Here is a 72,089-nt window from a genome sequence, read left to right as displayed (position 1 = left end):
AGGTTCCCTGGAAGTTGGGGACAAACTGGTCGCACTGATCCTCCTAGGAGTGAACCGACTCACGAGGGAGGTTCATAAGCCAGGATCAGGCTGAACCGATCAAGGCAGTTGGGAAGTAGTTGGCTATGACTTTTATGTTGCCTCCCGCGGCCTGCACCATGGTTGTGTAGATCTGTCTAAACTCCTTGGGATTGATTGAGCCATCATACTTTTCAGCTAGGAATGATCAAAACTTATCCGACTAGTGCACCTCTAACAGCCAGGCTGATAGGGCATTGCACCCTGTTCTATAATGGGGAGTCACCCACTGATGGCTGATAGCACCTGCTTGGGGAGAGAGATGATGGTCACGTGGTCCTAGGGATGGGATGGAGGAATCTGACGCCTCCCTACGTGGGGGAGGCGAGTGGTAAGGCTGCTTGCCCTTTTCCTGCTCTCGCTGGACATGATCCTCCTGCTCTCGTGTGGCTACCTGGCTCTGAATCACGTTGCAAAGCTTGCGTTGGCGTAGAGAGTCATGCAGGTCAGAGGGTTGGCTGTCCTGATGTGGTGGGGGTCTCCAAGTGCTCGCTGGTACAGAGGGGGGATGGGATCTTTCCTACTATGGGGGCTATCGCGATTCTTGGCGATCGCAACCTTCACAGTCCTGACGATAGACGTGGTGTTTTCCATCATAGTTTGGCGTCGGGGGGTCTCAACCACGAGGGTAAGGTCACACAACCATGGAGCAACTAGCAAATCCTCCGGTACTTCTACCGGTGGGTGGCTAAGAAGCATTTGCATGGTCTGTAGATTCTGTGCAGGTGTCATGACCTCATAGTTGAGCTACTGAGAGCGAAGTGGTGACATATCACGAGCAGGAGAGCCCCTGGAATTTGTGCAGTGTGATGGCCTCAGTGAAGATGCTGCCAAAGACCAGGTCCTCTGTGGTACCTCCTCCAGGTGACACTATGGTGGTTAGGGTTGTGCTAGAGCATCTTCGTGTTCAGCGCCGGTCTAGTTCCCCTCTGTGCGCATGGCCCGTGGATCATCGCTGGCACCTGAAACACAGGAGCTTCCACTACCCCCTATTGTATGAACTATCATGCAAACTTCCCGTTGAGCCTCGGAGCCCTCGGACTTCGATTCGGTGTCGCATTCCTAGAGCACATCGGGTTCAGCTAGGTCGTATCCCATAACGAACACCTCGCGGTGACCAGGGTCCTCGAAATGAGACTCGGCGGTTATCGTGGATCCTGCCATGGGTAGCCCAATCTAATCTTCAACACCTACGAAAACACGGAGATGCGCCCCCTACCTGACACATCAACTGTAGAGGGTTAATCCCTGACAATAATTCTGGGGTGTACCAGCCGATGGGCATGTGAATGAAGCTTGCGATGTCCGTGGGTTTGAGATGTACTCAAGAACACAGGGATTATCTTGGTTCGGGCCTCCCTAAGGATAACATCCCTACGTCCTGTGTATTTTATTATCAGTGTTTGTGAACTGGTTACAGATGAGTTTTCTTGACTCCTGCCTCTTCCCTATTACAAATAGGGTCCTCCTCTCTTTATATACTAGAAACAAGAAGAACTTAAAAATGGGCCCTATTTAGCAGACTCATGCCTGGCTAGATATTCTTTTCTCAGATCATTATCATGGAGAACCGGGTGAACCTAACTTGCCCTAAGAGCTCTATCTGTCCGTCCCATCTGTGGAACGCTGCCGCACCTGCCTCCCCTGGTCGCCCGACCTATCCCATCGTCGTGCGCCACAAGTTCGTCTGCCAAGCCGTCCCGTCTCTACACTCCATAAGTCTACCTACAAAATCATCCACTTGTCTGATCATTCTGCCGATCCTGTTTCATCCGTCGCGTGGCGCAAGTCGGTCCGCAACACCCCACTCTGTAGCAATTAATGCTAGGGACAGGGCGTTTCCCATCTGCGCCGGCTACGACTTTGTTCGCTGGAGGAGATGCTTCGGGAGGAAAAAAGACTTGAGTAGATACAAATAAATGTGATTAGACAGGTTAGGTATGGGCATCCGCGACTAACAAGGGCTGGTCGCGAGACCATATTATATCACAAGAAGGCTGGTCGCATAAGCCTTGCGTTGGTCGTTTGAGCCCAGAGCTGATCACGTGATGGGCCAAGGTTCAGGAAAAATCCCCCGTCGGTCGCCACATTCCTCGGGGCCATATTATATCGCAAGGAGGCTGGCCGTGCAAGTCTTGCGCTGGTCATGCCAGCCAAGAGCTGGTCACTTGATAGGCCAGGGTTTAGGAAAAATCCCCTTCCGGTCGCCACATTCCTCGTGGGGCTTGTTAACCAGAATACCCCTTTACTCAATACTACGACATATTTGTAATTCTTTAATTTAAAAAACAGAAGAAAAAAAGTTCGGTGACCCCTTTGATCTTGAACCAGGTGCAGCCGCAACTTTTTTTTGGAAAAAGTCCATATTGCCTCCCTCAAATATTTCTTAAGTCTGTTTGTCTCCCCCGAACCGCAAAACCAGATATCTCTCCTCCTCTAACTATTCAAATTGGAGCAATTTACCTCCTTAACTGATTTGATGGCAATTTCATCCTACATGGCCACAACTCAACCTACCCTGTTGGCAGCATTTCGCTCACATGGCATCAAAAATTCAAATAAAAATTATAAAAATCACAAAAAGTTCTAAAAAGACCTTATGTGAATTTGGTTTTCAAAAATAATGTCATGTGCATCATATTTCATAGAGAGGAAGCTTGGTAGAAAAAGAAAAGGTGTGCTTTAAAAAGTGTGTACCTCATTTATTAACTCATGTTAAGGAAAATATTAACATGCAAACACATATTTTTTTTATGTGTACTTAAGAGGATATATAAAATTAGTTTCACCTCATTTAGAGTTTTATTGATTACTCCATGATTTTTACAAAGTGCACACCCATAAAGGGAATATGTTGGTTTTTGTTGGATTCCTTTTTAAATCGATAAATAACTCATCTTAGCTTCCAATCAAGTGAAATAAATTTTGCTGGTTTCCTAGTAACATAATATACATGATAAAAGTATTTATACTCATCAAAAAGTTGTATATTTTCTGTGAGAAATTTTATTTTCTAAACCTAGTTAAATGCATAGTTAATAATTTTCTAATCCAAAAATCATGAAACCAATTTTTTTAGTCTTCTTACATGATACTCTATCATTTAAAAATACATTAATTCATAAAATAGTTATTGTGACATGCAAGATTGAGTAAATGTGTTGCAAATAGATTAATTCATAACTAAGTCATCATACCCCCAAAATTAGTGAAAACACTTTTATTAGTTTATTTAAACAATTATTTATGTAGTAAAAATAATGGTAGACATGAAAAAGTTAATTAAAATGCTTTTTCTTAATATGTTCACTTTATGCTTGTGAACTTTGTAAAAATCATGAAGAAATTAATAAAATTCTAAATGAAGTGAAACAAATTTTATAGATAATCTTAAGGTAAACCTTACACACAAAAATTATGTGTTTGAATGTTAAAATTTTCCTTGATGCGAGTTAATAAATGAGCTGCATGCTTTTTAAAGCATGTTTTTTCTTTTTTTTTTAAGCTTCCTTTCCATGAAATATGATGCAAAGGATATTATTTTTGAATTTATTTTTCACAAAAGGTCTTATAATTGTATTTAGTAATTTTATAAATTTCTATTTTTATGATTTTTTTATTTTTTTAAATTTTTTGATACCATGTCAACGAAACGCTGCCAACAGGGCACGCTAGGTTGTCGCCACGTAGGGAAAAATCACCATCGAAACCAATTAAGGAGGCAAGTTGCACCTGTTAGAATAGTTGGAGAATGTGGGATATATAGTTTTGTGGTTCAACAGGAATAAATAAACTCGAGCAATAGTTGAGGGAGGAACTTTTTCCAACTTTTTGTTGGGAGGAGTGTGGCCTGCAACTTATATCGCAGATTCGCAGCTCTTCATCGCTACTTCCAGAGAAGAATTATCTGTGGGCTGCTACGGAGGTAAACTAAGCCACCACTGTCGGCTACCTGGGCTAGCCCGAGCGGTAGCTCCGCCTCTGCCAGACCCGCGAGCCCAGTATCATTTGGCCCACAATGTAATGGAACCTCAAGTGGTTCGGGCCCAACCGTGTTTTTGCTACGGAAAAAGTCCATTTTGCAACCCTCAACTATTTCCCAAGTCTATTTTTCCCCCACAACCGCAAAACCAGATATTGTTGCTCCCTCTACTATCTAAACCAGATTTTTTCCCTCCCGCCATGGTTTTGAACCTAGTTTTGTCCTACGTAGCTCACGTGTCACAGTGGCCGCCCACATGTCAGATGACACATGGCATTGGTTATTGTACATGTAGACATTCCAGTCACTAAATTGAAATAAAATGTGAAAGTGCATCTTGCCCCTAAGTGTGGTTTTGGAAATTAATGACAATACTTATGGACTAACAAGTGTGTTGAAAATCTAAAGTGTTCCGTAGGTGATGCATGGAGGAGAAATATGCATCAAGATGAATGAGCTCTAGTTGATGCTCGTGTAAGTTAATGACAATACTTATAGACTAACATTTATGTTGAGAATTGTTATTAAGGTATTCCATAGGAGATGCATAAGAAATAAAGTATGGACTCATTGAGAAATGCCATGAGTTCAAAGAATTGCATCAAAGTCATTGAGATCTCAGTGATGCTCATAAGAAGAAGAAGAATCTTGAAGCATGAATGTTAAATTACTTGTGGAGATCAAGTAACGTAAGGTACAATGTTATGAATTAAGTTTAATGGACTAACCCATGTGCTTTGTGCTTGAGAGTGAGTTGGGGTTATGATCCATAAGAGGGTATAAGTTGAATTAAAATCATATATGCCAAGAGTGAAGAATAAGATTGGACTCCATATATGATAAAGTGAACTTATTGAAGATGTCGGATACAAAATGGTTTTCTATAGTAAGACGGTGAAGGAAAAGTAAGACTCCACTATGATGGACCATCCGCTGGTGAAGGGCAAGCAAAGGGTTGGCGTTGAAGGACCAAGGCAATTGTGAAGGACGAGTGAAGGCTTTACGCTAATACTGTTCGAGGCCATGGGAAGCTATGGGTGATTTGTATCAATCACATGAAGAATCAAGAAGAGATGGAGTGGAGATGATATAAAAGTTAGCAACCCTGTATGTTTGAAAGAAGGAATCAGTACTTGAAGGTATTCAAAGGCTCACATTGGTTCAAACAAGTTTTACATTTGAATTTGAGTAAAAGTATGCCGCACTATTAAGAGTGATGCGACGTAGAGCTAATTGTCGTGTCTCAATGCTCAAAAGTATCTAATCAATCCAAAGAAAGAGACATTAAACACCTACGAATACCAGGTAGTGCTAACTTATGTTTGTGTTGAGAGTTTGCTTTAGGGGTCCAGTACAAAAAGTGCGGAAGTGTTTGAATCGGGTTTTGGAGTATTCCTAGTTTTGATCCAATATTTTTGAGATCATGATTTCTATTGGGATAGGTAGTCCTCTGAATAAGCTTTCCATAGAGTCCAAAATCATCAAAATCGAACATCAGGATCAAAAGTTCTCGTCTTTTTCAGAGGGTCTGTTATGCTAAACTCGGAAGTTCCGGGTTAAGCCAGAAGTTTCGAATAAATCATGGTTGGAGTTCTCGGTTTTTATTTGATGTTTTGATCTGGAAGTTTCGGATTCTATGGTCAGTTTGGAGTTTCCGGACTTGATCCAGAAAGGGGTCTCGGGTGGGTCTAACCTGAGTAACCCATAAGTTCTAGGTTAAACCAGAAAATTGTATAACGAATAGTTTTTAAGGGTTGGGTATAAATACCCTCTCACTCCCTCTCTTCATTTGCTGCTGGTGCTCCCACGAAAACATTCAAAGCCAAAGCCAATAGAGCTCTCCCCACTCCATTTTAGTGTGAGATTTGAGAAGAAAAGTGAGTTGAGTTGAGAGATTATAATATTGAGTTGAAGTGAGCATAACTCCCATCTTAAGCACTCGAGTTCATCGGCTAGAAGTTCGTCATTGTGTTTGTTACTCTTGGAGCTTGAAGCTCCTAGGTGGCTAGGCGCGCTAGCGAGCACCCAAGGTTGTGGTGTGCTGTAAAAAATTTCTGAAGCCTTGGATTTTGCCTCTATAAGGTAAGAAATTAAGAGGGAAAGCCTAAGCTCAAGTGTGGTTGAGCTTGGTGAGGAAAATGATTGAAAGAGACCTGACTCAAGTGTGATCGAGCCCCACAATGGAGACGTACGAACCTCAAGTGGAGGTAACTTTGGGAAACAAATAAACACATCTCCTCTCTTGGTTTGCTTGTTCTTTGTGTTCTTGAGCTCATTAACCTTCATACATGTTTTTGCCTGATCTATGTGCTCGTACTTGTTTGACCGTAGGTGATCCATGGAATAGCTAGGAAATACTGCTTGGAACCTATGGCAATTTTTGGTTTGAGCTAAAACTCATTAGGCATAGCAAGATCTCATTTTGTTGCTTTGTATAGTCAAAAGTTCCGGATTGAACTCAAAACTTTTGGTGAACAGTAATTTTAGAACTTTCAATTAGGGTTTTGTTGCATATCTTGCTAGTTTTGAATAATGTTTGTCACACCCTAGGATTGTAACCTTCACACTTATTTGGAGTGATTGTGCACTAGTTGAGCCTAGCATATTTAGGATTTTCACTTGTAAAAAATCTGTTAGTTTATTTTTCACTGTAAATTTATGCCAACGGTAAAAGGGGATGATTTTTTTGTAAAAAATGTCTAGGTGACATTATTGTCCTTTCAAGACACATGGGCCCGCGTTAGACGGCAGTGTGACCGTGCCATCATCGGCGGGGAGGGGAGCATCGGCGGTCAGCAATGAATCCTCAATCCCGCTGACCTCCTAGCCACGGCCGGCTGTGGTGGCATCTAGGGCCATGCCCTCTTCTTCTACGCCCTCGTGTAGCTCATCCTACTACACTTCTACCTCCAGGCTACCAATGAGGACCGCCCCTGGTACCAGGGCCACTCCAAGTTCACCAAGGTGGCCATGAAGGCCCAGTCCTACGCCAACCACAAGGCCGCCCGCCGCGCATGCCTCGAGGTCAGATAGCTCAAGGGAGGCTCGTGGGTACCGGATCCATGGCGAGGTCGAGGAGACCGCAGTAATTCGCCACCTTTGGTGAGCTTCTCTTCCCTTCTTCGACTCCAATAAAATCAACAAGCTCTCATCTCACTCCCGAACCCCTCATAGCAGCTCAAGACCATTGGGAAGGCACTCAGCATACATATCCACCATTGTCGATGCTGCCCAAGCTCCACCTCACTTTTGCCAGCTCAACTTCAACCACCCCAGAGCCCCCAGAGAGCACGATGAGCATTGTACGTGTCTTCTCTAGTTTTCCGAGCCCTCTTGTTCCCCTCTCCGAGCCCCCACCAGTCTGACGCCGTGCATAGTGCCTTTATTGCCCATCCTTTTTGTCGTCGACTACTGACAGAGCCACACCCCTGGACAACTTCCTCACACCTCACTAAACCTCCTCGATAGCACCAAATCCCGGAGCAACGGCTCCTAATGCATTCTCGTGGAGAACCATCACCACCTCAAACTCCGACGAGCTTGTCCCTCCACTCCGGTTATCGCCTGCGAAGATGGAGCCACAATGGAGATGAGAACGAGGTGCCTGCTTGTAGCGAAAATGACACTATTAGATCATGATTGTGATTTTAATGATTAATGATAGTATAGTCAATGAGACTAATATATTTTTCAAGTATATCATTTGGTAAGTCTCATGAATGCAATACATGAAGAAGTCACCGTAGTTGGAAAAAAGTTTGGTTGAATTGGAGAACTCCTAGGAGATTTGTTCTCACCAGATGGTACGGTGTACTGAAGACAGTACTCACTGGAGTATATTCAACGAAGGAGAAAGACCACACCAGATAGTCTGGTGTTGAGGCTCGAGTACTCACCGGAGTGTTTTTGCTCACAAGGTAAAACGTAACAACCCACCAGATGGTCCGGTGATCAGAGGAGGATACACACTGGAGCACTTCTATCAGAGAAGGTTGCAGCCATTGAAGATTGAAGATCAATTAACCGGATAGTCCGGTGATCACAGAAATAGTTGCACCAGAGCATTTCCAGGGAAAAGAAGAGAAGGTTCAACTCACTGGATGGTCCGGTGCGGATGGGATGCACACCAGATGCTTACACCTAATCATTTTACATAGAGAGGCTGCAAAGGTGCGGATTGACTGAAGATAACTCACCGAATAGTCCGGTGATGGAGATGAAGTATATAGCGGAGTGTCCGGTATTTATAGTGACTTTGAGTGGGAATTCAACAGCTAGTTTCTATTGGTGTACACACCGGATGTTCCGATGCTTGTACCACTATTTTCACCAGATCATCCAGTGTTAACAGTAAATTTAAGCCATTGGGATAATGGCTATTTGGTGGGTTTGAGAATATAAATACCCTTGTACTCGGTCATTTGAGTGTGCTGAAGTCCAGAGAGATGCAAAGACACTAGAGAAGACATCCAAGCCACCAAAGTGCTTAAAGTGATCATCCAAGACAACTAAGTATAAGATTTGTGAGTGATTAGTGCTTATAGGCCTAGAGAGTGTTGCTAGGTGATTGCTACCTAGAGAGTGTTGCTAGGTGATTGCTACCTAGAGACTGTTGCTAGGTGATTGCTACCTAGAGAGTGGATCAAGGAGTGATCCTAGCTTGTATCGGGTGGTACGCTGGCGCCTTGGAGTCTTGGTGATTCGCTAGCACCTTGAGTCAAAGTTGCTCAAGCTTGTTGACCCTTTGACTTAGTGTGGAGCAGCGACAAGACGCTTGTACGGTGATGCGGAGACCCTTGCTTTGGTGGCTCAAGCTCAGAAGTGAAGACGACGATAAGTGACTGGGAGTGAGGCTAGTGGTGCGACCTAGCCTTTGTGTCTTGGTGGATCATCTGGGTTGAGGCATTGTCTTAATGACATGGTGGCTAAAGAGTCATGACTGAAAGAGTCTTGACAACCAGAAGCATATCCTTTGTGGAGCTCCAATATGGATTAGGGGTGGCATTCATGCCATCAGTACCGCATGATAAAAATCCTTATACCAAATTTGCTCTCTCTACCTTATTTAAGTTTCCGTATTTACATACTTGCAATCATCCTTCCCAGATATGTTGTGAGCTCTTTTAATCAGTAGAGTAGACACACTAGATAAACCTAGAGCACTTTTAGATAGTATTTGATATAGGTTTATCTTATGTAGATTTTGCAGTCGAAAAATTTCTAAGTGTTCTAATTCACCCCCTCTTAGGACGATCCCTACAATTGGTATTAGAGCTAGTGCTCACATTTAGCTATGCAATTAGTGTTAGAGCCTTACACATTTTATAATGTTTCACCAATTCAAGTGGCATTTGAGCCTTAGTCTCATTGTGATTGGTTAGGCTTCACCGCCTATTGAGTTGTGACGTCCAAGATCGTAATGGATTCCTGTAGTGCTCCACTTTTTGATGACACAAATTTCCCGCGTTGGAAGTTCTAATAACTTGTTATTTGCAAGCTCGAGGTTTAGATGTTTGGAGTGTCACCGAGGAAGGGATGAGACCTCACATCACAAACAAGGAGAGATAATCTGATGCTATGGCAGACAATATCCTTTTATCATCTCTATGCATAGATGTTTTTAATCATGTTTATTTTCTCACTAATGTACATTATATTTAGAATAGTCTCATTAAAATATATAAAGGCACAAAGGATATGCGCAATGAAAAATATCATGTGCTAGTAACTAAGCTTAATAGCATCAAACAGCTACCCCATGAAAATGCTAATGATATACTCATGGTTTGAATAATCTTGTCAATGAGATTAATAGGCTAAGTTTGACGCCAATTGACGATGATCAAGTGGTGAGAAGAATACTTCAAATTCTTCTTACAAAGTATAAGTTTATAGTCTCCATCATCTACAAAAATGATATCAAGAAGATGACTCCAAGTCAAGTGCTCAATAAGATTACCGCCCATGAGATAACCATGAACATGGGGTGGAAGCCATTTCCTCATCCAACACCAAGAATCTTGCTCTCACAAGTAAACAAACTCAATGTCAACACATGAAGGTAAGGATGAGGAGACAACAGCAAGACTCAAGCTCAAGCGAAGATGATGGTGATCAAGATGAAGAGAGTTATGAAGATGATGATCAAAGAACATCAAGCGTTGAATAAATTGATTTCAAAATGGTCAAGCACATATCACAAGTGGAAAAGAATATCAAGAGGATCAATGCCAAGATATTTGATCATATCAAGAGGAAGAAGAAGACCAAGAACAAGAGGGAGACAAGGGGAGGAGCCAAAGCATTCGCAAGCATAGGAAGATGGGTGAGCGACGATGAAGAGTCATGCTCAAGTGATGAAAGCCTCACCATCCTTTCTTCTAAGAAAAGCTCTTCCTCAAAGACGTCATCACACAAGTCATCTCGCAAGTCATCTCACAAGTGCCTTATGGCCGAAGGTATGAATAGCAAAGTAAGTGATGATGAATCCGATGAGGATTCTCGCTCAAGAAGAACTTCTTCATTTGATCAATGAGAAACAAAAGGCTCTTAAGAAATAATTTAAAGAACTTAAAAAATTCAATACCCTCAATGACATTTATGCCACATTTGTTTCTAATTATGAATAATTATTGAGTAAATTAAATTTGCTAAACAAGGAGCGTGAAGAGCTTAAGGCTAATTTTCAGTACATTGAATCTCAAACTAAGATCCCTTTGAAGCAATCTACCTCACTCTTTAATTTTAATCCTAAGATATATGCTTTCACTTCTTGTGATAATTTGAATAATTTATCTAGCTCACCCCTTTACAATAAGATATGCGTTGAGAATATTATTGTAGAACCATCTAATGAACTCATTGCACAAGAGAATGATGAGCTTAAGGAGGAAGTGGAGAAGCTCAAGAAGGACTTAACAAGATTAAAAGGCAAGAACTATGTCCAACATCCTCAAGATAACCATGCTACCATGGTAAAGAAGCTTGCAGAGGGGTCCACCGTGACATGCTTCAAGTGTTATCAACAAGGTCACAAGTCCTTCCAATACAAGAAAGTCAACAAGGAGACCAAGGAGAAGAAGTAGATGATGAACCTGTATAATAAGACCTCTAACATCTACATCAAACCCAACTATAAAACCAAGATCAAGAGTAGCAACTACAAACTCAAGAAGAAGAAGAATAGCAAAGTGGTTACACACATTATTGGGAGAAATGACCGGGGGTGGAACCAACCCATTTGGGTTTCGAAGAAAGTCATCACCAATATGAAGGGTCCCAATTGATTTGGGTTTCAAAGAAAACTTGAAGCCTGAGGCAGTCATGAGGATTTGGAGACTTGGCTCATAAGATAAAATGAAGATTCTAGCAAATAAGCCAAGTGTACAAGATTGGGCGCATTAAGGAATATTATAATCATTGTATACCCAAATTTTCAACAAAAGGTAAACAGAGCAAAGGTACTAGATGATAAATTGATGAATTTGCCTTATCTAGAATTGCATGCTCTCAATTCAAGTTATTGCAATGCCTAGTGTAGATTTTTCATATGGTAGGTTGCTTATGTTTCTCTCTTTATTATGAGCAACTTACATGGTTTGTTAGTAGTAGATCTCTTACATGGCACTAATTCTACAATTGGTATCCTTTGTGCTATGAACCAATCCGTAGGGTACCCTCCCTATTGTTATCAATAATAAGTGCATATATCTCACAAGTATTTAACACTTGTATGCACATATTTAGAAATATTTAGAAGAAGTGTATCATATAGGTTGTGACTTTGAGACTAACATGTGTTTCAAGTAATATTTTTTTAGTCTCATGGAGTGACCAACAAGGTCCCTAGAGGTATGCAATGCTTAAAGGCTTCAATTGGTATCATTGTCAATTTATTTGTTCATTTAAGCTATTTTCATGAACAATATGGCTCAAACTACTATCTTAACATAATTGTTTAGTTATGCATATGTCTCTCTTTTATCATATGTATGCGCACATATAGGGGAGGTTTAAATCATATTATGTGAGTTTCTTGAATTATGATCCTTATTTTCTTTTTCAATTGATATCAATGCTTTCTACCCATATAATTAGTATATCTTTTCAATTGATATCATTTCATTGGATCATGATTTATGAAGCACAAGCTCTCTCTCATGTGCTCTAACGCTCTTCCTTGAGTTCGACATGTGTTTATAGCTCCTATAGAGGAAGAAGTTTGACGTCCAAAGCAAGATGCATGCCTAGTGGAGAACAAACAAGATGCGAAAGTTGATAAAGGAGGACTCATCTATATTTGGTATCAAAAGCATGCAATGAAGAAGCTCTTGCATGGGTCGATCAAGGGAGATAGTGGCAATGGAGAAATAGGAAGCCACCACAAAAGGGAGATTAAGTGGTAAGAATATGCATCCAAGCAATATAGTAAATTTTTGTGCTCTTTACAATTGGTACCATTTATTATTTGCATTTACTTTAGTTGTGTTGTCATCAATCACCAAAAAAAGAGAGAATGTAGTGAAAATGACCCTATTTGATTATGATTGTGATTTTAGTGATTAATGACAATATAAGTTAAAGGGACTGATATGTTTGACAAGTATATGCTTTAGTAGGTCTCATGGATGCAATACATGAAGAAGTCATTGTAGCTGGGACAAAGTTTAGTTGAATTGGAGAAATCCCAGGAGATTTGTTCTCACCAAATGATCCGTTGTACTGAAGGTAGTATTCACCGGAGCATATTCATCAAAGGAGAAAGACCTCATCAGATAGTTCGGTGTTGAGTCTAGAGTACGAACCGAAGTGTTTCTGCACTAAAGCATTTTCTGGGAAAAGAAGAGTAGGTTCAACTCACCGGATGGTCCGATGTGAATGTGATGTACACTGACGTATTTTACACAGAGATGCTGGAAATACGTGGATTGACTCAGGATAACTCACTGGATAGTCCGATAATGGAGATGAAGTATACATTGCAGTGTCTGGTGTTCACAATGACTTTGAGTGGGAGTCCAACGGCTAGTTTCTAATGGTGTACACACTGGATGGTCCGGTGCTTATACCACTGTTGTCACCAGATCATCCAGTGTTAACAGTAAAGTTGAGTCGTTGGGGCAATGACTAGTTGGCGGGTTTGAGGCTATAAATACTCCTTCACTCGGTCATTTGAATGTGCTGGAGTCCAGAGAAACACAAAGACACTTGAGAAGACATCCAAGCCACCAAAGTGTTTAAAGTGATCATTCAAGGCAATTAAGCATAAGATTAGTGAGTGATTAGTGCTTATAGGCCTAGAGAGAGTGTTGCTAAGTGATTGTTGCATAGAGAGTGGATTAAGGAGTGATCCTAATTTGTATTGGGTGGTATACTGGCGCTTTAGAGTCTTGGTGACTCATTGGCACCTTGAGCCAAAGTTGCTCAAGCTTGTTGACCCTTAGACTTGGTATGGAGCGGTGACAAGATGCTTGTACGGGGACATGGAGACCCTTTACTTGGTGGCTCAAGCTCTGAAGTGAAGACGGCGACAAGTGACTAAGAGAGAGGCTAGTGGTGAGACCTTGACTTTATATCTTGGTGGCTCATCCAGGTTGGACCTTGTCTTTGTGACATGGTGGCTCAAGAGCCGTGACTGGAAGAGTCTTGACAACCGAGAGCATATCCTTGGTGGAGCTTCAACGTGGACTAGGAGTGGCATTCATGCTATCGATACCACGAGATAAAAATCCTTGTGTCAAGTTTGCTCTCTCTACCTTATTTACGTTTCCTTATGCAAGCTCTTTTGATCAGTAGAGTAGAAACACTAGATAAACTTAGAGCACTTTTAGACAGTATTTGATATATGTTTATCTTGTGTAGTTTTTGGAGTCGAATAGTTTCTAAGTGTCATAATTCACCCCCTCTTACGACGTCATCGATCCCTACATCGTTGCTCTCATGATGGAGACAAGGACGAGGTGCCCACCACTCACACGATGGAGAAGAGGATGAGGTATCGTACCACGCACCACCACTGCCCACCCACCATGGAGCACCTATCAGAGCCATCCCCCGGGGAGCCACTTGTGGTGGATGTGTACCTGACCCCGTCGGGCTGTGGGGATCTGAGGATATGGTGGAGCGATGGACCGTGGCATGCGAGCCCTGACCCTCGCCGTCGAACGGGGAGCTTGACGTCGAGGGGGAGTTCCACGTGGAATTGAGCTCAGCGAGGAGCATCAACGCAACACCTACACACTTGTTGTTGGGGTCGTCACCGGTGTGGAGATGTGAGTGGTGGAGGGTGTGCTCATCGTGGACAGGAGCTCGACGTGGAGGATGGCCTTACCACGGAGGGGAGCTTAGAGCTGAGGGTAAGCTCATCGCGGATGGGAGCTCGATACAGAGGGTGACCTCACCATGGATTGGATCTCGGCACGGAGGGTCGGCTCGCCATGAATGGGATCTCACAAATGGGGAGCTTGGTGTCGAGGTGGAGCTCCGTGCAGAATGGAGCTTGACGAGAAGCACCCGCGCACTTGCCGTCACCCCTAACCTTCTCTAGTATCACCGCTGGAGCAAAGGGGAAGGGGAACATGGAAGGTGATAAGTGTATTTTCTATGTGGACGTCATGTTAGCAAAATTAAAACGCTTAGATGCTATATCAGCGCCTCCTAGGACAAAGTTGGGTTCAAAATCACGTGGGGAGGGGGAAAATCCGTTTTGGATAGTTGAGAGGGCAACAATATATGATTTTATGGTTGAGAGAGAAAAAACGAATTTGGATAATAATTGAGAAAGGCATAATAGATTTTTTCCTTCCACTATCTCATTCCAGTCAGAAGCTTGTGTGGGGCTACATTACTTTCTGTGAAGACTGACCTTGGATCTGTTTCGATGAGGGAGCATATGGCCTAATTTTCTAGAGCAATATCTGTTTTAGAAAAAGCAGGCCATAGAAGGGAAAAGTTTTAAATTCTGGTACAAGGAAATTACGGAAAAAAGAAGTTGATATTTCACTAGCGTTTCTCTCTCTTTTTAATCCTTTTCGAATTTTTTTTCTTTGAACATGGTTTTCAAAAAGCAAAGTGTACGGTGGGGATCGGTAGAGAACAAGACAAGCCGTTGAGGGAACTATCATATCATCAGCTAAGAAGGCAAAAGAGAGAGAGAGAGAGAGAGAGAGAGAGAGAGAGAGAGAGAGAGAGAGAGAGAGAGAGAGAGAGAAAATGACGATTTACTGTACTGTGAAAACCTTTTACATCTTTTCTTTCCCCAGGAATAAAACCATTTATCTAAAAAAGGAATAAAACCATTTACACCTGACGAAGCCCTCCCTGTCATTTCTAAGCACCGTGAGCTGAGGTTAGCTGCAGAGCATCGCGCCGTGAACTGATCACCAAGGTCAGGAAATATGTGTGGTAACTGTACGTGTAGTGTAGTGTTGGTATGTACTTATCTCTACAGATTCCTGTTTCGTTTCCCAGGCTAGAGTGATGTTGCTGTCAGCCTGTCAGTCAATTTCTTCAGCTTATCGGTTCATCCTGCAACTCCCTCCCTCAGTTGCATCAGATGCGTGCGAAGGCTGGCCTCCTGTACCTGGCCAAAGATACACATGTAATAGCCGAGCCTATAGATATTTTCGCATAGCATGGTTTTGTTGTTGCAACATGTGTGCTACACATGAAAAATCAAGCATTTGGATCGGGCGCGCAGGACAGGAGGTAAGTAAAATCAGTCATGCCGTGGCAAATGGTCCAGAGATCTGGACAGATCCCTACCGGAATTTGTCAGGTTCCATGGTCCAGTCACAAGGAGCAAACGATTCCAAACCATGACAGCCTGCTCAAGTCCTGCAGCAAACTCTGGACTTTGTGCAGATTTCTATGGAGTACACAATGGTAGCCCGGACTGTTTCTGACATATCATCGAACAAGGGCTAGATTATTTCAGAAAACTAACCAAGTGATAACCTAGGATCTAGTATCAAGGTTTCTTAAACTTTGGAGAGAGTCAACTAGCGATTAAAAAAGTGAAATAAGACACTAGGATAAAATCTAAAGGTAATTGTTTGATAGGACAGTAATCCAAAAGTACCTGCATTTTTGCTGCTGATGCTAAGAGCTCTCTGCATTCATCAAGAGCGAGCTTTTCTTGTCTTGCCATAACCGAAAGTTCAGAAACCAAAGATGTCCTATCTTCAACCTGGTGACCATGTCCTAGCGTTATTAAGAGCAGCAAGGACGTCCTATCTTCCACCAAACAATGTGGTAAGCAGTTTATAATTATTATTTTTTAAACGAATAAGTTTATAATGATTTTGAGGTTCCAGACTATCAAAGAAAAAAAAACTTGTGGAATGGAAACTAAAATCTGAAGCCATCTATATACGGGTCCTTCCATGTAACCTTTGATTGCAAGTAGCAAATCGAGGAACTCAAAGCTTGCATAACATCAACAGCTGAACTGATAGCATTTTTAACTGCAACTGCATCAACCTGTTGATACAATAGTAATGTCAATATCCAACACAAAATAACGAAAACGCAAGTTCAGAGCTAGGTCATTTGAAATCAAGCAACTATCTGTTCACCACACACTTGTGCTCGTGATGTAACTGGAAGGCGCATCGTGCTTGCTTTAAGAGCCTCGATCACCTCAACTAAAGTACTGCTGTTCTCTTCTTCTAGTACCGGCCATTGCTCAAGATAAGTAATCTGAATCACAATAACGTGGTCAGAAATAAACAGACTATCTTGTTTTTACTATGATTCGACAAATCTAAATATTTCAAAATTTGTATGATCCTTCACTTCTAAACAGATAGAGATAAAAATGTTAATTGATTTGTGAATACACACCTGCTCTGTTAGAATGTAATACAGCTTCAGCTCTTGCTGCAGGAGTCGCACGTCAATTCTTGTTACGGTTAAAGCATCTCGCAGTGTCACGATACTTTTCCAAACACTATACAGAATGCTCTGATTACATGATAGGAGAAAAGGTATCATGTCAGTTGAACGTTGCTCAACTAAGAGATATACCTACTAAACTACTAAACACTAATGTTCATAGTCGCATCAACCGATTATGTTAGGCGAAAAATCTCTGACGGATTACAAACTAAACAGTATAGTTGCATCACTAAACCAAAATTAGTTGAACACGAAAGGCTTGTTGAATGAAGTAAATATCATATGATTTTCTATTAAAAATAAAAATGCTTGTCCAGCAATCTTAACAAACAATAAGATCTCAACAGAGTTGTTCTCTCTATCATCTTGCAGAAATAAATTGGAGTATAGTAAAAAAATCAGGATTTTTTTTTAGATAATTGAAGAAACATGATCTAGTAGACTAGTACCTTATTGCATTGTTACAGGCACAAAATAAGGATTACCGCAGAACATAAACTAAGTCAACATAGGCAATGTGAGATAAAAAAGTAATAACATAGTTAAATAAGATGCGAGTTCTACCTCAACACTATTTTCCCGGAATGATGGTGTAGCTTCTGAATGTGCATTTACAAAGCGCCACTGCAGGTATGTATTATGCAGCAGACGTAGTTGGTGGATATTCTCAATCTGGCCTGCATTTTTCTTCCCTTTTCGCGTATCAACTATATAGTTAAAAACAGGCTGTGCAGCACATGATTGAGTAGCTGAAGCACATTTTGATCGGCAAGGTGCTGAAGGCCTCATCCGCGATGGACTCTGATAGGACCCGGAAGTAGAGGATGCAGCTGACGAAACCTTGCTCGGTGACGATGATCGGTGCAGAATTGGGACAGGTGAAGAAATGGCCCTGCTCGGGCGACATGCGGATTTAGAGCTTTCGGACGTTTGCGACGAGGCATCACTGCCTGAGTCTGTCTTATCCTCTCTTCTGCTCCGGTGAATGGCCGCCCTCTTTGCCCTCTCATTCGACGGTCGGTTCAGACACTTGCCTGTGCCTTCAGATGGATGCACCCTCTTTGGAGAACGTCCTGAAGGATTCGACGAAGAGCTTGCTATGCTAGCCTTGTCAGCAGCTTGAGTAATGCTTCCCAAAGTGAGACTACCGGCGGAGCCCCAGCCGGTCATCATCGCAGGCCACCGGTGTTGCTCAACGACCCTCTTGGAGGGGGCCTCGGAAGGCCGTGCATTCTCACATTGGTCGCCGATGTTGTTCGTGTTCCCTCTAAGAGGACTCCTCTTCCTCTCAGCCGCAGCGCCTGCCTGCACCTTGACCTTTGCCATCTCTGAAGGCAAGCCACGGGCCAGCCTGTCTATCTTCTTGGCAGGGGCTGGCACGGACTCTGACCGAAGCGAGGGAGAGGAGCTACGCACCGATGCCCAGAAGCCGTCAGGGGCCTTCGCGCTCGTCGCACGGGGAGGAGTGATGTGTGCCTCAGCGGCCGCGTTACGGGCCGGCGTGACGGAGCTTGCCGCGGCGATGGTGGAGGGCTTCAGCCGAGAAGACGGAGCAGCTGAAGACGCGGCAGGCCTTTCTCTGTCAGCCGACTGCGCTCTGTTGCATGGTGCCGAGCCATCGACTGCCGAGGCCCGGCCGGGGCTCGGGGACGTGCATCGCCTCGCTGCAAGAGCAGACGGTAGAGCCACGGGCTTGAACCTGAAGGCGGCCTCTCTTCTCCGGCCGGCTGAAGCAGCGGCATTGCCCTTCTCGGACGGCACCAGAGGCCGTCGCCGTACGCCATCGGCCGGAGCCGCCGCAGCCTTCCTCACCTCACCCTTCACGGCGTCCATGAAGAAGAAGAATAGCCGCGCGCCCCGACAGGCGCCACCCACATCGGCGTGGCTCTCATAAAGCTAAGCACGCCTCGTCCGCAGCGAGGCAAAACTACGCGGATCTACCACAAGAAGACATGACCCAACCACCGGGATAATAAGCTGAGATAGAAGCTTGCATTAACCTTCTTGGACTCGAAACAAACAAAACATGCAGGGGAGAGGAGCCATGCAAATGCAGGGAACGCGAACACGCCGAACAGCAAGGACATGCGTGCTCGCAACGGCCGACGGTGACAACCAAGTGCCGCAGCTATGCGTTCGGCTACGGCAGTTCCCTGCTACTCCGGAGTCGCTGTCATCATGCCATGGACGGGTCAGCAACGGTCCCCTAGGGGGAAGGCATCGTGGGGCTCGGAGCCATGGCAAGATGGTGGACACATGCACTGCTAGAACGGATATTCTGATTTCTCACTTCTGAGCAGTGTTATCTTGATACCGAGGCGTGTCAGAATTCAATTTGGATTTAGATCTACAATTCGGCAAAGATAATTTTGACACACGAAATACAAATCAGATTATAACAAGGTGTCGATTTGAAAAAAAAATCTGACATACGAAATATAACTCAAAATTCGATACGAGTGTCAGAATCTGACTATACGAGACGTCTGATTCGGCAAAAAATTTTGAAGGTGCCGGCATGGACACATTCATGCGTGATGGATTTTTGTAACCGGAGATTTCTTCCATCGCCGGCAGCAGGAGGGGAAACAGGGACAGTTCGTCAAAAACTTAGTAGCATTTAGGAACCACGAACTTGCACTACGAAGCCATGTTCGGCTCGATGAAGACAAGAACACACAAAATCCAAATCTCCAGAATTTAAAGACGAAAGACATGGCAGATTACCAGCACATAGCAGTAGACGATAGCACTGTGAAATGCAGCTTGACTGCTTGATGTGTCCAAACTGGCTTCGAGCTGTCAAGCAAGGAAGCTCATTGCAGTCTGAGACTGGCACGCCGCGGCACAGTGGGCGCAGTTTTGGATCTAAAGCGAGCGGCTCTAGCAACCTGAATGCATACAGCGAATCAACACCGAATCGAACGGAAAGGAACGCTTGACTTGGGCGCAAAGGATTCACAGTAAAAGGCGCCGTACGGTTCGGTTCTAGCGCGAAGAGAGGAGAGGACGCCAAGCCAAGCTAGCGACCCAGCCCAAATCGGTCCCCCAAAAATATCTCCTTTTCTTTTTTCTGGGAAGAAAAAGTTTCCAATTATAGTGACATCCCAATTAAAATGTTAATAAATAGCAAATCATCAATTTAATCTTCCGATTAAGAATCAGATCACTATCATCTCTATCAGCTTTAATAAACGAGTTTTGTTTCATTTACGAAGAGATTGAGTTTTGTTTCATTTACGAAAAAATTCTTATTCAATTCAGCGCTACGACAACTTCTCTTATAAGAGAGAATCTCTTCCATTTTTTCCACTTAGAATTCTCGAAACTATTAGAGATAAAAAAATTAAAAAATATAAAAAAAATAAGAAAAGAATCTAAATAAAGAGAATATGGTTGTAGATGGGCTTATACAGTTTGAAAGCCCGGGTCAAAATTGAAAAGAACCGGGGGGCTTTCCAACGCGTCGTGGAATACAGCGGAGATCGACGGGATGATTCCTCGGATTTTTTCACCCGAGCAAGGCAGCGCGAGCGCATCGAATCCAGTGTGGTGGACGGCACGAACACTAGCATCACCAAAGCTCCCGCCATTGGAACACGTCCCAGAAATTCGCGAATCCTTCGAACCGATCGAGGAAGGCAACGATGGAGACAGAGAGTCGCGTAATAAGTACATATCTGCGGGATTGAAGGCTTGAAGTATACCTCGGGAAGCAGCACGTCCGGTCGACCGAGGCCCGTGCCCGTCGCGCGAGCCCAGTCGCCGCCGCCGGCGAGCGATCCACGGTCGGTGGGGACGGGATCCCCGAGCTTTGCCGTGTGGCGAACTCCTGCAGAGTGCAGATGTTTGTTCTGTTGGGGCTTTGCTTCGGGAGGAGTGGTGCTGCAGCGAGCCGATCAGAGCAGAGGTGGGAGAGAGAAGCGCGCACGGGTTACCGCACAGAACGGGATGGAGAAAAACGTGGTACAGCAGGGAGGATTTCAGCGGTAGATACACCCATGTCGGACCCCACGTTTGGCCTCACCATGCAGCTCTGCCAGTTCCTCGATAACAGAAATAGAAATAAACATCGTAGACATGTATTGATTATAGCATAATACTTAGAATACATCATATAGTTTATTATATGAAGAAGACGATGTGCTGGGTAGGGATAGATCCACCTTGGGCTCATAGGTGTATACTAGCGGATTGGCGCGCCTACGCCGCGCCTATTTTTTTCACAGAACATGAAAAAAGAAGACTAAAAATAGGTTTACCAGTTTTGAGCATCTCAATATTTATTTATGAATTTATCAATATTTAACACATTCATTTAATTATGGGAAAAACTATGATACTTTCATGCATGCACATAATATTAACATGTAGACGACAGTAATATGAACATACTTAATTTATTTCATATTTTTTTGAGTTTTAGATATTTTCCTATGCATTTTAGATTATTTCAGCCGATTTATCAATATAACTATTATTACTTTCGCTATTTTCTGAAATTTTGCAAAAAAAATTTATGTGTATATACATATATGTATATGTATACGTATATGTGTACATTTATATACATATTATATATGCATATATGTGTATATATACACATACATATACATATCTGTATATATATGTACACATGTGGGACCCACATGAACAGAAGCTACGATAACTTGACCCCTAGAATCGCTCCAAATCTTAGGCTTTTAATATATGTAATAGATGACACTAATTAAAATTTTCGATTTCAGTAATCCATTATTATGTAATAGTATATCCATCGTATGTAACCGTATATGTTATATTTTTAACTCAATAAGTGATATATCTATATTTCTAATAGACTAGGTTTAAACACTATCATTTTATTTAATCCGTCACTAGCTTGCAGGATGAACGGTGGAGGATTCGGTCGGCTCTTATAGGCAGAGGGAAGCACATCAATGAAGGTGACGGGACGAGCACGTTATGGCACCGGAGTGACGCGACCACGAATCACACGACGTGTGCGTCATGAGCGACAAGTCATGTCGATGGAGTGGTTAGGGATGAGGACGGTACCAAATGGCTATAATGATAGTGAAGATGACGATGTGACTGAAGTGTGGTAAGGACCAGCATCGCTTGATGTGACGGGATGGGGACAGGACACAAGAGAGAAAGAGAGCGAAAATTTGATTTTGTTTTATTTAATTTTAATTTTTCTTTCGTGTGTTCTTCTATTATGAGAATTTTTGTATGGCATCCTAGGTTTCACTTGTGTTGCCAAAAGCAACCAGAAGAAAATTCAAGTAAGCGTTTCAATTTCCAGAAGTATCGGCAGAACTCTTTTGTGGTGCGTCTTCAAAGTGTTGTCAGTTCCACGTGTGCAATATATAAATATTGTTACGGTCCCTGGATCACAGGAATAGAATGTCCAACAAGTAGCGATATACTAGTACTATTTTCTATTTTCGCCCAAAGGGCGCTCTGTTCGTGGCCATAGCTTTTTGTGGAGCCGTCACAGTTCGCAGTGTGACGCATACTGCGTGCCGCCAATAGGGCCGACCCTGGGAAGTTAAGGGTCCCGATTCAGTGTGTAAGTATTACATAACCATATATGTATAGACTTAAAAGTAATTATGTAAAAAAAATTATAGTCCAATCCAAGTCCTCAGCAAAAGAAGTTGATGCTCTGGTTGCCACGCTGTCACAACCAATGAATGAGAACGACAGGTAGCATGTGCAGTCGTGCCCCAATTTCGTTTGAGTTCCTCTTTTCTCTTTCTCAAAATCGGATGCCACAATAATAATCTTGTATTCTCCATCTTATGTCATCCTAATTAATTTAAGAGAAGATTTTAATTTCGTAGATTCCTAACCTATCCGGTTTCAATTACTTTGATTTGTAACGACTCTACTCCATAATCTGTCAATTAGCCGTTTTATGCAAAATGCTATTTGTTCCTCTTCCTACTTAAGGCTTTGGCTGCTATGATATTTTCTAAAAGTGTTATCTTGAGTAGTTAAATACTATAATTTTAATTTCTTAATGTATTACCATTGTCAAAAATTGTTGTATTCATGATGAACTTCTGAATATAACAAATATTTAATTTTTAATTAAAATATAAATATTGTTTTCTTGATGAAGGCCTCCGTGTTTCGCCCCAGGGCCACCTGGCTGCCAAACCGGTGGTAGTTGCTAGCTCTCCTTTCATGTTCCGTGAACTGATACCAAGGCATGCATACCCCAAGTGGGCCCCGGATGTGCCTTTGCTGTCGGGACACGTGGCACATGGGTCCACCCTACTGTCTTGCTGGTTGCAGTGTAGGGTTGGTCACTTTGGTTTTTTTTAAAGAGAAGAACCTTGGCTTATATTGAAAGCTAAATAAGGGTAGTAAGGCAACAGATACACATGTACATCAGCAGGTGCTGGGGACTCCAGCTTACAAAACAAGTTCAATCGATAGGAAGGATAGCTGCAACCAAAGCAACATAAACAACCTGGAGTGCGCTAAACGATTACATTAAGAGGCCATATTCCTACAGCTCATACATATCAGAAGGCACACTTCCGGTGGGAATGAAGCCTCGTAACCACACTCTGATCTGCGTCACAACGACGTTCACTTGGACCTTATCATCGTCTCTTAGTAGGGAGCTCCACATCTGCACGAAGAAGATAGTGAGGAACGAGATTTCGTAAGGCTTGTTCGAAAACTTTGTCTCGATCATCATCTTGTTTCTGGAACGCTAAAGTGCCCAAGCAAGACCTGCAAAAAAGAATAGTCCTAATTTTTGAGAATTTTTGTAGATGCCCTGTAGCCAACTCGCCCATAAGTTTGCCACCGAGCACGGGAAGCTATTCCAACCAAAAATCTCTCTCAAGGCGCTCCAGATGCACTGGGCAATGGCACATCCGAAGAAAATATGATTTATATTCTTGGGTTTGCCACACAGATTACATCTCTTACTCCTACCCCACCCCTTTATCTTAAGAGAAGTAGCAGCAGGAAGCTTATTATGAATCATTTGCCAAAGGAAGACTTTGATTCTAAGGGGGAGTTGGCAACTCCAAATGTCCTAAGCACCCTTTCTAGGAACACCTTCAAAGGTGAGGAACTTATATAAAGATTTGGTGGTAAACCTCTTTGATTTATCTAAAGCCCAAAGGACTTCATCCTGGTCATCATTAAGCTGGGTATTTTGCAATCTATCCATCAGCTCCTCCCACTGTGACATATCTCTCTCCACTAGACTTCTTTTGAACTTAATATCCCAACTTTCACTATCCCAGCAGTGGGAAACAAGGGCATTTTGATGAGCAGCCATGCAGAACAGATTGCGGTACTAGGTTTTCAAAGGTGTATCCCCAACCCAAACATCTTTCCAGAAGAAGACCCTTTTTTCCATTGTTGACCTTGTAAATGGCTCCCCACTGAAACAAGTGTTTGATCTTATGCAGCCCTTGCCATAAAGGGGAAGTACCTTGGTGTTTAGAGATGATGAAATTTTTCTCTAGCATGTATTTTGCTTGTTGATGACAATAGCATAGTCATTCATAAGCTTAGATAGATCATTAGGATAAACGTCATCTCATCACTACTATTATCATCTTCCTCGCTACTTGTTATTACCTTTTGCCATGAGGCACATAAGTGGTGGAGGAAGTGGTGGATCATTGGTGATGGCGAGACCTGCGAAATTGTTATCTTTATCATCCCTTGAATCATCCCTTGAGCTCTTGCCGGAGACTCATTCACCAACGATGTAAGCCTTCTTGTTGAAGAGCTTATTCTTCTTCTTGTGCTTGTCCTCATCATCATTTGCATCATTTGGCTTGCTTTTGTTCTTGTTTCTCTTATCGCGATGAGGATAATCATATGACATATGATCATAGTCACAACAATTGTAGCACTTCTTCTTGTCTCCGCCACCAGACTTGTCAAATTTCTTTGAGCGAAATTTATTCTTCTTGGGATCATCAATTGTAGCCCTTCTTGCCCAACTTGGATATCATCCTTCTGGTTCTTCTAATGAGGAGGGCAAGCTCGATATCGGAGTCGTCATCATCATCTTCATCACTTTCCTTTGATGATGGAAGCTTCATCTTCTTCTTCTTGTCACCTATGTTGGCCTTAAGAACAAGATTCTTCTTGGATGAAGGTTGATCACCTTGATCTCCAAACAAGAACATCTCATGAGTACAAATCTTTTCAACAGCATTGGTGACGGTCATGTCATTGATGTCCCTTTCATACATGAAGAAGAGATATGACGATGTTGCATCACGGATTAGGAAACACTATCAAGATTCTACAAATAATGTCTCCTTGAGACAATTGAGTAAGTTTAAGAGACTTTATTTTCTCAATAAGAATGTTCATGCAAGAATATATATCCTTGCATAAATCATTGGAAAACATCTTAAAATGATTAAATTATTCATTGGCACATGATATACTTCCTCCTGGATTTTCCTAGAACCCTCATGAATTTCACAAAGACCTATCCAAATATCATGAGCTAATTCCTCGCTCCTTATTCTAGAAAAAACTTCTTCACTAATTCCCTCAAAAATAGTATTTTTAGCCTTAGCATTCCATCTAACTTGTTGTTCGGTAAAAGGTTGATCAAACCCAATGAAAGTGGCTCGCCAAACTTCGGGAGAAATAGCCTTGAGATAGCTCGTCATGCAAACTTTTCAATAGATGAAGTTCTTTCCCTTGAACCTTGACACACTACTTCCATTCTCGGAGGTCATTGCTCTAGGATGTTAAACTTATCAAGAGAACGAAGCTCTGATACCAATTAAAAGGATTGAATGACCTAAGAGGGGGGGTGAATTGGGCTCTAATTAAAAATCAATTCTACCAAATTCTAAAATAAGTAGCAACCTTATCCTAGATAAAATACAACTACTCGAACAAGCAAGTAATCAAGCAAGCTAGAACACTAAATAAATTTACAATTTAAAAGCTTGTAAGAATGTAAATGCTCAAAATAAATGCGAGAATGAAACGAGATGGATAAGGATACATCGATTTTTCCCGAGGTATCAAGGAGTTGGCACTTCCCCTACTCCTCGTTAGAGCATCCACTAAGGATATCGCTCCCCCTTAAGTCACTAAGACTCATTGTCGACCGGATTACCAAGTCAGCACATTTCCTTCTGGTGAAGACTCGATATGGTGCTAAGGACTACGTCGAATTGTATCTTGCAAGGATTGTGTGCCTCCATGGAGTTCCGAAGAAGATTGTTTCTGAACGAGGCACGCGGTTCACATCTCATTTCTGGAGGAGCTTCCAAGAGGCCATGGAGACCGAGCTATTTCATATCACAGCATATCACCCTCAGACGGATGGTCAAACGGAGCGAGTTAATCAAATTCTGGAGGACATGCTCCGAGCTTGTGTGCTCACTTATGGGAAGAAGTGGGACATATGCCTGCCATTCGCAGAATTCTCCTACAATAACAGCTTCCAAGCTAGTATTGAGATGGCGCCGTTTGAGGCTCTTTATGGCCGGAGATGCCGAACGCCGCTAAATTGGTCCGAATCTAGCGAACGGACTTTCCTAGATCCAGATTTGGTCAAGGAAGCGGAAGGTCATGTTCTGAGTATTCGGAAGAGTCTTCTCACGGCTCAATCCCGGCAAAAGAGCTATGCAGATCGCCGCTGTCGAGAGCTCACTTTTGAGGTTGGAGATCATGTATACCTCAAGGTGTCGCCCCTCAGAGGAGTTCGCCGATTCCAAGTCCGAGGCAAGCTAGCGCCTCGATATGTGGAGCCATTCTAGATTCTTGCTCGGCGTGGAGAAGTAGTATATCAATTGGACTTGCCGTCGTCTCTCTCCGCCGTGCACAATGTGTTCCATGTGTCACAATTGAAGAAATGTCTCCGAGTCCCGACGGAAGTCATTGATGTTGCACCCCAAGAGTTGCAACTGGACTTGACATATTATGAGCGGCCACTCCGTATCTTGAACGAAGCTGAACGCAAGATACGGCGAAGTTCAATCAAGTTCTTGAAAGTTCAATGGAGCAATCACACGGAAGCTGAAGCGACATGGGAGCGGGAAGATAAGCTCCGCTCTGAGTATCCAGATTTCTATGAGAACTTGTAAATATGGATGTAATATAGCATATTTGGAATCTCTCACGTGTCCAAGTTATTGCCATGTGAATGAAAATATGCATTGGATTCTATCTCTCACAGCGTGGTTCCTAGACTCATCGTGCTCTTCCCCGACTCGTACCGAATCTCAGGGCGAGATTCCTTTTAAGGGGGGGGGGAGGTTTATCACGTCCCAAATTCTTAATCACACAATTAAGCATAATCATGCTTTTAAGCATTATGTTTAAATTTGCGTAATTATAATTCGGATTACTACTGGGATTCGTTTGAGATCATTTGGATGAGAGAGAGAAATTCAGGAGAGAAAAGAATTGAATTCGCAGTTAAAACAGACTCTTTCTCTAACACGTGGGCCCCACCGGAGTGGGCCAACCACCCCATTCTCTCTCCCTCTAGAGTGGCAGCTCACTCTCTCTCCTCCTCACTCTCCCCACCGTCCCCCACCCGTGCTCCTCTCCCCTCTCACTCTCTGTCGGTGACATGGGAACCGGGGGTCCCCGAGTCCCGAGGCCAGGACAGCAGAGTGCCACGTGGCACCCTCCCTCGAGGATTATCTCCCCGAGGTCCGAGAAGACCAAGTTCCAGGAGAGGGTGCTCGGGGCCATGAACAGTGGTCCCCGAGTACCCGAGTTCCCCGAGGACCCGAGAAGTACAACTTCCGGGACAGGGCACTCGGGGCCATGAACAGTGGTCCTCGAGTACTCGAGTTCCCCGATGACTAAGAAAAGGCATATGCGGGAGAGAGTGCTCGAGGCTATGAACAGTAGTCCCCGAGCACTCATAGTTCCCCGAGAACCTGAGAAGTCCTTCACCGGTGGTCCCTACAAGGACTCAGCGGTGAGGTGTCAATTGGTGAGAGGCCCGATGTTGCAGTTAAGAGGGAGCATGGCCTGTCACTTCCAACCACTCCCCCCACACCTGCTGTCAGTCCCTGCCACTACCTTGTAGGGAGGTATGGGTACATTTAATGCGGCGGATCCCATTGTGCATCATCCGGTGTGCCTCGAGATATCGTCGCAGGGCTCGAGGCATATCGCCTGCCGCCCTGCTGTGTCTGGATTGCTCTGACCAGGCGGGCACGCGGGGTTGCTCGGTGGCTGCCCGGTGGGCCCTACCTACTGCACCATGCTGAAAAGCAGGATGATGATGACAGGACTGGACGGGGGCGCATTTTTAACCCCCGTAACGTCAAGCTGCAGCCCATGATGGCTGCTTTCCATTTACGGCGCATTGGAACTCGCGCCCTCCTTTCTTGGCACGCTAGGCCACCCGACGGGGTATAAGAAGGGGCGGGCTCCTCAAAGAATGGGAGAGAGGTCGAGAGAGGACAGAGGCAGAACAAGCTTAGTAGACGAAGAACGAGGCACACGAAGCTCTAGACTTAGACAAAAACCCTTGTAACACAAGAGATCCTCAGAGAGGCATTTCCAAAGCATTTATAGCATACACACAGGAGTAGGGTATTACGCTCCGTGCGGCCCGAACCTGTCTAAAATCCCCTGAGCATTTATTTCCACTAGCATCCAATCATCCATCCCACCTGCATCTCATTTACTCTCATTTATTTCATGTATGAGGTAGATTCAGAATTACCCCCCCGGTCGAATCTCAAAAGGGGTCCCTCCGGATCCCCGCTTGTGGAGTGCATCCTCCGACACTCTCCCTCTCACTTCCTCTCTCTTTTCTTCCAAAATCTGAGCTCAAGAGAGGGATTTGAGGTGAGTATGTGGTACCATTGCGATCACAAGCTTATGAGCTATCCATCCCTCCAATTTATTTTCGTTTTCCCAGAGGATTTGAGCCGGATTTGGTGTCTTTTGGTGTTTATGGTTGAAATGTGAAGAACACCGGATTTCTTCGCCTCCCAAGCTTTTCCCTCTGTTTCCTCCTTCAATCGGCGGTCCACAACCTTGGTAAAGGCCTTTGGGTGAGTCCCCTAAACTCCCATGGCAAGAATCCGCCTTTTGGATGGTTGGATTTCGAATTTTGAGCTAGGGGTTTGAAGTTCATGAGTTCTTGATGAATTAGAAGCAATAGCCGAGTTTTGGTCAATTTCAGCATATACATGTTGTCCTACGTGGTAGAGGAAGTCAATGTGATACTCTAGGTCCAAGTCCCCACTCCAAATGTCGCCGTTGAGCTCCCAAAGTGCCTCCGGCGACTTCCAGCGGTCTGACCGCTACCCCAAGGTCGGTCAGACCGCCAGGGGCCAAAATTCTCTGCATGGGGGCGGTCTAACCGCATTTCTAGCAGTCTTACCATGACTCTTGGCGGTCTGACCGCCAGTATACCTACGGTCTGACCGCTGTATACCCAGACAGCACAGTTACTCCTTACTGAAACTTGTAAAATTCATAATAAATTCCCTGTAGCTCCAAAAATTATAAAACAAATTTTGTTCGTTTCATAATAACCTACTCTACCTATTAAAAATATCCTCAGCCATGAAATAATGAATTAAATTTATGAGATTAATTAATTAGGTTAAAGCTTCATTAATTTACCATTAATTCATCATAAGTCCAAAATTGATGAATCTGATTTTTCTAGTTTCCTTATGACTTGTTCTATCTAGGAAAAATGTTTTCATCCATTATATGCATATTCTGGCATATATTTGCTCTTCATTCATACTCATTGCATTGCACGCGTTATTTTTTTTAGAGATCGCCGAACCAACGATCCCGCCGCACATTTGTGAACCAGTGCATCAAGGCAAGCATCTATCATATTGAACCCTATCGGTTGTATTGAATGGAGTCTAAATATTGATAAATTATGCTTATGTATAGGTTTGCATGTATAGGAAGTCAATGTTGAGTTTTGATGGGTAGATCCTATGTTGAATTGCATTGTCTCTACCTTGATGTATTGTTGATCCATATCCTTGTAGCCTGGGTTTAATCATGCTAAGGTCTAACTTAAAAGTAATGCGAGATGCTTAGCAATGCATAGGTCCTCGGTAGAAGTCGAGCGGTGGAGCGTCCCATTGTTCGCGAGCTGTAAGTTAATTACCTTCACAATGATTACAATGTTGGGTCGATGATGTTGGTTGGTCAAGTGGTGAGTATGAGACGAGATGTGGGCGATGTTAGGGGTGTCATCTACCCTGAAGGAAAGTCCGGGGGTAGTTCGGGAAGGGAACCCGAACACTGTAGGCCGCTTGCATTGTTTAAGGCCGATCGTTGGGGTAGTTGGCTTTAGCACTTACCTTACTCATCACATGCCGATCTAATGGTAAGGCGAGCCGAATACCTTCGCAGTTGTGGCTTTGTGTGGCCTGAACAATGACGGTGTGAGCGGGCGGGCTTGTAAGCGGTACTAGTTTGTTCCGGGAGTAGTTCTGGTACCGCCACGCCGAGCGTTGCATGTCGCACACGGTTGGGGCTGGTTGGGAAAGGTTGACACGGGTACCCCCTTGTGTGCACTTTAGCAGGTGGCACAAGCCGTATGGTCCCCGAGTCATGTGGGTCTATAAACAGTTCGAGCTGCCGTGCTTTCGGTCATGAGCATGCTATTGTTTCATTTGCACCCCGGTCGTAGAGTTCTCGTGGTTGGTTCGGTTGTATGGTTCAGATATGTGGTTTGTGGTTCGGATATGTGGTTTGTGGTTCGAATATGTGGGAGGTGGTCGAGATGGTACTTGTTATACATTGATACTAATGTGGTTTCAGTTTCATATGATCAGTTGGTAGTTGCAGGGTAATTTCATATATATTGGTTAAGTTAGTTGCTCACACATATGTCTAGGTTGCTTACCGCATATGTTTTACTTAACCTTGTGGCATACTCTTGCTAACGGCTCAATGCATAATCCTTGAAGTCGGGATATTATATACCTATATTGTGTAAGACTTGCGAGTACCTTCGTACTCAGGGTGCTGCCCTTAAGTTGATGCAGGTTCACAGGTCGGCGAGGAGGGGGCGGTGTTTGGCTACTTTGTGCATGCCGATCAGGGTGGCAGGCAGGAGTAGCACACTCTACTCTGAACTCAGTGTTCTGGTATGGAGCCTAAGGGCATGTGGCTCCATATTCTTTTGTTGTATAGCTTTTAGTCTTCCGCTGCTTAGTCCTTTTATTGGTTAGGAGTTGAGAAGGTTTTAGTCTCCTCCTAGCTCTCTTTTTCTATAAATTGTGATAACTTGTTGCATACTTAAGAACTTGTAATATAATGTTAATTACCCGCTCTTTCTTAAGCTTTGTTGTGATGTACATGTTGGGAAGGCATGTTTTCCGATCTTGGGCACAAAACATGTGCCAGGACTACCGGGATGATATTATGGTTAATCATCGAGATTGTGATTATGAATAATGATCCTCCTGGTGATTAATTAGAATATTGTTTGGACGCTTCCTCACATGGGTTCACAAGAGTCTTCAGTAAGACGAAATGAGGAGGTATTTATAGGCTAGATATCTAAATCTAGCCGATGTCCAACCACTCATATTTACTATGAATGTTGGATGATCCGGAGTGCACCATCTCACACACAACGGACCATTCAGGGTGTACCTTTTCTAGACATTAGCCACTACCAACTGTCACTAGCCGTTACTGCTCTGAAATGCCCTAGCGAAGCCTCCTGCTCACACGCTGGACCATCCTGCGTGTGCAACCATGCCAAACAAACATTGAAACCTTCTCCAGAAAAATTGTTCCGTTGAAGTTACTAAGTGAACGCTAGACCATTCGGTGAGTAATAACTGCTTCTTTTAAAAATTTGCACATGTCCTGTGAAATACTCCAATGTTCTCTTCACTCTAACACCGGACCATTCGGTGTAAGACTTGTGATTTTTCCAGTCAAAAATACTCCTATGAGAGTAACTTTTCGATCATCGGACCATCCGGTGTACTTATCATCTTTCTGACCTGATCCAAGAATACTCTGATGAGTTTAAATCATTGAGTGCCGGACCATCCAGTAAGAATAATTTTTTTTGAGCTTGTCTAATTCAAACTTTCTTAAGCTTTAACTTTTTGACATCTCAACCATAGGCTTCTCTGAGCTACCTAGTGTTAGAACTTTACAAGTGTGCATCTAACCAAGTCTAGGCTCAACTAGGTCAAACTACTACTCTTAGCCCTCTTTATAGTACAGTCAAAAGACTAAGAAAAAAGACATATACTACTCTAAGTATTCTTTATCTCCTTATGACACTTAGAACTAGAAGATCCTTAATTTTGATGCTCATATTCTTTGATCGTATATAAAATCAACTTAGGGATCAAAAATACCCAATCATCATTGTGAACTAAATTTTTTATACCATTAAAAAAACTTGTTAGTCACAATAATACAATTGTCATTAATCACCGAAACACTGACCACTTATCTAGGGGCCTAAATGCTACAACATGGACATGAAAATTTCTGATGGTTTTTGTGTTCACTTCATTATAACCTCTCTCCCTTCCGACTTTTCTCCCTTCAAGATTAACTACAATACTCAGAAGGAGAAATAGACCATGAGTGACTTGATCACAATGTGTGTCCAAGAGTAAGAGAGGTTGAGGACTGAAAATAAAAATTCTGTTAATCAAGTAAGCAACCCCATGAACAAAAGAAAATTCTAAGCGGATTATAAATCTAAGAAGAAGTTATTTTCCATTGCTAAGCATGACAAGGTAGCAAGGAGGCCACCCCAGGCACCTGCTCCTTCTGCCCTTGACACTAAAGAAATTGAGGATGATGGCTGCCACTTCTGCAACAAGAAAGGGCATTACCAAAAAGATTGTCCTAGTTTCCTGAAGTGGCTTGCAAAAAAGGGCATTCCATAACATGAGAACTATAAAAGAGGGAGAGCAAAGTATTAGAGTTCATAAGAAAGATGAAGTTGAAGCTGTCAGGTCACTTCCATTAGTATTAGATAGCGATTTCATTCTTCAACTTAATAATGTTTTTATGTTCCTTCCATCACGAGGAATCTTTCTTTAGTTATTCTATTGGACGATTATGGTTATTAATATAATTTGGATACAATAATTGTATCATTAAGTTTAAACTAAGAAATTATTAGTCTTGCTTCATCTGAATGAGTTCTTGATATCTTTGAATGTTTGTGATGTGAATAATGAGACTTATTCGAAACCATGGTATTGTCTGTTTTTGCCATGTTTCAAGGAGGGATAGAGTGTCTCATTAAGGAATTGTTTCCCCACCCTTTAGACTCCTCTAACTTTGACCATTGCATAGGTTGAGAGGGAGCTATTGAGGTTTCTAAAATTTCTAATAAAGCACATAACGACAAGCATCAACAGTCCCAACTCATATAAAGTTTATGAGCAATAATGATGAATGGAACTTAGTAGAAATTCCTAATGGAGCTCAAACAGTAGACTGTAAATGGGTCTATAAAACAAAGAGTGACTCTAAGGAAAATATTGAAAGGTTCAAAGCAAAGCTAAAAAAACTCAACTAGGATTCCTTTCGTTTTGATTTAAATCCTAAAGAAATTTACAACTGCATTCAAGTAAAGTTTAAAAGGGGAAGAAAAAAATTCATCATCTTATTCATATGAAGGATCTCGGTGAAGCTTCTTACATCCTTTATAATGGTATTCACCGAGAGAGTACTAAAGAAATACAATATACATAAGAGCTTTGCCTCGCCTACTCCTATTGTAAAGGGCAATAAGTTTGGGACATTTTAATATGCGATGTCTAAGGAACCATTATGAAACTGGTCAGATCAAGTCAATTCCTTATGTTTCAGCTGTAAGAAGCATTATGTACACGCCCTAATTTAGCTTTTGTAACCAGGATACTCGACAGATATCAATAAATTCAAGACTGAACTACTGGAAAGCCATTAAGGAATCCTTTCGGTATTTTTTAAGGTACTAAGCACTACATGCTCATGTTTAAGAATCTATTTGCGAAGTGTGTGGATACTAAGGAAATCCATGATATGTTTTATCCTCACCCTCGCTAGAGGAGCTATCTCGTGTAAATGCTCCAAACAGACGCTTACAGTATCGTCAACAATGCAAATTGAGTCTGTAGCATGTTATCAGGCTATCGGGCAAGTTGTATGACTAAAGAACTTATGTTATCCCGGAATTAAGAATGTAAGACATCATTATGAAACCACTTATGTTATGCTTAGTTTTCTATACAAGTACCAACAAGTCAAGTGGTACTACCAAACACATCGACATTAAGTATTATGTTGTGAAAGATAGAATCCAGAATCAAACCATCAGTGTCAAGCATATAAACAAAGAGTTGTTGTTTCGATCAAAGAATCCATTGATGCTACAAGAGCCGCGTGGAGGGTACAACCTGTGGGATCATACGACAACTGATTGTTCTTTCTGTTTTTAGGCTCCTCTTTACTCAGTTTCTTCCTTACTTTCCTTTCCTTCTTGGCATGTTTTGGAGGAGCTGGGTTAGTTGTTCCCAACCTGGGATGTGTTTTGATGTGCCTGGGTTAGTCGTTTCACAACCTGGGCAATGTGTGTTGCCGTGTGTTGCAATCACCTTTTTTGTTTTGAGTATCTCTTTTTCTTCTAATCTATGAAAAAATCAGCAGAGCTCCTGGTGTCTCTTAGAAAAAAAAATGCTTGCGGTGCTGCTCACTAAAGGCTTACCACCATTTTTTTTCATGATTATGTCGCTATCATGGGGTTATTGGAAAGCTTGTGATTATGGATAAGAGGACCATAAAGCAAACCATCTCTCATTAAGCATAACGAATATCTATTTGAAGATGGAGTAGTATGCCATAGATTATTGTGTTCCAAAGGCTTTTCACTAGCTGATGTAATGCTTTGTCTTGGTGTGATATTTCATTAAGAGTGGGCTTATGATATTAGCCTTATGATCAGGGGGGAATATTAGAATTGATCTCGGCTCTATCCCTAACATGCACCCTAACGAATCCTAACCGGATGGACCGAGAGAAGCGGGGGAGCCCTATCCATACGCAACCAACGTCATTGATGGTGGTCCCACCCTATGCAACGCTATATAGATAGGGGGGAGTCTGGTGCCTACAGTACAGATTAACGCTAGGGTTTTTACCTCCCCCCCCCCCACACCAACCAATCATCACAAGCGCTGATAGCAGGGTGAAGACCGTCATCGTCACTACCGCCGCTGCATCACACTGGGCGTCCACTACATTGTCTACACGAGGCCATGTCTACAGCTACAACCACATCTGCAAGAGAACATCTTCACCAATGCATTCATGGTTGACTTGCCTCAAGCCGTCATCAAGCAGCCAATGGCATCTTCAGGTTCAGGTTAGTCACATTTCCGCACTAATGAAGGGTGTTCAATGTTTGAGGTTAGGATTAATGACATTTAGATTAGGTTAAGGTTTAACATGTATTTCTTGCATTCTCTCTTCTAAGAAATAGCTATAGAAATCATGCATTGAGAGTGACCTCAAAGAGATGGAATACAGCTCTCCAGTGAGTTTTAGGGGGCCATAGGCAATACTCTCTACTGATTCTAAAGAGGAACTAGTGAAATCTTTTAGTGAAGCAAAAGTAGAGAAGAATTTTTATAAAATGAATAGTGATGTTGCATCTAGACCTAATGGTTTTGGGGGAAAAGTCTACATTAATGTTAATGGGCAAAGGGGCCCTTATTTAACACTTCAGGGTTTGAGGCAAGGGAATCCTTTATCACCCCTCTTTTCAACTTGGTGGCAGATCTTAATGCTTTGATGGAAAGCTGTTGAAAATGGATGTATATTTGGTCTCATGTCTCACCTAATATCTTGTGGTGTTTTTGACATACAATATGCAGATGACACAGTGCTTATAATAGATGGATCTGATGAGACAATTTTGTAGCTTAAGTTGATTCTCTACTATTTTGAATGGATGTCTAGGCTGAGAACCAACTTTTTATAAGAGTGAGGTGTATGTGTTTGGTGTAGAGCAGGAAGAAAAAGAGAGTATGGCAAATATGCTAAACTGCAAGTTGGGATCTTTGCCTTTGAAGTATTTTGGAATACCTATTTTTGATTGCATCTTAGGTATCTCTGCTTTTACTAGACTATTGACCAAGATGATGAAAAGGTTGGACCCATGGAAAGGAAAGAATATGTGTGTGGTGGGAATTTTATCCTTTCATATGCATGTCTTAGCAATTTGCCTACTTATATCATGGGATTCTATCTCTTGCCTAAAGGGTGCAGTGTAAGACGAACACTATCAGATCACAGTTCTTTTGGAGAGGTGCTGATGATAAAGTAAAATACCATATGGCTAAATGGAAGACTATTTGTAGACCCAAAGACCATTGGGGGGCTTGTGATCATTAACACCAACGCCATGAATGAATGTATGCTGGTCAAATGGATCTGGAAGGTCTGCTCTGGTTCTAATGAGACATGGTGTCGTCTATTCAGAGCAAGGTATATGCCTGAGGGTAATTTTATTACCTCCAAATTAAAGGTGGCCAAGTGGGCCAAGCCAAATGGGCTAGCACGAGGCACGACCATTTCGGCCCGGCCTAGGCACGGCACGGCACGACAGCTAACGGGCCAGGCTAGCACGGCACGACGGCTTGGGCCGTACCTGGGCTAGAGCCGCGGCACGACCTGTTTAATTGTTTCTATTTTTATAATATCTTATATAATTTATTTAGATCTAATACCATATAGGATATGTGATGCAATTGTAGTATGTTTGACCCCCAAGCAGAAGGTCGTGTGTTCGATTCCGGGTGAAAGCAAGTTTTTGTGATTTTTTCTAATTTTCTGCTGGCTAACGGGCTGATGGGCCAAAAAAGGTCATCGGACCTACCATATCGCGGACTGGCACAGCACGGCCCAGTCTTAAGTGGGCCGTGCCTGGGCTGGAGTCACGGCACATGGGTCAGCACGACCTGTTTAGCTAATGGGCCTAAACGGGCGATGCCTCTGGGCCCGTGCCGTGCCAGGCTCGACCGCCCATTTGGCCACCTCTGCTCCAAATATAAGTGCACTTCTCAATTGTGGCAGGGCTGCATAAATTTAAACATCTGTTTCAATGGGGGCAATCTACAAAGTAAATAATGGGAAGAAGATGTTCCTTTGGAAGGATGTTTGGTTAGGTAACACGCCACTGAAGATCTACTTCCGTGATCTATTTTAGTTGTGCAAAGATCCAAATGTGTTGGTGATAGATTGCTAGGATGAGCATAAGCTTCAAAAGAAATTCTACCATTCTTGATATGGCAAAATGGGAGTTGTTAATGGAAAAGCTGCAACAGATCCAGATAAATGATGAGGAGGATATAGTTTTGTGGGCCTTAGATAAATCAAACATTTTCACTGTCGGATCCGTATACAAGTTTGTGACTTTTGGTAGGGTTGCTAGAAAGGCAGCTAGGAAATTGTGGTGTTGCAAGTTACATCTCAAAATCAAAATCTTTGTGTGGCAAATGTCACAAAATGAACTTCAGGTTGCTACTTGCATGAAACAGAGGGTGGAAAGGCAGTGCTCATTGATGCCTCTCTAGAAGCTGGAAGCAATTGATCGTATCATCTTTAATTGTGTCATCTCTCGATTTGCATGGTGCTATCTTAGGGATGCATTTGGTTGCGATGGGTACCCAACATCGGTTGCTGACTTACAGGCAAGTTGACTCCCTAACAAATTTGGAATATCGCAGAGTGCATGCCTCTTTTTATTTGCAGGTTTTGCGTCATCCACGTGGAAGATCAGGAACATGATGTCGATCGAAAAGAATTTTCCTATCAAGCCGACTGAAGTCTTGTTCTTTGGATTGTCATTCCTGTAGAAGTGGAAGCTGCTGCTCAAGAAGGGCAAGAAGGAGAAGGTGGAGAAGGTCGATCATCCTGCGCCTGATGGGGTAACAATATCTTTATCTCATATGTAATGGAAATCTAAAATGTGCTTGTAATAGCCCTGTGCATGGGTGGGTTTAGGCAGATTGGGCCCAATTTTTGACCCACTCGTGAATGGATTAGCTAAATAGGGTTGGGTGGGTGTGGTGGGTTACATGGGTCAAAGTTGGATAGAGAGTAGTGGCAGGTTCTTATCCTATTCATTCGCATCTCCTCTTCGCAAATTGATTATATTGCTTCCTCGGTTCCTCCTCGATCTAGGAATTCCAAATGTGCTGCCCTAGTGCCTCACGCCCTCATCTGTGGCTGCTGCCACCTTACACCCTCGGCCACTACCGCGTCCACGGCCACCGCACATCAAACGAGGACAGTTGCAGGTGGGGAGAGGAAGAGGCGGCCAGCCTCCCTGATGTCCCGTCAAAGTCGAAGGAGAAGCGATCATCAGACATGGATAAGGAAGAAGAGGGATAGGACAAGGTGTAGAAGGCACCGTAACCGCTCGCAACGGCGAGGCTCGCGCTACCAGCAAAGGCATCAATGGTGGTGCAGGTGTGGCTGGTGGCGTTCGAGTCGGTGTCGCTGCCGGAGATGGAACAGAGCGTGAGCGCTAGGACGGACAACTCGCACATGAGCTTCTTGGTCGTCTTTGACGGCCGCGGTGTCTCCTACGCGAGCTGTTCGAGGTCGACACAACTGTGAGCTGTCTTCGACTACTCCCATGCCTTTGTGATGGCGCAACCAATCCAACTGACAGCTAACTTCCATGGCGAGGAGGATGCAGCCACGGTGGCATGTGGGTAGCAGCTGGTCCATGGGTTTGATGGATTCTACCTAACTCGGCCCAACCCATATATCAATTCTTCTCACGGTTTGGGTTAGGCTAACACGGCTGGGTTGGGTGGGTTGCATAACCCGTGCACAGAGCTAGTGTGAAATAGGACAGGCTTTTGCTTATGCTTTTTTAACTTCTCTAGTTATCTGGTATCCTAGCATGCTGTAAGGATACTTGAAACTCTACTAGCTTTCAATAAAAACTGAGATAATCTCTTTGAAAAAAACGAATGCAAGATAGCCGCGGCCGGCCATCGATAGATCCTGAGCCCCGCCGGCCAGCAAACATAGCCATGCACGCAGTGGCGACTCATCGTTAGTTCGTTGTCGCTAGGGGTCGACCTCGATGCAAGAGCACCCACCGGCCGTTGGACCATGCCGTCCCAGCGCGGACCACACGATTGATCTCTATGTCCATGGTGCTTGAATTAGTGAAATTGTCCTATCCAGGCCTCGTGTCTCATCTCCTTTCATCGATCTCTGGCTAGCGAACAGCAGAACGCGGCTGCTTCGTTCCATTGCTTTGCATGGCAAGATGGTGAGCTATCAGTTTCTGCTGCCCAACGAGTACGCTGCTCGGCTTGTCTTTTTCATCGCTTGCTGGGATCTCGTTAACCAAGCTAGATGATTGCTAATGACTTGGCAGTACATGAGTTTTGAGAACTGTGCGATCATGCTTGCCATTGTCTCTATGTATTGTGTTCTCTGCTGGTTATTTTCCCCACCTTTCCTATACGAACATTCCGAGAGGAGTCCAAGACTAAGTCCTTGGCAGGAGCAAGGAGAACAGGATCCTTCGTTACCTGCCTTACCATACGTGGTGGCCAAACAACCGATACCCGTCTTACCATCGCCCATTAGAAGGCGGCTCGTCTTCATTTCATCCTATTCCACATTAGAGATAGCAATTTATCCTAATTATCTATTTATCTACCAGTAAATACTAGAATAGGATAGGGTGTGAATAGTATTTAGTATCCACGGGTACGTTCGTAGGCGAAAAATATTACTTGATGGATAAACAGGTACGGATATGAGTAAGACATACTTATACCCGTGAAACTCATATACACGTATAACTCTCTGGTAGGTGGGCCCCAAACCTCCAAACTCGTATAACTCTCGTCGATTCCTCAACCCCCTCCCCCAACCCAGCTGCCACACGCACACACGCCCTTCTCCCTGCCGCCCCCACCGCCAGCTCCCCTCTTGATCCCTTCTCACTGTTGCCCCCACCGACAGCCCCTCCTGATCCATTCTTCCGATCACCCACTACTCCCGCATCGAGGTAGAGGCCCGCAACAACCACCCGCCACAGTCCCCACCAGCAGTGCTAGACTCCCCACCGAATACGACAACTGCCCCGATGAGAAGGCACTACTACTTGTGCCACATCCGCCCACCAAGCACGGACGCGGCCCTCGATCTTTCACACCGCCAGGTTAGGAGCTACCCGCCCCACCCCCATCGGTGTGCTTGGCGCCGCTGCCTCGTCCGCCCCTAACCCTACATCACGGTGTGCGTGGCAACAAAACTGGCGACGACACCCTTGAACGTGCATCTAGCGGTGGCGCGGGCATGACTGGTGGAGGCGCAGCTGGCAGCAGTGTCCTTGGACACGCAGCTAGCGGCAGTGTGGGGTATGGCTAGTGGAGGCACGGCGGAGAGCGAGCGGAACAGAGGTGGCTTTGCCTTGTATCGCTGGACACTGTTGTCGGCCCTTGAACCCTTCAAGCAGTCCTGCTGCTCACAAATCTCAGATCTGCAGCCACTACCCGTAGGTATGCCCGTGGGCGATAGGTACTCGCGGGGCGACAGGTATGGGCTCATTTTTTCACCCATGGGTGCTCACGGTATACTCGCGGGCAAAATAAATATGGAGAGTATGGGTATGCGTGAGCACTACCCATACCCACCGCACCCGACTGCCATCCCTATTCCACACTTAGCATCAGCCATTCGAGAAGAATAGGGATACATGCATCAACTTTGGGGCCTATCATCTGCCACCCTAAGCGCAAACGTTTTCAATCCCATGCATCGGCCCACGATGCACCTTGGGTCCCTTTGGACTTGGTCTTTGACACCACATGCCATTTAAGGGTGGCAACGGGTCGGATCAAGTCCGGATGGAGAGAGAATACACCCGACCCGAAACCTAAAATCCGACCTCGCCTCAAAAACCAAACTGGGTGCAAAATTGGCCCCGACCCTGGCCCTAGCCCTAGCAAGGACCCGAGACCCAATGGGGACCGAAGATCCAACGCGACAAGCCCTGCCCTGGGCATCGTTCCGGCGCCCCAAGCGCAACGGTGGCCTTCCCCAAGCATGGCGTCGGGTGTGGCGGTGGACGGGAACGCATTGGGCACACCGTTGCCGAGCATCAGCGGCCTTCCCCAAGCGTGATATTAGGTGCGGTGGCGGACGCGAACACGTCGGGCGTGCCATTGCAGAGCGTGAGGAGCATGACAGTGGCCATGGAGGGTGAGAGGTGGAGGTGGGCAGCGAGATAGGAGATAGCGGTTTGAAGTGGGCCTCAGTGGCAGTGGCGAGGAGGTGGAACTCGAAATGGCTGGTCGTCATGCTATCATCCCGAGTAGACCAGAGCAACCAAGCAGGGGAGGGGGAGGTGCCACCGCGCCCCACAGGTGTGGCTTGCCATCGCCATCAGACTATCAAAGGAGTTGCCGCGTCGTAAGTGGCCACCGCCGCTGCCCAGCCTGCTCTGCTGGTCCTCATGGTGGAGGTAGTGGTGGGGGTGGATTTGGATCCGAGGTGGGTCGGGTGGGGTGCGAGACAGCGAGGGTGAAGAGGAGGTGGGGATGGGCCAAGGTTTAGGTGGGCTGGTGGGGAGGAATAGGTGAATGGGCTGTGGGGATTTCGAGGCTCGTGGGGCACCCACGGGTGCAAAACCATCTCTTCTCCCGAACCTAACCCAATGTCCCCGTGGGGCGGTTTCTAGATCCGAACAAATCCCCGCCAGGTCTGAATCCCATGGGGCCCCGACCCAACCTAACCCACTGCACCCTTAGTGCCATTCCAGTAGGGGTAGATCGGATATGGACGGATATCGTTGATCCTATATCCTATCTCATATTTTTTTTTATGTTAGGTCCAGCTCTGCAACCAGTGGGGCTGGTTGCGGGTTCAGCGAGATTCCAATAAGGCTGGTCGCCTAAGCCTCGTACTGGTCACGGGACTTCCTACTCTAGTTGTACGACCGACTAGTTTTTAGAAAATACGCATCCCTAATTCTTATATTCCTTAAGGGACTCTTTACTAGACTCTTTACTAGAGTACCCCTATACTCCATATATTGACATAAATAATCGACATAACATATAGTCGCACAAAAATTAAGATTAGAGGTATCGCAGGAGTAGGAACTTGAACAACATCGATATGTCAATGGCTGAGACTGAACCACTGAAGGTCTGAACGAAGTTTGGTATATGAGTGATGTTTGGGCTGGCTGGTTGGACTTAGTCTTTGAGTTATACTGTGATTTGTGAAGTTTAATCTTAATTAAAAAACAGAAATTCCTGATTAAAAATAAAAAAATTCGAAAATGGTAAAAAACAAAACCATTTTGTCCTATTTTCACGTAGATCTAAAAATCCGAAAATAATCAGAAAATATATAGAAAATGGATCGGAACGGACATGATTTATCCCGTCCGTTTTTATCCTGCACCAGATCGGAATTCAGTCACGCTCACGCCTCGTCGTCCCCGACCGTCGGCTCGTCCGGCTCCGGCCCCTCACCTGCCGCAGCGGCTCCGCAGTCCGTACGAGATGGGGAGCACCTCCTCCATGCTCACCCAGTACGACATCGAGGAGGTCCAGGACCACTGCAACCACGCCTGTGAGTCTTTGATTCTGACGCCCGATCCCCTTCTCTGATCTGGTATGGTCTGATCTGATTTGGCGCTGCGCGGGGGCGGTCGCTGGCTTGCTAGTCTCGCAGCAGGAGATCGTGTCTCTGTATCACCGCTTCTGCCAGCTCGACCGCAACGGCGGGGGCTTCGTCTCCGCCGAGGAGTTCATGACTGTCCCCGAGTTCGCCGTCAACCCCATCTCCCAGGTGGGCACCCTCACCCACTTCGCCTCTTACATCACTATCCTTCTCCCTTCCAATTTTTCAACAATATCCTCGGTTTCGCCAAGTATGGTAGTGGCTAGAGGCAATGTTACATTGACGGTTTTGGCTGGTAAAAGAAGTGAATTGTGTGATCAAGGGGTCGGTGTTTGATGATAAAATGCAGCTTAAGAAATCTGTGTGTTGATGTGCTGCAATGTTTCCATCAGAGGCTATTGAGGATGCTCGACGGGCTGAACTTCAAGGAGTTTGTGGCGTTTTTGTCTGCGTTTAGCCCCCGCACGAGCCTGCAGCAAAAGATTGAATGTCGGTATTTGCTTCTTCTCGAATTTCTCCATTGGCCTTCCATACCTATGTAGTTTGGTGTTCTCTGAAGTCCGTTAAAGGTTGATTATGGTCTTATTCCCTCTGTAGTTATTTTCAGGGTTTATGATACCGACTGTAATGGGAAGGTTGCATTTGATGACATCTTGAGCATCTTGCGAGACATGACGGGTTCGTTTATGACAGAGCAACAGAGACAGGTTTGTGCTTGGGATTTCTGGTGCCTTGTGTTGTAAAACATGATAGCAAAAAAAGTCTGGACCATTTCAGCAAATAAACGTAATCTTGAATCGATCCCCTCTGTTGATTGAATAACTTTGATATCCATTATGCCGGTATGGGCGCCTAACATGTTGCTGTGAGCTGGGGGTTACTGGTCCTAAATTTTGGATGTATCCATATGAACTCTAGATTCTGTGGTAAGTGGTAACATAGCTTTGGTTCTGTCATTATCAACTTTTTAGTCATGTTGGATGCTCGCATCTGTATGAATTGGTAGATAATTCCACCTGAGAACTAATTTACCAAAATATAATTAGTGGCATTAATTTCCCCCTTCTGCGCTAGTCCTTTTTTAGATATACTCACGTGAAAGCACTTCTCTTGCATTACAGAAAGTTTTGATACATGTGTTAGAAGAAGCTGGCTATACAAAAGATTCACATTTCACTCTACCAGACTTTATGAAGGTAAGTTCCTCCTCCCTTAGCAGCAAAATTTTCTCAGAAATATAAGCCACCACTCGCATCCTACTTGGGGCATAAAAAAATTGTCGACCCTAGGGGAGAGACGTCTCGAAGGCATTGTCAGCTATAGGCCGAGAAAAGACCCCGAAGGCTAGCCACCTAGGGGCATCACTAAAAGCAACTTTATGGCCGCCCATGACCACACTGAAAGCGACATGCAGTGAGGGGCCTTTTTTTGCGAGAACCAGGGGTTCGAGCCCTGGTCAGTCGCCTCACAACTGGAGGACCTACCACGATGCTATGAGCACGTTGAAAATTACTTTCTGCATATCAAAGGATAACAGACCCAGGAATTATCAGTTTGACTGATTTAACTTCGAGTACATTGTTAGTGGTTCAAAATTAAAATCTAATGGAAAAAGTCCACTTTTGGTGCCTCAATTCTTGCTGGAGTTTATTTTTGACTCTAAACCTCAATACCATTTACTTTACATCCTAAACAAGGTTAAAACCATACAACTAATACATCCTAAACTTGGTGCTTTTCCTACATTGCACTAAATAAGGTCCACTATCGGCTACCATTGCCACTTGTGTGCAAAACGGCACTGGCTAAACGAAAAAAGAGTGGGATCCACTGGCCATCTACTTTCTTATCTTCCTTCTTTGTTCTACCTGTTGCCTCTCATATATTTATCGAGTCTTGCCTCAACCATACTCCCTAGCATCGCTGGTAACTGGGCCTGCCGCCATAGCTGTGCCCCTCTATATCCCCCTCTTAGCATCTTCCTCTCAGGTCTCTACTTTTCCTTCTCTTTTCTTTTCACCGCCCTCCTTCCCTCTTGTCTCTTGTTCATCTCCGGTCCCCTCCTCAAGAACAGTTTTTTTGGATCCTGGCTACTTCCAATTTCATCTGGTTGGAGCCTTGTGGCAGCGCGGCAGCCACCTCGAGTGCAATTGACGGTGGGGGCAGGGGTGGATAGAGGGAGGAGGCTTGGGGAAAGAAGACAGTCTGTGGATTTTGAGAATTTTGTGGGGGTCTTTTTCTGTTGCTAATACATCGGGCCTTCCTGTTGAGTTGACGTGCTAGTGCAAACAAGATGCCCTAATCAGCGCCTGGTAGGACCAAAAATGTGGTGGTTTTGAGTGAGGAACACATACTGTTTTGTTCTAGCATGTGCCAACTGCCAATTATTACATCATTAGAGACACATGCACATTATCCATATGCATTAGCTTTTTTAGTCAGATCTTTACAACACTGATTTAGTAAAGATCCATGGCGTTGTTGTGCAGTAATTTAAACAATGCATACAGTCATGTATGACAAGGCTACTACGGAAAAAAACCTGGCATGTTATATTTTGAAATATATGTAGTAACTATTGCAATTTGTGTTGTAAAATCATTATTTTTGTTTTGTCAATTACCTTGGAAGTTCTAGTGTGGTCACTTAAAGCTATAGCTCATCAATGTAACTACTGCACCCTCGTATTTGTGTATTACACGATTTTAGCTGGAAGGAAGCACCTTCTTTTGCTTGACAAACTTGACTTTTTTTTTTCAGATTCTTGGCAATTCTGATCTCAAGATGGAGGTTGAAGTTCCCATTGACTAATAAGTACTTGCATCATCGTGCTGTTTCTCAGAGTGTATGTTCACTTTTCTTAGCTTGAACGGATGGGTTATTTAGATCCTTGTACTTCTAATCATGATCGAAGTTGTAATCAAGGAAACATATGTATTTGCTATTTGGAGGTTAAGTGGACTCCTACCTATTTCGAGGTTACCGTTACTACTGAAAGGCTCCCTGCCAAATATGTTGAAATTTTTCTCATATTCAAGGCACCAGTGAATTTAGGTTTCTTAGTACTAGATGTTTTAATATTGCAGTAGAGGTCAAAAGCCTGTCTTATTTGTTGTTGGCGGCAAGCGCGGGAGTTGGATTGACGATCAAGCTATGTTTGCGTGATGGGCCGCTGAAGCCGTGTTCAAGTCGTGGGCTGTTGAGCTGTGTTCGAGTTGTGTCTTTGTCGACCCGTGGGCCCATGTCGTGGGGTTTATAACCTGGCGCTGTAATGGAGAACATCATTGATGAAATGAGATAGAACTCTCCCGTCCAGTTCTTCTCCACATCTCCTCTACACTCGCCTCTTCGACCACCTCTCTCAATTTTGATCGCTCCGGTGGCCGAGATGACCTCTCTCGATTTTGATCTCTGGTGGCCAAGATGACCATTGGGAACATTACAAGTGGTTTCATTGCCTCCCACTACCTCCGCCACTGGCACCGCCGAAGAAGCCATTGTAGTTTGAGGCACAAATGTCAACTTCAATGAACGGGTTGGCGAAGCAATTTCAAAGGGTTTGAGCTCATGCTTCATCGGACCCTGGACAAGCCCAATGGCATCGAGACTTAGCGCTCCACGACTGATGCTTCACTTAGTTTGTTGTTGGCAAAATCTGAGGAAGCGGTTGCGCGAATTCAGTCATTGGAGCCGCAGCCTCGCCCTCCGCTGGTGTCGCCGGTCGATGCGACTCTGCTGAAGGCGGCACACCCATTTGCGTCAACCTCGGAGTGGCCCCATGGGCACCGCGTCAACTCTCAAACCAGGTAGATGGCTCCACGATCCTCGTGACTCCCTAGCCACTCCCAATCACAGGTGTGTCTTCCTTGAATCTTCGTTTGATGGGGTTGTCTGATGATAGGAGAGGAATGGGCTCGCGATCTGGTCCTACACCCAAGCTTAAATTTCCAAAATTCGATGGAGAGAACCCTCGTTTGTGGAAGGACCGATATGAGATGTATTTTGAAAACTCGTTTTGTTGTTCTTAATTTCACTGGTTTGGCAACATCCTGGCTGCAAACTTTGGAGCTGAGAGGTAGGGTGAACAATTGGGATGAGATGTGTAGGAAGGTGTGTGACCAATTTGATAAGGATCAGTATTAGCTTCACATGCGTCAGTTATATACCCTTCGCTAGACTGGATCGCTACGACCAGTTTGAGCAATTATCTCACAACATTTTGTTATACAATAGTGAGCAACCAAGTTGAAATATACTTTGGTTTACTTGTGATGAGTGATTGACATTGTCATTTATTTGGTTTGATGATCTTCAATTTTGCATGGGCTTTGATGTGATTTGAATTGATTTGGGATTTTATTTGAGCATATTGATTATGGACTAATTGGAATTAGAGTTGGAGATATATGTTTGCTTGTCTCATGGTGTACAGGTGATGAATGTAACTTGGCGGTTGACGGCGGGATGATCGGAGCCAAGCAGAGTGCTTGGTGCCAGACGATCAAGGAGGCCGGGTGGAGTCAAGGGTGATCCTAGCTGAACACGTGGAGGACTGGAGCAAAGCATTGAAGGTGGATGGAGATGGCGTGTTAACAAAGTTAAGCAAAGGGGATGCTAGTGCAAGTGACAAGACGACCCAAGGGATCGGGAGCGGGAGAGACTTGCCGACGGTCAGGATCGCATGATGGAGTACACGCGTCGATATTGAAGTGCTTGCTTAAGGTGTAAGCAAGGTAGTGAGTCATGCTTTGAGAAGGGTGCAGGCGGTTGCGCGGTTTGGTCTCAAAACCGTGGGATGACTGGAGGAGTATGTGGCACCATCGCGAAGCTTACGTCGAGATGAAGCTAAGTCGTGAAGGCATCGCGGCCGTCCGGTGAATCAAGAAGAAAATTGACTAAAATGCTCTCGGTGGTAGGAGTATACTACAAGAAAGGGGTATTTTGGGCAAAAGCTAGGAAACTTAGGGGTCAAATTTCCTGGACCTAGAAATAAGGGGGTAGGGCTATGTGAGAGTTTAAACCAGCTATTTGAGCCCCCTTGTGCCACCCATTTGAGAGCCTTAGAGCTAGGGTTTTAGAGTTTTAGAGAAGAGAAGGATGTGTGCTTAGCCTATATAATAGGTGAGAGTTTTGAGAGATAAATCTTTGTAATCCGCCTAAAACAGGACTGACCTCTTTGAGTAATGAAGTTTTTATTTTTTGCATATGCTTGAATTCCCCTCCTTCTAGTTTCCCTCTATTGATTCTCTTGCAAGTTTTCGGTGTTTCTTTGTGATTTTTGTTTTGGTTTTTGAGCTAAATTTTCAGCACCTTAGGAGGTTGCTCTTCTTGTTGCTAGATGCATAAAAATTCGTATACGAGTGTACACTCATGGGTCTTGAGTACCCTTGCCTCTAAATCATCAACTTAGAGAGGTTCCTTGTCCGGTGATCTTTTCTTCGAGCTGCAGTTTTTCACCTTCGTAAAGTTGTTCTTCTTGATGCTAGTGGCTTAAACACTCATATACTCATGTATTTGAGCAGGTCTTGAGTCCCTTTGCCACTAGACTATCATCTTGGAGGATAACCTTGTCAGGTGACCATCTTCTCTAGTTTATTTAAAAGTTGTGAGTTTTTTGCATAAAGACACATGAAATGGTCTTGAATGAAACATATGGTTCATATTCTATCCGTATGAGTCATGTTACCATGTAACTAATCTTCTTGCTTTGTCGCGCTGATTCTTTTGCTTTCGCTTGAGCATTTTGAGGTGCGTTGGGTGAGAAATAGGAAAAGACCATCTATTTTGAAAGAAATTTGTTAAGGCACCTATTCACTCCCCCTGTAGTCGTCATTCTCGATCCTACAATTGGTATCAGAGCCGGTTTGGTCACTTGTTGACCTTAACTGGCTTTGTGATTCGTTGGCGACATGAAGAGAAGTAGAAAGATTCCCCTGTTTGATGGCCGTGATTTTTCGTACTGAAAGGTGCACATGGAGACTTATCTTCTAAGCCAAGGAAGTGCAATATGGGAAATAATTGATTCCAACTATGAGATCCCTGCTGCTCGCACGACTCAGGTTCAAATCGAACAGTATGAGGCTAACAATAAGGTCAGAAATATTTTGTTCACAAGCCTGAGTCGGAATGAGTTTGACAGGGTTCATCACCTCCATACAGCCCGGGAGATCTGGCCTACTCCGAGTGCCTTTCATGAAGGCACTAATCAGATTAAGACCAGACACCAAAGCACGTACAACCAAAAATACCAAATATTTGTGCAAGACCTCAGAGAGTCTTTGGATGCGATGTTTGCTCGCTTTGATGGGATTGTTAGCAATCTTTGATCAACTGGTATTTTGCCCTATTCTGACCACAAGAGAGCGATCAAGCTTCTCTATGCTCTTGACCGTAGCATATGGGAAGGGAAGATCTCGAGCATTGAAGAGTCTCCAAGTTATGACATGTTGACTTGTGATAAGCTCTTCAGCAAACTCAAGTCCACCGAGATAGCCAAGGCGGCAATCAGTCTCATAAACCCCCTGCCTCAGAACATGGCGTTGGTTTCCGGATCTGGTGGTGGCAATCAGTCTGCAGCTGGCTTTTCTTATGCTAACACTTTATCGAGTGGATTTGATTTGTCTTCCTTGGTTTCTGTTGCAGAGGAGCAGGTGGATGCGCTGGATGATGAGGACCTTGTGCTGATTGTGAAGAAGTTCACCCACTTCTACAAAAACCGTCGAGACCAGAGGAGGGGTGATTCTTGTACCTACTTTGAGTGTGGTGACACTACCCACTTCAAGGCGGACTGCCCCAAGCTCAAGAAGAGGGAGGATGGCGACCACGACTACAACAAGCACAAGAAGAACAAGAAGCCCTTCTTTAAGAAGAACTACGACAAGATGGCCAAGAAGGCGGCCAAGGCGGCTTCTAGGGCTTCGTGGCGACTCTCAGCGACATTGATACCTCTTCTAGCTCGGAGGAGAGCTCGGAGGAGGATGAACCGCAAACAAAGAACAAGAAGAACGTCAAGGAATTCACCGGCCTCTACTTCATGTTGGACGACCACAATGATGACAGCGACCCCAAGCTGGATCCCTTTTAGGTATTGCCTTCCTACGATAAGCTTTTTATCCAAGTCGATACCTTGAATGATGCTCTCGTTAGTCAAGATAGGTTACTTAAGAAAGCTGTGAATGAGTTGAAGGATCTTAGGCCTAAGTATGAGTCTATCTCTACTGAACTTGTATTGCTTAGATCTAGACCCGATACTGAGGAGTGTGAGAGTTGCCTAATTGTCATGGCTGAACTTGCTGAGCTTTGTAATGTGCATGCTTAAGTCGCCAGTCGGCTTGAGAGTGCCGAGAAGAAGTTCCTTGAGGACGAGTCTAGGTCTACTCTCTTAGGTGTTTGTAAAAATTGCCCTTTGCTTGCAAAGTATTTTGATTTGAAAGACAAGCGCCTGAAGGAGCTAGAGTCTAGATTGAAGAGTGCTAGAAGTTCAAAGGATGTGCAGCCGAATTGTTCCACCTGCACCATCTTTCAGGACAAACTCAGCTGGGATAGAGGGTAAGTTCAAAAGCTTCTGACTGAGAATGAGTATCTCCTTTCTATGGTGGAGAAGTATTTAGAGGGCAAAGGGAAAATGAATTTGATCTTGGCCAAGATCAAGATGTGTGCTGACAAGGCGGATTTGGCTCTTGGGTTGGGTTTTGAGAGAGTGACTTACAATAGGGAGAGTAATACTATGTTCACCACACCTACTACCCTAGAAGCTGAGAAGTCCAAAATCAATACCACACCACAACCCATCAAGAAACCAATTCCACAACCCACAAAGAAGAAGCCCGCACCACAACCCATCAAGAAACCAATTCCACAACCCACAAAGAAGAAGCCCACACCACAACCTAAGAGAGCTTCATAGCCTAAGATGAGAGAGCCTGTAAGAGAGCCTCGAGTGACCGATAGTCGAGTTCTCGAGAGACGCTACCACTGCACCTACTGCCAGAGAGATGGTCACTTGGTTGGGTTTTACTTTCACCGTAGGAAAGATGAGCGGCATGAGTGGGAATAGAGCACCCGAGACATGTACCACCCCTCTATTGGATGTGGCATATGAGACTAGAGCATATGAGCTTTGATTTGCTTACTCGTTTGAGTGCCCTAGGCTTGATATGAGGATTGCCCAAGCTCAAGTTTGAGAAAAATCTTGTGTGTGCTCATTGTTGGCATGGCAAGATGTTTGCCGCTTCTCACCCACCAGTCAATCTAGTGATGACTGAACGACCGGGAGAACTTCTCCATATGGACACTATTGGTCCTTCTCGGGTTCGTTTGGCGGGTGGGAAGTGGTATGTTCTTGTCATTGTTGATGATTTCTCTCGCTACTCTTGAGTCTTCTTTTTTGTGAGCAAGGATGAAGTATTTTCACACTTTCGGATCTTAGCTTTGAGATTGTTCACGTAACTCCCTGGTGCATTGAAAGCAATTCACAGTGATAATAGCACCGAGTTCAAGAACTATCTCTTTGATACTTTCTGCCTTGAACATGGTATTGAACATCAATTTTCTACCCCATGCATTCCTCATCAGAATGGCGTGGTTGAGAGAAAGAATAGAACTTTGGTAGAGATGGCTAGGACGATGCTCGATGAGAATATGACTCATAGGAAGTTTTGGGCTGAGGCCATTAGCACAGCGTGCTGCATCTCTAATCGGATTTTTTTGCGCTCGATCTTGAATTTGACTTCTTATGAGTTGTGCTTTGGGAGGAAGCCGAAGGTTTCACATTTGAGAGTTTTCGGTTGTCGTTGCTTCATCCTAAAGCATGGCAATCTTGACAAGTTCGAGTCGTGTTCTTCCGATGATATTTTCTTGGGGTATTCTCTTCATGGTCATTCTTACAGGGTTTATAATCTTTACACTAACAACATCATGGAGTCCTATGGTGTGACTTTTGATGAATCAACCCCTTGTGCTAGTTCTGCCTTTGAGTATCCAGGTGATTAGGAGATGCGCGAGAGCATCTTTGTAGATGGCGATCTTTCAGCTCTTGGTGATGATGAGGATGATCCACTACTTACCTCGACTACACCTGCTCCAGAGCTGGCTCATGCTTCTTCTACTCCAGCAGAGGGTCCTGCAGCCTCTACTTCCACTTCGGCTACTCTCGAGCCTGCACCCGCACAGGTTGAGGGGGAGTTCACCTCTAGGCGTGAGGCCCCTCAACACATTCAGCGGCGACATCCTCCACACATGATGATTGGAGATCTTGGTGAAAGGGTAACCAGATCCAAATCTGCTTCTCATGCTCATTTCACTGATTCTGCATTCATTGCTTCCTTTGAGCCCCATGATGTTGGACATGATTTTCTGATTCGAGTTGGGTCAATGCTATGCATGAAGAGCTTAAAAACTTTGAGAGAAACCAAGTCTGGGTCCTTGTAGAGCCACCCCTAATGTTCACACCATAGGCTCCAAATGGGTTTTCAAAAACAAACAGGGGAAGGATGGGTCTGTAGTGAGAAACAAGGCTAGACTAGTGGATCAGGGTTTCACTCAGGTAGAGGGGATAGACTTTGGACAAACCTTTGCACCAGTAGCTAGACTAGAAGTCATTAGGATCCTTCTTGTATTTGTGGCATCCCGAGGTTTTAAGTTATATCAAATAGATGTCAAGAGTGCTTTCCTAAATAGCTTCATAGAGGAAGATGTCTATGTCAAGTAACCCCCAGGCTTTGAGCACCCCAAATACCCACATAGAGTATACAAGCTTCGGAAAGCTTTGTATGGGGCTAAGCAAGCACCTAGAGATTGGTATGATAAGCTTAGTTCTTTCTTGCTAGGGCATGGGTATGTGATGGGGTCAGCTGATAGAACTTTGTTCACTCTTATGTATGACAATGATTTCTTACTTATTCAGATTTAGGTGGATGATATTATTTTTGGTGGCTCTTATCATGCACTTGTGGCCAATTTTGCAGAAACTGGGAGCAGGGAATTCGAGATGTCGATGATAGGTGAGCTCAACTTCTTCCTTGGGCTGCAAATCAAGCAATGCAAGCAAGGTACATTCGTCCACTAGACGAAGTACACTAAGGATTTGCTGAAGAAGTTCGACATGAGCGATGCAAAGCCATTGGCGACACCGATGGCTACCTTGACTGTGCTTGATCCGGATAAAGATGGTGAGGAGGTGGACCAACGGGAGTACAGGAGCATGATCGGCTCCCTTCTGTACCTGACGGCGATAAGACCTGACATCCACTTTGCCGTCTGCTTGTGTGCTCGATTCCAGGCTTCACCGAGGATGTCTCACAGCTAAGCGGTGAAGCACGTTCTGAGGTATCTCAAGCACACTCTCGAGTGTGGGCTTTGGTTTTCTGCTTCCTTTTCGCTTTCTCTTCGAGGTTTTTCGGATGCAGATTTTGCTGGCTATAGAATTGATACGAGACTACCTTTGGTACTTGTCATTTCTTGGGTACATCTCTTATGTGTTGGTCTTCTCGCAAGCAGTCTAGCGTTGTGCAATCTACTACTGAAGTTGAATATGTAGTTGCTGCTAGTTGTTGCTCATAGATTTTGTGGATAGTTGCTACCTTGAGGAATTTTGGGTTAGATTTCAGGAGTGTGCTACTTTTGTGTGACAACACTAGTGCTATAAGCTTAGCCAATAACCCAGCTCTAGAACCAACACATAGATGCGAGATTCTACTTCCTGAGAGACCATAATGAGAAGGAATACATTGAGTTGAGCTACATAGATACCCAACATCAGCTTACCGATATCTTTACCAAGCCTCTAGATGCAACAAGGTTTGCCTTTCTGAGGGGAGAGCTTGGTGTGTGCCATCCCTGTGGCATTGTGTGAGGGGGAGTTACATGTGTACATACTCTATCTTACTTTTATTGCATTTGCATTGTATAGTATTTTGTAATATAATCATGTTAGCAAGCTTCACTTATATGTTCTTTGCACTTTCTTGTACTAGTTATGAATTTATGCTAAGTGTAGTGGATGTATAACAATTTGTGCAAGCTTAGACTCTTATTGAAACATGGCATAAAATCTGTTGAGCAAGCTTGTCTTGTCTAAGAATGAACTTCAAATGTGAACATAATCTCTTGTCACCCTTGAGTATTTGCTTTAGCTTGATCCCTACTTAAATTAGGGCTAGTTCTGTGAAAAGCTTGTGCTATGTCGCTTTGTTCAGTTCAACGGATTGGGGGTCTTTGACCTTTATCTATGTAAATATTTAACCCATGATTAACTCTTGAGAGCCCTGGGAGGAACCGTCCAAACAGTATTCTAATTAATCATCACGAGGACTATTATTCATAAATACAACCTCAATGATTAATCAGAATACCATCCCAGTAGTCCCGACACGTGTTTTGTGCCCAAGATCAGAACATAGGACTTTCTAACATGTATATCACAACATAGCTTAAGAAAGAGCGAGTAATTAAAGTTATATTACAAGTTCTTAAACATGCAACCATTTGCAACAGTTTACACAAGAGAAACTACACAGCATAAGATTAAAACCTTAACAACAACAAAAGGAGAGTGGAACCATATGCCCTTAGGCTCCACCCCAAAAGCTACGCCTCACCAGAGTAGGATGCACTATTCTTGCCCACCAACTGCATTTGCGGGCACGAAGTAGCCAAACACCGCATCACCCTCACCACCTGAAAGCGCAGGTATGAGTACGAAGGTACTCGCAAGACTTAATCCATATAGAGCACATATACGTAGCTTGACTCCAAGGATTATGCATTGAGCTGCTAGCAAGAGTAGACCACAAGGTTAAGTAAAACATATGCGGCAAGCAACCTAGAAATATATGTGTGAGCATCTATACTTAACTCCAAAAACAACTACTTTCTACCCTGTAAATCACAACTTGAACATGTATGTATAGTAACCATAGTACCTCATCAACAAACCACCAACCAAAACCATCACACCATAACCTGATCCCACATCCGTAAACTCTATGACCGATACAAATGAAACAATAGCATGCTCATGACCGAGAGCGCGGCAATTCGAATTGTTCTTACACCATGCAGAGGGGTACAACTTTACCCACACGACTCAAGGACCATTCGGCTTGTGCTACTCACAAAAGTGCACACAAGGGGGTACTCATGTTAACCTTTCTCATACCCGGAACCACCCACTTGCAATGCCCCTATGGCACCAGGGTTACCGCGAGCGTGTCCCGGACACCTCCGGCTCCCCGCCACCTTGCTTCTCCTTTTCTTTTTCTCTTACGCGTCATAGAGCCACAAGGCAAGTGTTAGCAGGGCATAAGATAATCGATTTACCTTACCATTAGATCAGCATGTGGTGAGTACAGAAAGTACTAGAGCCAACTATACCGATGGACGGCCTTAAACGATGCAAGCGATCTATAGCACCCGGGCTCTTTTCCTGAACTACCCAGAGGATTCCTCTTGGGCAGAAGATACCCCTAACACCGCTCACATCTAGCCTCAATCTCACATCTCAACCATCCATCTCAACTTCATCTTTGTATCTATGAGCAGTGATTAAGCCCTAGGCTCGCGAACAACGGTAGCACCATCGCTCGACTTCTACCGAGGACCTAAGCATTGCTAAGCATTTCGAATAAACCTTGAAGCTAGATACCAACTATATCATCAAGGCTACAAGGATAAGGATTCATCAATAAGTCAAGGTAGAGATAATGCATCAATATAGGTTCTACCCATATCAGCCCGACACTGAACTTAACACATGCAAACATACATAAAGCATAATTTATCAATTTTAGACTCCATTTAATTTGAACAAAGGGTGTAGTATGCTTAGATGCTTGCCTTTCTGCTCTGGGGTTTGCACGATACTTCCTAAACAGAGCTCGCAAAAGTGGTGTGCCTCGGTGTCGCCCTTGATCACACTCGCGTCACGCTGCGTTCCTTCGTTCACTACTGAAGAACGCATGCAATGAGGAACATGAATGACGTGTGATGACAGACGCTCCACAGCGTATGACGATAGTGGAGATGCAATGCATCAGGATATGAGTTTTAAAGCATCAAAACTTTCCTCAAATAAATTATCGTTAAACATTTAATGATTTCCTATGGATTAAGTACGCTTAAATCCAAGCTTAAAACAACTTAGAAACTTAACTACGTTTAACATTGAGTATATCTTAATGAACATGGCATAATTTAACAAGATTAACAAAATTGGATTTACCAATTTTGGACTCGCCAATAATTGTTTATGAATTATTGACGATTAAACACATTTCATTAATTAAATAAATTTAATTATATACTTCATAACTCATAGTATTTTTCATGTGTATAGTATGATAATACAAGGCCAACAAAATTGGTTTCATAATTTTTGGACTTATATTCGATTTTCTATGCATTTTTACAATTACCAGCCGTTTTAACAATGCAACGAATAACCCATTTCCCATTTTCTGATTTAAACCGAATAGTTAAATGGATCGACTCCTTTTTACACTGGTGCCTAACTAGCTGCAATCACTGACCGCAGGCCTGGGCTACCTTGACTCCGGTCAAAACCGGGCCGCGCCCAAAGCACGTAGCCAGGAGAGGGCACCGACGGCACCAGTGAGATGGGGACCTTGGTTGGGGTACAAACGGTCAGCGAGCCTGTCTAGAACAGGGTTGGTGGCAGGCAGCTACGGGCGGTGGCACTCGGTGGCCGTGGAGAGGCGTGCCGGCGGCCGGCCAAGCCAAAAACGGTGCGCGCACACGACCCATGGGGGCACAAGGGAGCTCACCGTGGGTTGAATTCGACTGGAGGGGCGGAAACACGGCGGCTCGTTGAAGAGGGGCGGAGCTCTACCAGAGTGGAGGAAGAAGGCTGACGTGGGAGGCTTCAATCCAGCAGGGAAGAGGGCGAATCGGTTGGGGAGAGCTCGGAGGAGGGCCTAGCGTCCTCCTTCAACGCTTCGGGGAGCTTGGCTGGGGCGGAGGTGGGCTCAATGGCATGGATTTGGCCAGCGACCACGTTGTGCCATGCGTGCTCTGCTCTAGAGAACAGCCGGCCGAGAGAGAGAGAGAGAGAGAGAGAGAGAGAGAGAGAGAGAGAGAGAGAGAGGAGATAAGGGTGACGCCCAACACCTTGGGAAGGAACACGGTGCCGTGCTCGACTCGATCGGCGACGTGGCTGGCCTCCAAAGTCAAGGAAATTGGTGGCCGCTCTTGAGCAAAGCTTGGCGAGTGAGAGGAGGTGAGAGGCAGAGAGAGAGGGATGACAGGTGGGTCTGATGAACAGTGACCGACTAAAGAAAAATATCATCTCCAATTCTTATATTCAAAATAATACCTTATATTGGTCCAAAAATCATGGGACAAATTTTGTGTGAAACTACAATTCATGTGTAACCCATTTTAACTGGTTTGACCCATAATGCTTGAGCCAATTTCAAACTAAAATTCTCCAAACATGCAACCTTTTCTAACATGTGATAATTTTTATGCCTTCAAAACCATCTCCAAAAATTTGGGAAAATTCATTTATATTATTCATATTGCATAGAATAATTTCTAAAAAAATTTACAACCCTATATTGTATATCAATATTGTGAGTGGCTTAACAATGGACCAATTAACATTGATTTTTACAAATTATGTTTGAATGAAAAAGCATGTTCATAATTCACCAAAACAATTAAGCATGATGCCAATGATGTTTATGATTCTTAATGACATACTTAAGCCATTTGTGCTCTTGCAAAGCATGTGCTCTTTTATGTCGTAAAGGCACAACTTGTTTCGGATTTGTGAAATATTGCATATCTTGAATTCTATGTTGAGTTAATAAAATGAATGATCAAGTTTTGAGCTAAAATTGAATCCAATACGATGGCTTAAGGCTTCATGTGGTTTGCTAAAGAAGCGAGCCCATGATTGCTTAAAACTCACTTGAGAATAGTTAAATGATCAAATGAGAAAGTTAACTTGTGCTTTTTAATGTGCTAAGAATGTTCTTTTTTATGCTGTCAAACTAAGGTTTGGATTGATATGTTGGTGTTTGCATAGCCTGTCGGGTTGAACTTGGTTGCCTAGTTTGAACTTAACATAACACTAGTTTATCTAATCTTTGCAGTGATCATGAAACTGTGGATGCTTTTGTAGTGATATCTTTTGGATAATTGAACAACATGATCAAAACTTGCTTCACTCCTAGTGCTTGTGAGATGAACTCACTTCGAGACTTTGTGCGCCTTTGAGTTATATTATTTATTTCTTATAGTGCTTTGACATCTCTAGTTCTTGCAAGTGCTTTGTGATCTATATGTGAAGCTTTGTAGGCTTGCATTTCATTTGCACATCTTTTGCATAGTCTGTTATCCTTGATGTTTGCATTGCCAAAGGGGAGAAAATATGCCAAAAAATATTATGCACAAATATTCAACAAAGGGGAGAACATTGCATTTATCTAGAAATGAAAGGAGAAAACAGAAAATGTGCAATCACCAAGGAGAAGCATGTGTTTTTTTTAGTTTTTCTTGCTCTTTTGAGGTTTTTGGCTCATCTTTACCTCTCTTAGGGCTTTTGCAATCATTCTTATGCCAAGTGATATATTTTGCTCTTTCTCGAGTTTCTGGTCACCTGGATGAGCTTATCTTGTTTTAATTTTTTCAAACCAAAATCTTTGTGCTTTGAGGGTTGTCAATGCACTCATCAAGGGGGAGATTGAGCAACCAAGTTGAAATGTGCTTTGGTTTACTTGTGATGAGTGATTGACATTGTCATTTATTTGGTTTGATGATCTTCAGTTTTGCATGAGCTTTGATGTGATTTGAATTGATTTGGGGTTTCATTTTAGCATATTGATTATGGACTAATTGGAATTGGAGTTGGAGATATGTGTTTGCTTGTCTCATGGTGTACAAGTGATGGATGCAACTTGACGGTCGATGGTGGGATGATTGGAGCCAAGCAGAGTGCTTGGTGCTAGATGATCAAGGAGGTTGGGCGGAGTCAAGGGTGATCCTAGCTGAACATATGGAGAACTGGAGCAAAGCATTGAAGGCGAATGGAGACGGCGTGTTGACAAAGTCAAGCGAAGGGGATGCCGGTGCAAGTGACAAGGCGACCCGAGGGATCAAGAGTAGGAGAGACTTGCTGGTAGTTAGGATCACATGACAGAGTACACGCATCGACATCGAAACGCTTTCTTAAGGTGTAAGCAAGGCGGTGAGTCACGCTTTGAGAAGCGTGCAGGCGGTTTCGTGGTTTGGCCTCAAAACCATGGGAGGACTGGAGGAGTACGTGACACCATCGCGAAGCTTGCGTCGATGTGAAGTTAAGTCGTGAAGGTGCCGTGACCGTCCGATAAATCAAGAAGAAAATGGACCAAAATACCCTCGGTGGTAGGTAGGAGTATACTACAAGAGAGGAGTATTTTGGTGAAAATCTAGAAAATTTAGGGGTCAAGTTTTCTATGCCTATAAATAGAGAGGTAGGGCTATGGAAGAGTTTGAAACAGCCACTTGAGCCCCCTTGTGCCACCCATTTGAGAGTCTTAGAGCTAAGGTTTTAGAGGAGAGAAGGATGAGTGCTTAGCTTATGTAATAGGTTAGAGTTTTGAGAAATAAATCTTTGTAATACACCTAAAATAGGGCTGACCTCTTTGAGTAATGAAGTTTATGTTTTTTGCATATGCTTGAATTCCTCTCCTTCTAGTTTCCCTATATTGGTTACCTTGTAAGTTTGCAAGTTTTCAGTGTTTCTTTGTGATTTTCGTTTTGGTTTTTGAGCTGAATTTTCAGCACGATGGGAGGTTGCTCTTCTTGTTGTTAGAGGCATAAAAATTCACATACGAGTGTACACTCATGGGTCTTGAGTACCCTCCCCTCTAGATCATCAACTTGGAGAGGTTCCTTGTCCGGTGATCTTTTCTTTGAGCTGCAGTTTTTCACCTTCGCAGAGTTATTCTTCTTGATGCTAGTGACTTAAACACTCACATTCTCATGTATTTGAGCGGGTCTTGAGTCCGCTTGCCACTAGACTATCATCTTGGAGGATAACCTTTTCCGGTGACCATCTTCTCTAGTTTCTTTTAAAGTTGCAAGTTTTTGTGCACAAAGACACATAGAATGGTCTTGAATGAAACCTATGGTTCATATTCCATTCGTGGAGTCATGTTACCATGGAACTAATCTTCTTACTTTGTCTCTCTGATTCTTTTGTTTTCGCTTAAGCGTTTTGTGGTGTGTTGGGTGAGAAATAGGAAAAGGCTATTTATTTCGAAAGAAATTTGTTGAGGCGCCTATTCACCCCCTCTAGTTGCCATTCTCGGTCCTACAAATAGTTCATATGATGATATCTATTTTGTCACTAGATTTCTATGAGGATTGAGAGATGAGATTCGCTCTACTATTACTTTGCATCGTCCCAAAGACATGGCTACTGCTTTTGCTCTTGCCTTGTTGCAGGAGCTGGAGTTGCAGAATAAGAAGGGCCAACAAAAGGATTTCTCCTAACCTGCAAATCGTACTTTAAGTTCATCTGACAGAAGTAAGCCAATGCCTCTGTCTCATAAGGAAGAGACCAGGAGGGTCGATAAATCCACTAAGGAGAAGTGGAGGTCTCTAAAGGTTTTTCGCAAGACCAAGGGTTTGTGTTTCACTTGCAGAGGGAAATGGAGCAAGACGCATAAGTGGCCGGATCAAGTGCCCTTACATGTCATCGAGGAAATACTTGAAATTCTGCAAATCGCTGCTGAGGCTGACGAAGACATTCCTGCTGAATTGGATGAACTTGTTAGAATTATTGGGGCCAGCCCATGTAATAATTCCTAATAAATCTCAAATGCCCATATTGTGGAGAGGTGGCCCATATTGAGACTCACCCTCTATTAGTACCATATTGCTAATGGAGGTGGAGTTGGTGAGTTTTCCCCTATATATATGTAAGGACTCCACCTCTTTGGGTACACAAAAACATAGACTGCTAATTGAGAGTAGCCCTAAAAGTAGGAACGCTCTCATTATATGAGTCTATATAAGAGTTAGGGTTTTTGCCTCTTTCTCTTTCTGTTGTGCTACCGCTGTAGTCTACTCCATCCTGGCGTCAGCGTGCACTGGCAACCGGGAGAGCAGGTCTCCGAAACCCTCACTCTAGAGATCTTGCACTGGGAGAGGGCGAATAAGGTTTTTGGGAAACGCTCCACGCGACTGCTCAAGTTGTTCACCACGGCTCGTCTTCCTGGTCGCTTGGGTGCTGCCCGCTTTCATCGTCCAGCAGGATCGATCGTGCCATCAACACGGTGCAACCAGCATCTTCAGCAACGTCCACAGCACAGGATGAGTACGTAAAAATCATGTTACTCATATTTTATTTCCTGCGATTTCTAATTTCGAGTATAGTAGGTCTAGTCATTTGTTGTGCTTTGGTACACATGTCTAGAGTATGCTCTGGTAATATGATCATATCAGTTTAGCAGTTTCTGCTTATGAATTATTTATGGATTAAATTAAACATAAAAGTGCCTTATATTCCAACAATCCAAAAACCTTATGGTAGACACTTAGGTTTATCAATGACTGGTTTTGTCGATGCACTGAGGCCAGATAAGTTTTTTAGTGTGCACTTTAAGAGATGGCAAGTCAAGGTCACTCTGTGGCTGACGGCTATGAATGTCTACTGGGTGGCTAAGGGCAAGCCGGAAGGAACCCTTACTGCTGAGCAGGAAAAGGCGTTCATGAATGTCAATACACTCTTTGTAGAATGCATTCTTAGCGTTCTTGGTGACCGTCTTTGTGATGTGTATATGCACATACAAAGCGCGAAGGAGCTGTGGGATACACTGAATGCTAAATTCGGTGCATCAGATGCAGGAAGTGAATTGTATATTATGGAGCAGTATCATGAATACAAGATGGTTGAAAATTGCTCTGTAGGCGAGCAGGCTCATGAGGTTCAGTGCATCGTGAATGAACTCGAACTCCTTAAGATCAATGTACCCGACAAGTTTGTGGCTGGAGGCATCGTTGCCAAGTTACCTCCTTCCTGGAGAAACTTTGCAACTGTTCTAAAGCACAAGAGATAAGAGATTACTGTTGAGATTTTGATCGCATCTCTCAATGTTGAGGAGAAAGCTCAGGCTAAGGATGTGAATCTAAAAGGAGGCGAGGGACAGACTAGTGCCAATATGGTGCAAAAGCCCTTCCACAACAAGAAAAAAGGGAAAGATAATAAACCAAACAAAACAACCACCTTCAAGAAGAAGAAGATAAACACAGCAAAACTGTCTTGCTTTGTGTGTGGTGAGATTATTTCGCCAAGGATTGTCCAGACCGCAAGAGAAGAAAGGCTCCATAAAAGCATAACTCAAAGACTGCTAAAGTGGTGACCATTGGCGAAGTTGGAAACGGAGTTGCAGGGTATGAAAATTTACCCTCAGTGTTTTTAGTATTTCAGTCTACTAATTGGTGGATTGATACAGGGGCCAATGTTCATGTGTGTGTTGATATCTCAATGTTCTCATCTTATCAAGTCATTTATGATTCTTCCGTCCTAATGGGGAATGGGTCACATACTTCTGTTCATGGTATTGGCACGGTAGATCTGAAGTTTACTTCAGGACAGATCGTGCAGCTAAGGAACATGCAGCATGTCCCTACAATGAACAAGAATCTAGTTAGTGACTCCCTTCTTTGTAGAGACAGGTTTAAGGTGGTGTTAGAGTCCAATAAAGTAGTAGTGTCAAAGCATGGACAATTTATTGGTAAAGGCTATGAGTGCAGAGGCTTGTTCCATTTTTCCCTTTCTAAATTCAGCAATATGTCTGTGAACCATATTTGTGACAATGCTAATGATGATGCTAGTGTTTGGTATTCGTGGTTATGTCATTTTAATTTTGGTTCTATGACTCGACTTTTCAGTATGAGTTTCATTCCAAATTTTTCCATGGTCAAAGGTTCTAAGTGTCATAGTTGTGTGCAATCAAAACAACCTCGTAAGCCCCACAGGGCAGTCGAGAAGAGAAATTTGGCGCCTCGAGAACTCATACATTTAGATCTGTGTGAAATGAATGGTGTGTTGATGAAGGGTGGAAAAAGATATTTCATGACTTTGATTGATGATGCGACTAGATATTGCTATGTTTATTTGTTGAAAATGAAAGATGAGGCTCTAGATCACTTTAAAATCTATAAGGCAAAAGTTGAGAATCAATTAGAGAGAAAGATCAAAAGAATTAGGTCGGATCGTGGTGGAGAGTATTTCTCTAGTGATTTTGATTCATTCTGTGAGAAATATGGGATTATTCATGAGAGGACACCTCCCAATTCACCCCAATCAAACGGGGTTGCCAAAAGGAAGAACCACACATTGACTAACTTGGTTAATGCCATGTTAGACACTGCGGGATTATCTAAGGCATGGTGGGGGGAGGCCCTGTTGACTTCATGTCATGTCCTGAATAGAGTTTCTCTTAAGGATAAGGAGAAAACTCCATATGAAGAATGGGAAGGGAGAAAGCCATCACTTTCTTATTTGCGCACTTGGGGATGCTTGGCGAAAGTCAATGTACCAATAACTAAAAAGTGCAAGCTCGAATCTAAAACAGTGGATTGTGCCTTTCTGGGATATGCTCATTGGAGCATTGCTTCTAGGTTTTTAGTGGTTAAATCTGAGGTACCTGACGTGCATGTCGATACAATAATGGAGTCTCGTGATGCAACATTTTTTGAGCTCATATTTCCTATGAAAGATTTACATAGCATGTCTAGACTATCTTCTGAGATAATCTCTGAACTTCCTCCACCTCTTGAGATTATTGAACAAATACATGAGCAAGATCCTGAGGAGGATGACAGTGAAGCTCCTAGGAGGAGTAAGAGACAAAGGATTGCAAAGTCTTTTGGTGATGATTTTACTGTGTACCTTGTGGATGACACTCTAAAGTCTATCTCAGAAGCGTTTGCATCTCCATATGCAGACTACTGGAAAGAGGCTGTACAGAGCGAAATGGATTCCATCCTCGCAAATGGAACTTGGGAGGTCACATAATGACCCTATGGATGCAAACTTGTGGGTTGCAAGTGGGTGTTCAAGAAGAAATTTAGACCCGATGGTACTTTTGAAAAGTACAAGGCTCGGCTTGTGGCCAAGGTTATACCCAAAAGGAAGGTGAAGACTTCTTTAACACTTATTCACCTATTGCAAGATTGACTACTATCCGAGTGCTACTTTCCTTAGTTGCCTCACATGATCTCATTGTTCATAAGATGGACATTAAGACAGCTTTCCTTAATGGAGAGTTGGATGAGGAAATTTATATGGAACAACCTTATAGGTTTGTAGTAAAAGGTCAAGAAGGTATGGTGTGTAAGTTGTTGAAGTCCTTGTATGGCCTTAAACAAGCTCCTAAACAATGGCACGAGAAGTTCGACAGAACTTTAACATCTGCAGGTTTTTCGGTCAGTGAGGCAGATAAATGTGTGTACTATCGCCATGGTGGGGGTGAGGGAGTTATATTGTGCTTATATGTTGATGACATACTGATATTTGGAACAAACCTTGACGTGGTTAATGAGGTCAAGTCTTTCTTATCTCACATATTTGATATAAAAGATCTAGGTAAGGCTGATGTAATCTTAAACATCAAGTTAATCAAAGGGGAGAATGAGATTACTCTTACACAATCTCATTATATTGAGAAGGTCTTGAGCCGCTTTGGTTACCAGGACAACAAGCCTTCTCCAACACCTTATGATCCTAGTGTGATCCTTCGAAAGAATAAGAAAAGTGGCAGGGACCAACTAAGATACTCTCAGATTATTGGATCACTCATGTACCTAGCTGGTGCTCCGAGGCTTTACATCTCATTTGTGAGAAAATTGAGTCGCTTTACTTCTAATCCGGGTGATGAACATTGGTGTGCGCTGGAACAAGTCAAGCACTATTTGCTTGGTACTATGAGTTATGGTCTTCACTATTTCGGGTACCCATCGATACTAGAGGGTTATAGTGATTCAAACTGGATATCTGATGCTGATGAGATTTATACCACAAGTGTATATGTATTCACTCTAGGTGGTGCTGCTGTGTGATGGAGGTCTTGCAAACAGACCATTTTGATGAGGTCAACTATGGAAGCACAACTCACTGCATTAGACATAGCCACTGTTGAGGCAAAATGGCTGTGTGAGTTGTTGATGGACTTACATGTGGTTGAGAAACCGATACCGGCTATCCTTATGAACTGTGATAATCAGATGGTTATTATCAAATTAAACAGTTCTAAAGATAATGAAAAGTCCTCAAGGCACGTAAAGAGACGATTGAAGTCTGTCAGGAAATTGAGAAACTCCGGAGTGATAACCTTGGATTATATCCAAACAGCTAAGAACCTGGCAGATCCCTTTACAAAGGGACTATCACGGAATATGATAGATAATGCATGGAAGGAGATGGGTATGAGACCCATGTGAGTTATACCATAGTGGTAACCTAACATATGTGATCAGAGATCCTGTGAATTAGGACCTGGGAAGAACAAGCTATTGGTCTAACTGGAGGAGAGTACCTTTGTTGTTTGACCCACTTGAGTGAAGATGCAATATTCTCAGAGGTCTATAAGGCAGGTTGGCTAATGCCTTAATATGTTCTGATGGCTTTAAGTAGCAAAGATGCTGACCTACAGGGCATTCTTGAAAGAACACACCTATATGAGTCTGACTGTTGGTCGCAGTCTATGAGATTTTGGTGATCTCTAGTAAACTCATGAATAGACCATGGAGTATGACTTATATGCTCCACCCGCGGGCAGTCTACTGGCACCCAAGTATCAATTTATGGGTTTAAGTGAAACTCGTTTGCACAAAAGTTGCAATTCAAGGCATAATCCATTGTTCAAGTTGTGAATGAGTGTAGCTTGATGTTCTAGGTGGATGTTTAACTTAACCGTCTCCACTGAAACACTGGTATATCAAATAACAGTGGGAAACTGGTAATTCTCTATGAGACTTTGAGATCTGGTGAGAGATTGTTAGAATTATTGGGGCCGACCCATGTAATAATTCCTAATAAATCTCAAAGGCCCATATTGTGGAGAGGTGACCTATGTTGAGACCCACTCTCTATTAGTACCATATAGCTAATGGAGGTGGAGGTGGGGGGTTTTCCTCCTACATATATACAAGGACCCCCACCTCTTTAGGTACACGAAAACATAGACTGCTAATTGAGAGTGGCTCTAAAATTGAGAATGCTCTCATTATGTGAGTCTATATAAGAGTTAGGATTTTTGCCTCTTTCTCTTTCTATTATGCTGCCGTTGTAGTCTACTCCATCCTGACGTCGGTGTGCACTAGCAACTAGGAGAGTAGGTCTCCGAAATCCTCGCTCTTTAGATCTTGCATTGGGAGAGGGCGAATAAGGTTTTCGGGAAACGCTCCGCGCGACTGCTCATGTTGTTCACCACGGCTCGTCTTCCTGGTCGCTTGGGCGCTGCCCGCTGTCATCGTTAGCAATTTCGGCGCATTGTCAGTAGGATCGATCGTGCCATCAATACGGTGCCCCAGCATCTTCAACAACCTCCACAGCGCAGGGACGAGTATGCAAAAATCATGTTACTCGTATTTTATTTTATGCGAATTCTAATTTCGAGTATAGTAGATCTAGTCATTTATTGTGCTTTCGTACATATATCTAGAGTGCTTTCGTATACATGTCTAGAGTATGCTCTAGTAATATGATCATACCAGTTTATCAGTTTCTGCTCATGAATTATTTATGAATTAAATTAAACATAAAAGTGCCTTATATTCCAATAGAACTCACAGAGACTGTGTTAACAGTTGAGCAGCAGGTTCCTACTCAAAAGAGGCCCAAAAAGACAATGCGCTTTCGTGGCTTCATTGGCAAGCGGGAAATCTTAATTCTCGTGGATTCTTGTAGTGTTGGCACATTTGTGGCTAAAAGTCTCGCAGATCAGTTACAGCTGCAGTCTATTCAGGTGCCTGCAGAAAAGTTTACAGCAGCTGACGGTGGTTTACTGACTTGTGATCGTCTGGTTCAAAGTCATAGATTCTCACGAGACATTAAAATCCTTCCTCTGAAGTACTTTGATCTGATTCTGGGCGCGGATTGGTTGGAAGACCACAGTCCAATGTGGATTCATTGGGGGCAAAAGCACATGCGTTTTAGCCACAACGGTCGTCGGATTCTGCTCCAAGGTATTCAAGATGATGTCACTCATTGGGAAGGAGTCACTACATGGAAATTGGCAGGCCTCCTCCGTCGAGGCACTCTCTCCCACCTCATCGAGCTAGTTCCTGCCAACATCTTGTGTTCAGTATCCGACCCGGCTGCCACTGAATTGCCGGATAAGCTACAATATTTGCTGACAGAGTTCGCGGACCTCTTCAGGGAGCCTCTTGAGTTGCTGCCTCCTTGACCGTTCGATCATCACATTCCACTCCATCTAGATGCGCAGCCGGTCAATATGAGGCCATATCGGTATGCTCCTCACCAAAAATACGAAATTGAAAAATAGTTGGAGAGCATGTTGCTCCAGGGAGTTATTTGGCTGAGTTCCGGCCCCTTTGCATCCTCGGTTTTGTTGGTCAAGAAAAAAAGACGGATCGTGACGTTTCTATGTTGACTACAGGCATCTCAACGCAATTACAGTGAAGAACAAAGACCCCATGCCGATTGTCGATGAACTTCTGGACGAATTAGCCAGGGCAACAATTTTCACCAAACTTGACTTCAGTGCTGGTTTTCATCAGGTCAGAATTGCCACCGACGATAAATTCAAAACTGCTTTCCGCACTCATCATGGCTTGTTTAAGTTCTTAGTCATGCTATTTGGGCTGACAAACGCTCCAGTGACATTCTAAGGTATTATGAACAACATCTTGCTCAGTTGTTTCCTCAGTGCGTGTTAGTATTCATGGACGATATTCTGGTGTATAGCAAGAACATGGAGGATGTCGAATATCTAACTATGGGGTATATGTGCATAAGTAATATGTCATATACGAACAGAGTATGTACAACACGTATTAAGAAGCTTTAGATATCACAAAACCGAATCAGTGGTACCAGATACACCCAGAATCACGAAAGTACATATCAGGAAGGTTTCGATTGGTTACCTAACTCGATACGATTAGTACTTAAAATAGATTCATCTACTTGGATGTCAAGAAAGATAACTCCCTATCGACCACGGCTGGATAGGAGTCAGTATCCCACTCGTATATAAGGCGAAAAGGTTGGGGGCAGGGGGAAGAACACACAAGGAAAACACAGGAAGAAAGAACTCGAGGCAAGCATCAAGACCCTAGCAGAGAAGGTACTCGGCGACCTTAGCTTTAGGTTAGATCAAATTTGATATACTCTCTATAATAGATTTAGCCCCATTGCTTGTACTCGAGATCATCAATATACGACAGCAACACCCTCACAGGACGTAGGGTATTACTCCAATCGGAGGCCCGGACCTGTATACATCGATTGTCTCGTCTCGTGATTATCCCTGCACTTAAAGGTACCTAGTCAATTTACGGACACATTATTAGGAACTAATCTTTGATAGTTGGCTCGTCAGGTATGGGTCTTCTTCTGCTTTGCAGGATTAATCATGTTTCGGGCTCACATTTACAGCTTCTACGACCACTTCGAGTCGACGGCGGACAGCTTCGAGTCCCCTCTCGTCGACTCGGAGATCATCTTTGGAACCATGGTTTCCCATTGGGATGCCAAGATGGACTGATCCATACAAGTAAGCTCGAATCCAGACCAGTGGATGCATACCATGAGGTGGGACATCTCGAGTGGGATCCTGCGGAGCCTAATATTCTCCACTGCATAGACACCGACAGCGACGAGGGTGGCGACGGTGATTCTAAAACTAGCCAGAGCAGCTGAACAGATCGATTCGTGTATATGGCTAGAAGCAACGACCCCTCATCGGCTGACCCAATGGTGATAGATCCAGAGGCCGTAGTCGACCACAGCACGGAAATTCCCAAAAATCTGGTGATAGTTGTCGCCCCCAACGGTACCGGCGCCGAGTTACCACCAGAAACATCCGCAGCTAGAGCCTTGCATGCACCCAACACAACCCTTCACCAGAAGACCACGGAAGAACAGATGCCTCCTGGCCTCTCCCGGTGACTTCCGGTGTGTACGCCTCTGCCTGTGACAACTCACGGCTTGAGGGAGAACCTCCCTCCGAACACTCACCATGAAGCCTCATCATCTCGATCGCCACCCAGCCTTGATAACGATGTGTTCAATACTCCGGATGCTAACATACGAGGAGCACATCTGATCCTTTGATCCCTTCCAAAGTTAGATCCGGTGAATCCGCTAACTCCTATGCTCAATCAAGTCAAGACCCTACTCGATGCAGCTCAGATCCAAGTTGCTCGAGCAAATAATCCCAGCAATTCCAGGCCCCCCAGTCGGTACGGTCCCGGCTCGAGGAGCCACGGGCGGGAACACTCTCGAGTAGGGGAATCTCAGACGGGAAGCTCAGGTGGTCGAGCCCGAACACGACAATGTGCGCCAAACTGTAGGTGCCCCGTCCATAGGCGCGGAAATCAGGAAGACCTGAGGAATCGTATTCCTCACAATCGGCATGATCTATGGACGGTGATCAAAAACTACCGTGAAGAATTCCATGAAGATGATCGCTGCTACTATGACCGCAAATCTATAGGACGGGATGGTCTACATGACTCCCCTGCTCGAAGAGGCAGGAGTGAAAGTCCCCCACCACCTCCTCCTGATGAGTTAGATGGAGACTGCGAGGCTTTCGTACACGAACTTCGGTCAATTTGGTGGCCTGAGAAGTTCAAAGCGGGCCCGATCCAGAAATATGACGGGAAAATCAATCCCAATGAGTGGTTGCAGATCTACACCATTGTTATTCGAGTAGCCGGTGGTGACAATCGAGTAATAGCCAATTACCTATTAACCGCCCTCGATGGACTCGCAAGGTCCTGGTTGCTAAACTTGACTCCTATATTGATTAGTTCATGGGCAGAACTTAAGGTTCGGTTCATGGCCAATTTCCCAGGCACATTCGAGCGCCCAGGAACGGAGAACAATCTCCACCAGCTACACCAAGGCGATAATGAATATCTTCAAGATTTTATCCATCGGTTCAGTGACAAGCGTAACACGATCTCAGACATCTCCGATGGGTCGGTAATCATCGCCTTCAAACGAGGTGTTCAGGACACAGATTTACGTGGAAAGATGGCTACTCGGAAGATCCGTACGGTCAAAGAGCTTTTTGAGTTAGCCAACAAGTGCGCAAAACGAGCAGAAGTGCAGGTGCGCGCTAAAAACCTTCAATCTAGCAAGGACAAATCCAAGTCCTCAAAGAGTGGAGGAAAGAAAACCAAACCCGGTGACAAGCGCAAGGGACCCGATACGACTATAGCTGTGGTCGACAGGAACAAATCGCGCAACACTGCAGACAACAATGGCCTCAGTCGAGCTGGCAGGAAGTGGTGTCCCATCCATCGAAGTAACCAGCACAAGTTTGATGAGTGCTATGTGTTCAAGAAAAAGCTTGATGAAAATATCAAGGCGAACGCTAAGCGTGGCAATAAGTAGGCTAAGTCAAAGGTTGAGGTCAGCGAGCCCCAGTTCCATGAGGCAGACCATAGCTTGGTGCACATCTTCAGAGGATCCGTCACGTACAAGTCTAAAAGGTAGTACAAGGCGGTCGAGCGAGAAGTCAACTTGGCCCTAACTGGGCCCACTCGGTATCTCAGGTGGTCAGAACAGTCGATCACCTTTGGTTAAACCGATCATCCGGTCGTGATACCACATCATGGTCGACACCAGATCATGGTTCAGCCGAACATACTCAACGTCAAAGTTTCTAGACTCTGGTCGATGGTGGTAGTTCACTCAACCTCATTTTCTCCAAAACCTTGGACAAGATGGGAATTCAGAGATCAAAGCTTAAAAAAGGAGTCGAGCCTTTTCCACGGCATAACTCCCAACTCATCAACCATGCCTCTCAGCCGGATCGAGTTGCTGGTCACGTTTGGCACGCTCGATAATTTCTGCATAGAAAAGCTGACCTTTAATGTCGCAGACTTCGAGACGGTGTACAATGTGATTCTGGGCCACCCAATGCTGAGGAAGTTCATGGCGGTAGTTCACTATGCTTACCAAATGCATAAGATCCTGGGTCCTAAGGGGACCATTATAGTTAAAGGGGATCAACACGCAGCGGTCAAGTGCGATAAGCAAAGCCTGGATATGGTCTAACACTTCGGTCGAGTGGCTATCATCCCAAAGGACGCAAATTCTAAGCGTCAAAGGCACTAAGATGTTGTCGAGGCCAAAAACTCCAGGCTCGTAAGTCTTGCTAGCACTTCTGAGTCCAACGATGCCAAAGGCAAGATCAGCTATGGCGTCAACGATAAGAAGACCAGTGGTTGCGTCAAGGCAGTGCCTCTCGACCCGTCTAAACCATCTAAGACGGTTAAGGTCGGGGCCAATCTTGACCACAAATAGGAACTCGAGCTTGTCACGTTCCTCCAGGCAATCCAAGCGTGTTTGCATGGCAACCGTCTGATATGCCCAGGGTCCCCAGGGAGGTGATCGAGCATCGACTAGTTGTTAAACCCGGCGCCAAACCTGTGGTGCAGAAGCAGCGAAGATTTACGGAAGATAGGAAGCGAGCCATCCAGGAGGAGGTCGATAAACTCCTAAAGGCGGGTTTCGTTCAAGAAGTGTGTCATCCTACGTGGCTCACGAACCCCATCCTCATCAAGAAGGCCAATGGCAGATAGAGAATGTGCGTCGACTTCACCAACCTCAACAAAGCTTGCCCCAAGGATCCTTTTCCCCTCCCGTGCATTGGCCAGATTGTCGATCTATGACATGCTGTGAATTGCTATGTTTTCTAGATGCATATTCAAGGTATCACCAAATTAGCATGGGATTAGAGGATGAGGAGAAAACAGCTTTTATTACTCCCTTCGGTGTATTTTGTTATGTAAAGATGCCTTTCGGTTTAAAAAATGATGGTGCTACGTATCAAAGGTGTATCCAAAACTGTCTACAACCCCAAATCGGGCGTAATGTAGAAGCATACGTCGATGATGTTGTAGTCAAGTCAGAAACTAGAAACGCATTGGTTGACGATCCCTCGGAAACATTCGACAACCTTAGGAAGTATCGTATGATGCTTAACCCCAAAAAGTGCACGTTCGGTGTGCCGTCCGGCAAGCTTCTCGGCTTCCTGGTGTCAAGTCGAGGCATTGAGGCCAACCCATGCAAAATTGAGGCTCTCGACCAGATGCAGTTACCTCGAACACTGAAGGAGGTTCAAAAACTGACAGGTTGCATCGCTGCTCTTAGTCGGTTCATCTCTAGGATGGGTGAGCAAGGAATGCCTTTCTTCAGGTTGTTGAAGAAATAAGACCGATTCGAGTGGACAGAGGAAGTAGAACGCAC

At 44.0% G+C, this 72,089-nt stretch overlaps 2 protein-coding genes across 6 annotated transcripts; one reads left to right on the top strand and one right to left on the bottom strand.

Annotated features, from left to right (window-relative positions):
- Positions 1–15,262: 15,262 nt before the first annotated feature.
- Positions 15,263–20,979, bottom strand: LOC133896244 (AUGMIN subunit 8-like). 5 transcript variants are annotated; one of them, XM_062336811.1, is made up of 8 exons: positions 20,665–20,979; positions 19,685–19,848; positions 17,522–18,934; positions 16,904–17,023; positions 16,643–16,759; positions 16,451–16,540; positions 16,140–16,247; positions 15,263–15,641 (listed from the first exon to the last, which is right to left on the bottom strand). In XM_062336811.1, exons 3-8 carry the CDS (start codon positions 18,788–18,790, stop codon positions 15,582–15,584), a joined length of 1,764 nt encoding a protein of 587 aa, XP_062192795.1. In that variant the 5' UTR covers positions 18,791–18,934; positions 19,685–19,848; positions 20,665–20,979; the 3' UTR covers positions 15,263–15,581. The 5 variants fall into 5 exon arrangements, with proteins under 5 accessions (XP_062192795.1, XP_062192797.1, XP_062192793.1 ...); XM_062336813.1 differs by lacking the exon at positions 20,665–20,979 and adding an exon at positions 19,937–20,165; XM_062336809.1 differs by lacking the exon at positions 19,685–19,848.
- A 21,412-nt stretch (positions 20,980–42,391) lies between these two features.
- LOC133896486 (uncharacterized) lies at positions 42,392–45,602 on the top strand. The gene is made up of 6 exons (XM_062337113.1): positions 42,392–42,580; positions 42,675–42,799; positions 43,024–43,120; positions 43,229–43,338; positions 43,753–43,827; positions 45,392–45,602. Exons 1-6 carry the CDS (start codon positions 42,511–42,513, stop codon positions 45,440–45,442), a joined length of 528 nt encoding a protein of 175 aa, XP_062193097.1. The 5' UTR covers positions 42,392–42,510; the 3' UTR covers positions 45,443–45,602.
- The last annotated feature ends 26,487 nt before the right edge of the window (positions 45,603–72,089 follow it).

This window comes from Phragmites australis, chromosome 16 (genome assembly GCF_958298935.1).
Source record: "Phragmites australis chromosome 16, lpPhrAust1.1, whole genome shotgun sequence".
Lineage (NCBI taxonomy): Eukaryota > Viridiplantae > Streptophyta > Magnoliopsida > Poales > Poaceae > Phragmites > Phragmites australis.
The sequence above is the reverse complement of the archived record's forward strand: the minus strand, read 5'-3'. Positions and strand labels throughout refer to the sequence as shown.

Coding starts and splice junctions, on each gene's coding strand:
- LOC133896244 (XM_062336811.1), bottom strand. CDS start 18,790: ATGGACGCCGTGAAGGGTGAGGTGAGGAAGGCTGCGGCGGCTCCGGCC. Junction 17,024..17,521: donor TCCGGGAAAATAGTGTTGAG/GTAGAACTCGCA, acceptor TCATGTAATCAG/AGCATTCTGTATAGTGTTTG. Junction 15,642..16,139: donor CATCAGCAGCAAAAATGCAG/GTACTTTTGGAT, acceptor ATCTTTGGCCAG/GTACAGGAGGCCAGCCTTCG.
- LOC133896486 (XM_062337113.1), top strand. CDS start 42,511: ATGGGGAGCACCTCCTCCATGCTCACCCAGTACGACATCGAGGAGGTC. Junction 43,339..43,752: donor TGACAGAGCAACAGAGACAG/GTTTGTGCTTGG, acceptor CTTGCATTACAG/AAAGTTTTGATACATGTGTT. Junction 43,828..45,391: donor CTCTACCAGACTTTATGAAG/GTAAGTTCCTCC, acceptor TTTTTTTTTCAG/ATTCTTGGCAATTCTGATCT.